We start from the raw sequence: 72,089 nt of genomic DNA, 5'->3' as shown, positions 1-72,089 counted from the left end.
GTGTCAGTAAATAGCACTCAGAGTTGTTGGTGTGGCTGCATTACTACAAGCTGCCTTCAAAATCTAAGCTGCCTTAGGATCTACCAGGGCTCTGAGGAACTGCTGTTGAAATTGTTGGAGCCAGAATAAGATCCCGTAAAAACTGAGTAAGAAATCTGGTGTGTTCTTCATACTTGACTGAAACCTCACTTTTGATGATCTCACTGTTGTTTTGTAGTTGAGGTTAAGCACAAAGTCTCGTGGGAGGCATTGCAGGATTATGTCAGAGAATGAGGGAAACTTATATAGGAATTTTAGGACATCCTTTAAGGAGCATTTCAAAACTCCTGTAGGTATTTATGATCTCTTTGAGAAAGCCCTGGTCTTGCTAATTGTTCTTTAAAACACTCTGGGGATGAAATGTTTCAATGAAGTCTTGATTGTTTTTAGTCCCTCTTCTTTACCCCTCCATGCCCTTTTTGTTTTTTATTTTTTTTTAATAAACCAGGAATTTATCATCATGCCTACTTCTGCAAAGTAGTGTTGTAGTGCTGTAAGCCTGATATACATTTTCCACATAAAAACTCAACCTGTCAGTCCACATTTTAAAAACTCCAGTGTCTATACTTAGCAATGTAAATAAAGCTGCTTTATTTATAGAGGCTTAGGAGCTATGAGAGATAAGTTATAGAAAGAAGGGATCACCAAGTGTGTGAAGAAATAGCATAACGGCTCCAGATGTTTTAATGGAACAGGTTAAATTTCTCTTTGAGTGAAAGTTAATATATTTAAATACACATGGGCAAATTCCCTTGTCTCCTGGAGAGTTAGGACACCATTCTGTGCTCTGTAGCAGCACTTTTCTGCTGGTTCTGCAAACGTGCTTTTTACCCATGTTAAAGGATACTACTCCAAAGCAGAGAATTAGACCTCGGCATGTAAAATAGGGAGATGATGCAAAGCAATTTGAGTAGGAAATCCTGGGACATTAGTGATGCTCCAAGTGCAAATTTTAATATGGATTTAACTACAGAGCTGCTACTGAGGTCTCAGTAATGTTATTTTAAGGTTAATTTGGAAGCCTCATTTGAGGTTTTGGCTGCCTAACAGCCACTGTCATTAGTGAGAGTCGCATGGTTGAATTCCTGCCCTGGAAATCTCCCTCTCTCCAGTTGTTTATATACATAGAAATAAATGAGCAAATAGACCATTCTTTGAAGAGACAATTTGGTTTATAATAACACATTAATGTTTTAATCCAGTCATATGTACTCCCACAAGGCAGGCAAAGGAGCCTCAGATCTGAGTTCTGAACCTTTTCTTAATGACAGATTTCTTTGGTTAGAAGCAAGTCAAGCTCTCTCTTTGTCATCCTGGCTTATTTTTCAGTCTTGCTGTCTTTCCACAAGACAGCAGTGAGAGATTGCTATGAAACTAATTAATGTCTGACAGACAGATCGAACCAAATATCCAAAGGATTCAGACTACAGTTCATTCCCCTTTACAAAGCAGAATACCACTAGGCAAGAAACGTATAGATGACATTATTATACTAACAAATAGCTGAGGGAATTTTCTTGCTCATTTTATCCAAATTAGACAATTTAAGGCAATTATGGTTAAATTCCCCTCCCAGACTGCAGCTCAGTTACCTTGATGTGTTGGTGGCTGTAAAGAGATACACATGAAATATTACCTGGGAGCGAAGCTGTGTGCTTTAGTGGACCTCTATTGTCTCTCAGACTGCGACCACAAGGGAGAAATAAGGGTCATGTGTCATATATGCATAGCCAAAGTATAGAAGATTTATGACTTAGTGAATATGTAGATACGCTGGTGCTCTTGACCAAGCTGTAGAAGCTGTCCTTGAGTATGTCTGAGGTCTTGCTGTTGCAAAAAAGAAAAAAAAATACTTCAAAGCGAGAAAAAGACAAACAATTACACACATGGAGTCTTGGAACACTTGGGCAGTGTTTTCTGCAATCACAAAAATAATGACTACTCATCCAGGTCCCTTGGGGGTTGGAATTTCCATATTTCTGCTTTCGAGGCACTTTCAAAGCCATTTACTGCCATAATTCATACACTGCTGGATTAAGAACCATATGCCTCTTAAAATCAGCAAGAGGTTATGTAGAGGATTTGCTGATTTAAGGAAAAGGCAAAAATAAAAATAAAGTAGGCAGACTGAAACCTACTTTTACTTCAAAGGATATAGTCACAGTTTGGCAGTCCAGTCATTAAGAAATAGTTCCTGATTAATTGGATACAGTAACGGCAAAAAAATCTCAAACTTCAATGTATTGACCACTGCATTCGATTTTGTCCTTACTGTTGGTCACCAGTTACCTGTAATTGTTGGCAGTTCATTCAACCCAAGCTGTATCCCGGGGATTAAGCGGTGCTGGTGAATCAGGAGGGGAACATTTCATCTGCAAAACAGATATCAGGGAAGTTCCTGTGGCATCAGCTCTGAGGGATCACAGTTTGCTACATTAGATCACAGCACGATGCAAACTCACTGCACATCTCAGAAGAACATGCACAGATTTCCCTGCTCTGAAGCAAAATACCTCCAAGTTCTACAATTCCTAATCTTTTCTGCAATGGGACATGGAAAGAAAATCTATTTTCTCTTCTTTTTTTCTATTTAAAACCAACTTGCCCAGTGATAATGCCATTCCCCATAAACAGTATTGCATTAAAATAAAATCAGTGCTGAGAACATGGGGACAGGTACAGTATTTGTGTCTTCTTGGCTAAATTGTAGTTCATAACTGTTCCTAAACTTGTTGCTGTTTTTTCTGTAGCAAGTTTTTTTTTGGTAGTTTATTTGCTACACCCCGGCACTCTTAAAAACAGTTTTACTCCTGCTTAACTGGAAGGCCTCTTGCATCAAAATAAAATCGAATGTTTGGTACATTTTTTCCTGGGCAAGATCAGGAGGGCTGCATACAGAAAAAATTGAAGGCACATTCCTATTCCCTTTGTGGTAGTATTCCTGTCTATGGCAGGAAAAAGGGAAATATGAGAACATGATGGGATTCATGCTAATGCTGGTTGGTCCAGTAAGGACCCTCTTCAGTCCACTGTTGGTTTCTGAGACAACACAGTAACTTGTTTAACTGAATGTTTTGTAGAGGGAAGCTTGTTTATGTCCCTCTTTTGTTTTAGTGCCTGGATAGCAGCTCTTGGGGAACATCTGCGAGGACCTGCATTGATTTCCCATTTCTCAGAAGGCCCCACCTGGAGCCTTCCATCCTTTCATTCCATCCAGCAATTTGGGAAAGATTTGAATCAGTAGGACACAGTTTAGAGGAGAACAGGGAGGATAAATCAGAGGCCCAGAAAATGTGGCTCACAAAGATTAAAGGAAATGGGTTACTGAGCCTGAGGTACTGATGTCTGGGAGCAAGACTGTTCTTTTCAGAGAGATAAATTTCCCTGTCTCTGCTGGACAAAGCAATGGACTGAAAGTAGTAAGAGCCAGGCTGGATTTTAAAAGGTGGCTGGAGTCCTGCTTGAAGCAGGTAGAGGAACATCTGGTAGAAAGAATGTAATTTGCTTTCAAAGGAAAAATGACCTTTAAATCTCAGGGTCTTTCCCCACAGTGTGATTCTGGATCTCTCCACGCAGGTCCTGAAACTGCTGTTGTTACAGTATATTATATTATATCTCCTCCTAGGAGATCTTATAAAGGAAGAATTTCCTACTTCCCTTCCTTTTCCTGGAAAGATGCTATCCATAGGTGGAAAACCACAAAAGAATTGGTTTGAGTGAAAGCTTTTTTTTTTTTTTTTTTTTTTTTTTGCTCTTAAAAGCTTAAAAGAAATCTGACCTAAAACTCCATGTTCCCACCATCCCCTTGGCAGAGATACATCTGAGGATATTGACTGAACAAGCCCCCCAAACACAAGCCTTGGAATTCACTTTTTGCTCCTTTTTGAAAGAGCAAACAATCATGTCTGCAGTAACATAAATTTTGCTTTCATTATGACTGTACTCCTGCGAGCTAATTACATTTCAGACACAAAGCCTGTCAACTTTCCTGTTCTGTGGTGATAAAGGAACCTGCTGGGTAAAATAGCCACCACTCATGTGTTATTTCAGGAAATATCTAGCTAACTGTGGGAGACAGGCCTTGTTTTTGTGTTGAAGTAAAGAAACAAAACAGGAAAACTCCAGTAGTTATAGTAAATGTAAGTGGCCATAATGATCAATATGATTGGACAACATCATTGAAAATTAATCACAGCCTTTGTTTAAGGAACCTGTCTGGTTTTGCCTTGCATGTTCTTTTTCATATTTATTGAGAATACCAGCTGAAATTGAGACCCTTTCCTCTGGGATTTAATGCTGCATGTTTTCCTTTGCAGCCAGGATGGGCTGGAGCTGTTCCAGAGCTGTGAAGAGTGGCTTAATTTCCTCCCAGCTGATGTCCTGGAGGTTATCACCCTAACCAGCTTAAACAGCTGTCCAAGGAGAAAAAGAACATTCCATCAGTCCTTCTGCAATTCATGCAGCCACTCAGTTTTGGGTGAGAGATCTGTTTTAACTAAACCATCTGATACTTTTTCCTCTCCTTTTTTATTTTTCCATCTAAGCACATAAGAGCAGTCCCAGATTTGGATTTGCCAGCTGAAATGTGAAGATGACATGGAGCAGAGGGGTGATGAACAGCCCAACAAACCAGGGGTGAAGGCAGCATCTTTCCCTGCATGGCCCTTCCCATAATAGGCTTCTGGGAGGAAAATAAAGGCTCTTCCAGAGGTAGGTTTAGAGGCCCAGCTGACAGGTGCTGACTTGTTTAGCTGCTGTGTCTTGATTGCATTTGATTGTGTGCCCATCACCTGAGCAGATTCCAGGAAGGAGGCACATTCTGCTCATGGCAAGTTCCTCCTGTGGTACATCAAGGGTTTGGGGTGGAGCTTGGCCTCGCTGCAGCACTGGGAGTGACTGGGGAACTCCAGGGAGTGTGAAGGAGGTTTTAAGGGGAGCTGGCACTCTCCTGGGCTGTGTGACAGGACAGGACATTCTGTTCTATGATTGCTGTTGGTGTTGAGCTGTAATTTGGAGGAGGTGCTCGCCCCTGAGGCACTGTAGCTTCTGGCTAACTCCACACCTGGTCAGGGGCTGGGGAGCTACAGGGGTTGTCTGAAATGGAGGGACAGATGGGAGGAGAGGGGGATGAATTCTTATTTAGCTGCCTCCAGTAGGTGAACAGCAGATGCTTAGGAAGATGCCCTTTCCACCAAGAAGCTGATGTGTCACCCTCTCTGAACAGCTGTGACCCTACAAGTTACTAAACATCACATCATGCTTGTTCAGTTTAGCTGCACTAAGGGTGATACAAGATCAGGGAGGTCCCTGATCCTCTCTGATTATTTAACCTAAACCCTTGTTGGTAGTTTCAAACCTCCTTCAGATTTTACCATGCTGTTCACAACCTCATGTCCATTAACTTCAGTTTCATTAAATCCTCAAAGCCTGTGCACAACCAGTGTCCCCCTTAAGATCTCAGAGTCACATGGAAATATTGGTTTCCTGTAAGGTTTTTTCCATGGGGAATGGTCACCCTCGAAGTTGTGGTCTCCATTGCACTGACAGGAGCATCCTCATGGATACTTGTGAGAAATATCCCCTAGAAGGTCAGAGTTCATGGTTTTTTGGACATCTCTGCTTTGCTGATTAACACTCCAGTGCCTTCTTCAGTGGAACAACATTTCTTTATCCTGGGGAGAATCTGTCCCAAAGGACTGAGGAGGTAAGACTGTAAAATCAAGTTTTATTCTGCTTCTAAATAGCACAAATGCTCTATTTAGGAAATTAGTCTAAAAGCTTAGGTCAATATGCAAGTATCCTGTTAAGTAGAGCTTGGTTTAACACTTCTTTCATTAAATATTTCTGAACATATTTGGTATTTTGAGAGACAATTGGGAGGATGTGGTGGCCTAAAAATGCCCTAATAGTTCAAAGTAATTTTTCCATACATTTTCATGAGTATTTTTGATTGTGCATTCCACACATTTTAAATACATAATTACATGCTGTCTTGACCAATTGAGTAAATAATACATTAAAAAAAAAAGAATATTTAACAAATGGAGTGCAATGGCTTCAATGTGGGGAACATAAAATAGGTTTAAAAAACCTGCCTAATTATGCACTTAACCAAGACATGAGGACAGTTCCTCTAGAGCCACTCTGGCCTGTCAAGTAAATAATATGCATTTTACAAAACCAACTAATTATGGATTTACCCACAGGACTGTAAAAGATCTGAAGATGCAGGTAAGTAATATGCACTTTATAGCTAACCAGGCACAGGGAATTTAATTTAATTAAAAATCTGTTAGGTAAAAAAAAGAAAATAAATAATGCCAATAATCTCTCCAAAGCCAGGACATTCAACTTAAGTTACCTCCTGTAGCATCTTGATAAAGTCAGTACACCAGTGCAAAATAGCCAGGAGTGGGATTCACGTAGGTACAGCTATTTTTGTTGAAGGAAATCTTAGTGCTTTCCTAAAGTTCTCCATGATTCTTCTGGCATCAGGAAGGCCAGATCAAGGCTCCTCTTTGGGATTACATTGTGGGGTCAGGGGTACAGAAACATGTGCCTTTGCTCACACTTTTCCATTTTCCCCAGAGATTTTTATACGAGATTGACTACAGGCCTCACTAGGGAAAAAAATAGAAAAAAAATTGAAAAGTGGGTTCACGTTTATTTTTATTAGTATTCATTTCTCAGGGTGCTGGAGGAATCTTTTATCTGTTTAGGGGGATGCAAAGGTGACTTGTTTTAAGCTGAACCACTAGAAAAGAAACACTAAGGCTTGAATGCTGCATCATGTGTCTCTCTTGGAAATAGGTTATAGAGAAAAGAGGGCAAAAGGTGCCATTGAGACTTTTAAAGATTTTTGAAGGAGAAAAACATTCTGAGCTTAATCCTGCCAAGTCCCAAGAACATTGTGTGCACCTGAGTGTGTCACTAATCCTCTGCACACGACTGCACAGGAACTGGTGCCCAAGGAAGAGTGACGTTTGAGCAGGCTCCCTTACAAGTTATCAAAGCAGGTGAAATTGCAGTTAGGAGTGTTAATTAGGGTAAATGAGCAGTGCAAGTGTTTGTATGTGCATACACACACACTTAGAGGTATTAAGCCAGGGATTTCTTCACTGAAGGCTTTACCAGGCAAGGCTGAAAGGCTGCAGCCAGCACGTTTCCTTAGGATAGAGTCCCTCAACAAAAAAGCACAGATGGTGACCCGTCTTTACTATTTCGCAAGCAGTACACAATACAATCTTTGCTTGTTTCTTTAGTATTCCTCTTTTTTTCCTAGCATCCAAAAAACAGTGTTGGGACAGCTGAAATACCCCAGTCCCTGCTCAGATTGCTGGGTGATACACAAATTCATTGTCTGAGATACCCCCCCAGTTTTAGACACCAAAGTTGTGTTCTGAATATAAATTCCCGCCAGCTATTGAGATCACAAGTATGAAATCTGAAACTGCTGGTTCTATGATGATAAAGGGACATGCTCTTTAAAGGAACCCAGTTTTGCTGCGAGCAATGAACATGGGATGTGGAAAGAGACCTAGGTTTGAAGTAGAGTTTGAAATGCTGCAGGGATTCCATTACATCCTTCTAACACTCTTCTCCCTTGGTCAGATAGAGGCTTTTTTTTCGTTGTTTATGTTTTTACTTTGAGAATGATAGATTGGAAAACTTCTATTAACCCTTTTCTCCTTGGTTCCCTTTTCTTCCTTACCTTTCCCCACCACCTACTCCCCAGCACCTATGGAATACAGTGGTTCTGTTTGGGATCTGAAGAACTCTATTGTTTAGCCACAAACCCATCTTCTCCAGCTTTTTCTCTTTCCTATAAAATACATCATTCTTTTTAAAATGCAAAGTGGGTTTGTGGCATTTGATTACCTACTGAAACCAGATCAGAAATTTATTTTTAGGAAATCAGGTTTCATGCTAGGAGAGACTGGAGCACAGTCAAATGAACAACCTGGTTTATATTTTAACTATGTTGTGGTCTCACCATTCTGCTTATGTTTCTTAAAAAAAACCAAAAACAAAAAACTCAAGAAAAAAAAAAAGCCCAAACCTACAATTGTTGTTTATTGCTTAGAAATAGCTGCTTTTACTTCAGATACTTGAGGAAGCAGAGGAATGAAATCAGCTCGTGGCAAGCTGTGAGGGTTTCATGACCAAATACTGCAAACAAAACTCACCTGGAGCTTTTGAGGAGTGAAAGATCAAGACTGCAGCAAACAATTTCTTGCCAGCAATTGCCTTGACCGTTGTGTCAGCATTGGAAAAATAATATTATAATCTTTACATTAACTTCAGCTGTTTCCTTTGTGCCAATTGCTCCTACTGTGGCTGTGCTCAGCTTAGCTGGCATGACGGGAGCTCTGTTACTGGACTGCTTCAGAGGAGATTTGTGTGAGTTCTCAAGCAAGGTGAATAGGACTTGGGGAATCTGACAAAAATGTTTTATCTGAGCTGTTCTCTTAATTAAATTAGTCCCATTCCAATAGCCAGCTGAATAGTGATGACAAGGAAGAGACAGCCACCTTACAAAACCTCTCCTGTAAAACTTACTATATTTTTAGATTTCTTGGATTCTTTCAGTGCCATCTGTAGCTCACACATCACATCTTCACCATGCCATTACCTTCCAGAAGTTGATGAAAAATCAGAGATTATTTTATCTAGGCCAGAAAGGGAATATGTTGAGAAAAGTCCTTTGTGAAGGGAGAAATCAAGCCATGGTACAACTTTAGGGAATACAGTACTCATTAATTTAAATATTCTTTTAATATTCACGGTTTAGTAGCAGCATGTCAGGATCACAGATTTGCCGGTGCTGATTTTATTACTGCCTAAAAAAATTCCTTGCCTCAAGTCCAGGCAGTTTAAGAAACACTTTTGTTTCTTTGCTTCTCTGATGGTCAAATCCTACTCCCTCTGCCCGTTGGGAATCTCTTCAAGGATTGGTACTTTTTGCTCCTTGATTAAGAGGACCCACAGGATTGTCCCTGAGATCCTTAGGATGTGTGTGAGGAGGCTTCATAGGTCTGAGCAAAAAAATCGTGGGTTGTTGTTTTATTTTTGTTGTTGTTTTGTTTTATTTTTTCCCCTCAACATTCTTGCAATTATTCCGAGGGAACTGGAATAAAATGTGTATGGAATTGTGGTGCAGCAAAGGGGAGAGCTGTGGGTGCTTGGGGCTGGCCAATGGTGCCGTTCCATAGAGTGTGAGTGCCCTCTGCTGCACGGCCTAGCGAGCTCCTGGGCTGAGCCTCTGCGCAAATGTACAGCTGCAAAAAAAGCTGCTCCCCTCCTCATGCACAGCGATGGATGCACCAGAACTTTTTAGGGAGCCACACTCCAAACTCAGAGTCACTGGTGCAGTCAGTCAGTGGAATTTACTGCATCAACTGTAAATATCAGAATATTTAATCAGTAATTTCCAGAGCTGTTGTAACAAGCAGGGTGAATAAATCCAGTACCTATATGTGAATAAAGTGAAATGCTTTGAAGTACTTAAAAGTAAATTTTAATATATTCCCTTAGTGCTCGGGTCATTTAAGGTCATAGCTCCTAACTCATTTATTCAGAACAGAATTTAAAGAAAAAAGAAAATCTAAGTTCTTCAGGTGGAGCTTCTATAAAATCTAGCAAGTCAATTTTAAATAAAGTATTTTAGCTATTAAGTATTCATATTATTTTTTGCTTCTCCATATAACTTATACTGACAGCAGCTTTTATGGAATACTAATGTTCTCACACACATTGCATATCTAAAGCTGCTAATTACAAATCACATTTTACACAGGCTTTGAAAAGAAAGCTCCAATACTTTGTAGAATATTCTTTTAAATAGCCTAGTACAATATTAAATAATCATTAGACAAAGATTATTATAAAATCAGGCTGCCAAATTCCTGACTTTGTGTTTTCTGCAGCTCTAATATTTTCTTTCTTCCTCAAGCAAACCTTCAACTGATTTGAAAAGTGTAAGATTTAGGTCTATGGCAGAAAAGTGGAACATCCCTAAGATGTAGCTGGGGATGGTATTTCAGTATTATCCAAAAATTGGGTGCAGATTGCATTTTGGGAACCTGCAACTGAGAGACTTTGCCAAGTGGTCCAAGGGCATCAATAGATGTAAAGTGCCTTCAGTTACACTTGGAATATCAGCTGGAAACAGCTTTGAAGTGCATTCCAGCTTTACAATAAACAGCATTTTGGAATAAAGGACAGTTCTTCACCTCTAGGGCTGCTGCTTCCTTGGGATCCATGGAAAAGTGCAGCATGTGTTCCTCATGGTCACATCTTTTGAGTCATTCAAAATGCCTCCATTTTTTTACTGTCCCAAGTTCAGCATTACTCTGGACAGAGGCTTAAGCAATTTGAAACATCACTATGAAATTAATGCCATGGGAAATCAATTTAATTGTAATGTAACCCTGCAGAAGTTAGCTTGAACGTGCTGTAGAATGAGTAGTGCAGGTGACACAATCCATCTGTGCCTCCTGACACCTCAGTTCAAACACGTGGTTTTTTTTCCTGCCTCAGATCTGTATTTTCTCGTGCTGCCCACAGTGGTGTAAATCTGAACTAATTTAGGAGTGGCCACACAAGAAATGTGTATTGCAAAGCTCTGCAAATCAGCACTGCAGGGCCTTGACAAAGCCATAGGTGGTAAATTCCCACACAGATATATCTTCCCTGGATCTTCTCCTGCTCTGTGCCGTTGTTCTAGTGCTTCCACAAGGATTGAAACTCACTTCAAATCTTGCAGATAAATCAAATTCATAACCTTAAGTGGGTATGCAGTTCCATGGAGAACAGGACTGACAAAGGCAGTGAGGCTATTGTAAATACAATTGTGAGGCAGCCAGTAGCCTAGGGCTTTCCTGTAATGTTCCTGCTACTGCAATCTGACTTTGGCACAAATTCAACCCTGGTACAGGCAGGAGCTCGAGAGCCACAGGAGATGCTGGGCTGATGAGACTCTCTTAGCTCTGTTTGCTGACTTCCTAGGGTATGTCAGCAATTCCTGCCCTCAGAGCCTGCAAGCAAAGGTGCCAATCTGTGGCCAAGCTGAAGGCTGGGAAAAAACTTGAATGAATGATCTTCAGTCCAGGTGTATGCTGAGAACTGTCTGAAAACAGGAAATGCTGGCATCTTGGGTGTTGGCATTCCCATGAGCTGGTGGGTAAAATAGGCATGGCAGAGGAGGTTTTGACTTTCAATTCCATCCCTGGTGATTAGATAATGCAAGTGAATCCTGTGTCTGGATAGCACAACCTTAGAACAGACCTCTTAATCTCATGTCTTAGACAGACAGAATTTTAAGAGCAAAACTTAAAACCAAAAGAGTTTCTTGATTGTTGGGGTTTGGCCCTATGTCTGAAATAGATGTCTGGGTCCAGGCTCTATTTAGTAACCCTGGCCTTCTTATAAGCACTGTTTGTCTTTTCTGTTTAAAAGCATCTCTACAGATGGTCATGGGTGATCAGGGCTCCCAAGAGCCACCATTTTCCTGTGCCATGAGTCACAGAGTGACCTGACTGCTGTTTAAATGCTGTCCTCTGCAAATCTTCCATGCCTCCTCACACCTTATTTTTGGCTGGGAAGGCTGGGGAGTGGCTCTCAGGAGAGCTCCTGGCAATATGAAATACCAGAGGTATTTTCTAACAGTGCAGCTCATTGGGTATCACACAGTTCTCTAAACATTTCATGGAGGATCTCTCACGTGATGTGTCTGACACTGATTTACAAGCTGCTCTGCAACTGAGAGAGTAAAGCAAAAGAACCAGCTTAAGCTGAGCCTCAAAATAGTTACCAATTTCATTGCCTTTTTGATGTCTCAGTCATAAAACTAAGGAGGTGGCAGACTACTGCTGGTGTTTTACTTAAAGCCAGAGTTCTCGTTTTTTTTTTCCCTTCAGAAAAACAAGCTTTGAACGGTCAGAATATATGATCTTGTAACTCTGCAAAACTGTAGTTTTATTAACATTGTGCAAGTTGTTACAAGAAGAATTGAGGCGACTCAGGATTCTGTGCAGATACTGCAATGAAATCTGTAGTTCTGCAGGAGTAGCTACAGTGCTCTGAAGAAGTTCATGTTGCACAGGGCAGCTGTTTGCTACAAAGCTTTCAAAAAGTAACATCAAGCCAGAAATGAGGTACAAATTCTGGTTCTTGTGCTCTGTATGTTTTTTGCCTTCCACACAACCTGTAACTTCAGTAAGTCCATGTACATCCCTCCTCTCTCTGCATTTCTTCCTGGCCCAGCCCCTGGCAAAGTGCAGATCCAGAAAATTCATTTCCCAGGCTCTTCAGCAGCTGTTTTCCTCCATCAAATATTTCCAGGTTATATCCAAGTGGGATGGCCCCATCCCAATCCAGTCATTATGCCTACTACCTTTCCCTGGATGGAATATCTCAGCCTGGGTTGCTCAGCAGCTCTTGCCCTTTTCTGTGGATATTTTAAACGACTCTGATGGAGTGGATACTTCTGCAGAATTAGAATCTTGGCCACTGTGGAGCCCCACAAGTCAGTAAGGTTTATTTGCTCCAGTAGTCATACAATATCTTTGGTTGTTTTAAGCCCCCCCAATTCTAGGCAAACAGTGTAAATTTGTGAGGATAACTGTATATTAATTTCATATGCAGGTCTCTTTATTGAGAGGAAATATCAGAAATTAAACCTTACAAGTATCCAGAAGCAATTATAAAATGAGTAGATTATAGTGGTAATACTGTAAATGGAAATTCACTGAAATGTCAAAGTACTTGCCATAAAATGTAGCAATAATATGATACTAAACACAATACAGAGAGCTTTCAAATATTAATACCTTTATTATTTTCTCTATTAATACTGATAAAGTTCAAACAATCATCACCAAGCTGATCAGGGGGATAATAATATTGCCATCATCTGCTGGAGGGAGCTATAATGGTGCTGTCATTCTGTCCTGCTTGAAGATCACTTAGGAACCAAGTTTGATCCTGACATAAATCCCTGGAGGTGAATGACAGGACATTACCAGGCTCAGAAGATAATTGTAAACTTGCATGCTAATGGTTCAGACTTGTGAAGATACCAATCGTTAACAAAACTGGGAACAAATAGTGAATTAATTTTTTGGCTTGCTTGGCACTGTCTGCTCAGGAGAAAAGTTCTTTGTATCCCAAGGCTTAGTGAGCTTCACTTGCTGTTTATTCCATTATTTCTTTTACAGTGATCTGTACGTAATTCAGTTCTCATGGCTGGTTTATTTCATGAACCAATCACCAGGCAGCTCCTGGAGTTTTAGAAGGATGGATATTCCTTTTCCTGCAGAGATTCCTGCTCTGCAGAGGAGACTTCTGAACTGCTCTGAACAAGAGACCTCTGGCAGAGGCAGATCAGTGCATACCTTGAATATCTCCTAATGTCTGTAGCCTCTATTCCATCCCAGTGGGGGAGAGATCAAAACCTGTGTGTGTCCACATAGATTTTTGCCCTCACAGCCTCATCTTTTACAGGAGATGGAGTACATTTCATTGCATGGTGTTGCTGGTCATGGACTACACAGATACATTTTAAAAGTTATTTTTTGTGTCAGAAATAACAACAATGAGAAGAAAAAAAAAGAAATTGCGGAAGAGCAGCCTGAGCGTTTAATTATAATGCTGAATATTAACCAATAAAAAAACATCAAAAATAAGTTGCTGGCTGCTGTATAATTAGGTATCTACACCCATCAGATCAAAGTATGTAAATGAACTACATTCTAATAAGCCCCACTGTTTAGCTGAAGAATTGTAACGAATCTTATTTGCCTGCCTTAACTTAGCCAGAGCCACTAACTATGTGATTTTCCCCTCTTTGTACATTTTTTTTGAGTTGGTACAAGAAACGAGATAATCAATAATGGTGGATAGTCTCCTGAGTGATTCCCACTAATGCTAATGGGTGTTAATTGCTTATATTTAGAGGAGACTGTGTAGTTCTGGCACCCCAGTGAATATAAATTACACAGTGGAGGAGACTGCACAATGGGCTAAATCATTCCCACCCCCAGGAGGAGGGAAGTTCCTTGGGGAAAATCACTTTATTCCTTCCACAGTGCCCTGTCCTGCTGCTCATGGGAGGATTCTGCTGGCCAGGTGACAGTGGTCTCACAAAACTTGTCACAAGGCTCCTCACTGGACCTGGGAGCTGTGGGATGTGTCCCTTGTGTCCACAGCCCCTGGGAGGAGTAGCCATCACAGAAAAGGGAGCAGCATCTGTGCTCCCACACTTTCCCTGTCCCCCATGCTTCACTTGCATTTTATCCTCCTCTTCCCCTCCTTGCACAAATGCAAACTCTGCCACAGACTTGGCAACAAAGTCCCCAAATCCCTGGCATAGGGCATGGCAGCTGGGGGCTTTCATTCATCCTCTTGTGTTGGCACAGCACTGAGGGGCTTGGAAGGAACAGCTGGAAGAAAATCACCAGCTCAGGTACCCACAGCTCCTGAGGTGAGCTCAGGAAGCCACATGGTCAATAAAGGCCCTGAAGAAAGTTCCAGGGATCAGTCTGGAACCTCAGAGGTGTCCCATGGTGATGTCCAAGGAGCCCACTCTGCTGATTCCCTCCCTGCTGGCACAGACTTGGCACTAATGAGGGGAAATGGGGTTTTTAATGGGATTAGGAGTTTGTCGGAGCCTGTTTGGAAGGACCTTGCAGTGATACTGGATTGTTAATTCTCCTTATTAACATTACATAGAACCGAAATTCTGCCACTTCACTTCTCAGTCGCCAAACATCCCATTTAAATTAAATTGGCCCAACATGCCTTTATCCATTTTTAAACAAGAAACAAGATAAAACAAACAAAAGCTATCACAGTTTAGCTGAGTCTGTGAAAAGTGCTGTGTTATCTGAGCTACAAAAAACAAAGCCAGAGACTTATTTTAAGATGAAATTTTGCATATTGTTAGTCTATAATTTAGGCACTTCAGGATTTAAAAAATGATCTGGCTGTTATTTACAGCAGAAGAGAGGGAGTTGTGTGTGCAGATGAGTTTCTTGTCATCATGTTTTTAAATCTGTAATGGGCATAATGGATTCAGCTCTACAATGGTAATTTGCAAAGCCCCATTGATTTCAATGAAAGTGCAGTGAGGGTGGTTAAATGTATTGGGAGGGCTGGTGCTTCCAAATGAAGGGAGATTAAAAAGGCCAATATTAGCAAAAAGAACAAATAGGAATGAATGGGATTAGACAGAAGGTTTAGGATTCAGAAGTCCAGGCACAGGTTAGCTGGTCACTGCAGCTAAATCTCCCAGTATTTAAACACAAGACAAAAGATTCTGTGCTTCCATTTCAGGTATTTGAGTCATAAACAATGTCTCACTCACAGCTTTGCAAATCTGCCTGAGCACAAGTTGTGTACTCCAGCTGTCTCCTGAGGCTCCTGGGGGAAAGCTTTGGCAGGAGTGATCCAGCTGACTCTGATGTGGTTAGCTGATGTGGTTAGGGAAGAAAGGCAGGGTAACTCTTGGATACCTCAGGAACGGAGACGTGCAGAGGCAGTTTGTGCATTGGGGATGCTGCCATGGAGTTCTAGATTTGTCTGCCTTGAGAACCAGCCCTGGCTAAAGGAAATCATTCAAGCTCGGTGTGAGTCAAGAGTAGGTGAAGTTTAAAGTGTTTTTGAGGACTGTCTTCGTTACTGGGCATGGAGGGGTGGCACAGTAGCACATGAGGTGAATCTGTGTCCTGCAGTTTGTGCACTCACTCAAGATCCAGTGCTTCCCAGCTCTGCTGTTCCCCCTTAGGCACTCAAATAAATCTGCTCTTGAGCACCCAGCGGTTGTGTTTAATACCAAATGTGGCTGACATCTCCCTCCTTCCCTGATCCCATCACTGTAAAAGCTTTTCCTGGGCTTTCTCTGTCTACCTAACAGGTGTATTTGGATTCTACTGTGAACACTTCCCTGTGCTCATCACGAGCTGGGCCAAGAGACTCAGCAGCTCCTTTACATTTTCAGCTTTTCTTTCTAAACAAACACTGTCCCAAGAAGCTGCTTCACAAAGTCCTCTCACTGTTGCTTTCTAAATCCTCCTCCAGAGGAATGTCCTGTTCCCAGGAAGGGAAGAGGGATGTTTTCCTGTGCCACCTTTGTGCCAGTATCTCATGACTCTTCCAAGTAGATTTTTGACTGGGGGCTGAGACCATATAGAATTGTTACTACCGTGTGACTGATTGCATACAGATACATGTCAATGTGTGTGCAGGAAGGGTGTAAAACAGTGAGAGATACCACAGGAAATCCCATTTTAAAACTTCCTTTCACCGCCTCAGTGCTGAATTGGAGGGACATTTCATTCTTTAATGATAATAATGATTAAAATTTCTTTATATCTGCTCATCAAGGTAAACGCCTCATTTGCCAAGACTGGGAAATGTATTTAGTGCATATAATAGAGCTCTGCATGTTAGTGAGAAGATAGAAAGGTATAAGAAAAGGACATTAATTCATTTTTTCCTCTCTTCTTTTGTCTTTAAGCACATAAACACAGCAAAGCCTCTGGGGTGACACTTCTCTTTCATTGTGGTAAATATCTTGACTTAAATGGGCACAAAATGTGTGAAGAATGGACATTCAGATCAGAGATAGAGTGTTGAGAAACTGATTTCTTTGTGCTTAGTCCTGGACATAAATGCAGTTTTTCAATCTAAAGTGTATTTTATTGTGAATCATGTTCTTATTCTTGAAAGTAATGTGAGCTCTTTATCTGCCATTGACAGTCCTAGTGTAGGATTTCAGTGGAGGAACATCTCAATTGCATCACTTAGATTGACACAGGTGCCAAATCCATGATCTATTCTCACCCTCACACACCTCTTTCCTTTTTGCTTTGGTTTATCCAGGAAAAATGTGCCTGATCTTTAGAGATGAGGTGTAAGCTGCAGCAGATAGTCTTAACTCCAGAGTACAGGAACCGGTTCTTATTTTTGTATGTCCACTCATTGTCTGTATTTTCAGCTATAGGCTGAGACAACATTTCCTGGCTGAAAGGAAAAGAAAGAAAAGGTGCATAGAAAATTTAAAGTTAAGGTATTTCCCCAGAACTTCCTCTGATTATTATTGTAATAATTCCAAATCCCCAGATATTTTCTTGATCTCTGAAGTTACACTTGAATACAGCTCAACTGTGTCTCAGGTATAGTTTGGTTTAGTGTTTTTTTAAAATTTATTTTGCAGAGAGTATGTTTCCTTTTATTTTATTTATTTACATTACAAACCTACAAGTTAGTCTAGATCAGTATTACACTGTGTTATGTGGCACTCAGGTATCTCTGTGGTCCTTTAGCTTTCCCAAAATGGCACCTCTGGGGCCTGATCCAAAGCCTGACAGGTGATTTCAGACTCTTCCCCAATATCAAAGGGCTTTGGATCATGACTTGTGGCTCATTCAAAGCCTCAGCAGCATCAAAGAGACCAGGAGTGCAAATTGTATTGCAGGTGGGGCCTGTCCATTTTTCTTGAGTGAAGAATTCAACAGTGCAGTTAAAAATCTTAAGCCTGCCTTGCACCATCTCCACAGAAAGCTGCAGCTGGAGACTGGGCTCTGATAGGCCCAAAGAGGAGTGCAGTGTGTTCACAGCCAGTCTGGGGCTGCCTGGGTGGTTTATTCCTGTTCAGTTTGTCACAGCATGTGACAAAATGGCCTGGGAAAGTGTTTCCTTCATGATTCAAATCTTAAGGTACGTTAGGCAGCTTGCAGGATGAATGCAAGAAGTGCCACAGCACAGGAACATGGCGAGCTGACAGAAACCTACAGGGAGCTGGTTAAATCTACTTCACTTGAGTGGCCAGCCTAAGAGTACAAAGAGGTCAATATATCCATAATTATTATTATAATTTTCTGTTTAAAATATGCCAAGTTCTTTGGGAAGAAAAAAAATTTAAAGAAATAATTTCTTTAAAAAAAACCATTTAAATTACAGCTTCAAAGCATTAACTTGTCTAGTAGCTTCCTAATTTCCCCAGGGATCCAAGGAATAGACATTAGGATTCCTGGAGCAAGACAAAGACTTTTAAAATTCTAGATTTTTAATATACAAGCATTTTATATATGTTACTGCAATGGAGCAGCTAATTTTGTGTGACTGTAGCTGGTTACCGGAGCCTGTAGAGAAGTAGTTGTAGTTATAGGCAAAGTGTGCTGTATTTTTATCTGCAGACAAGCCTTCAGCACTTGGGAGAAACAAACATATTTCCATTTTATGTGTGTCTTTGGCAAAATGGTTTGCTTGTAGAGAAGAATGACTTCTCTTTCTGAATTTGGAAAGTTGTAAATAATGCCCATCTTACATGTTCAACAAGTTTATTTTCTACTGCTAACAAATGAAGTGTTCTCCATGGTGATGACAATGAGGAGAACATTACCAATCCATTATGTAGCACGCCAGAGAATTAATTTTGGCACAGCAAGTTAATAATCCTCCCAACAGCCTTAGGAACTTTCTAGATAAGTATTATCAGTATTAAAAGAATGGATGCTGACTTCTAATTTTCTGCCTTGTCTAAACTGGGCAAATTGGGATATGTATGTGATAATGGTTCATAATGTCACTCCAAGAAGTTTATTGTGCCAAATGACACCTGATGTCCCAACTACATCCTGCTTGCCTTGAATTCAAATTATCAGGAAATGTTAAATCAGGAGTGGTACCTTACTATTAGGGAATATTCAGGAGCATGCAGGGATTGTGTGTCTGTAGGTGAAGTGTTCCTTGGAAGAACTGTTGTACACTGAAGGGCTGATCTAAAGACCTCTCAGCTTGGAACAGTCAGGGATGAGACTATTAGGAAAGGGGAATATTTAGGTATAATCATCCAAATGTAGAATAAAGATACTGCCATTGCCAGTAAGTACTTTTGTTCTGTGTTTAGGCAGGAGAATGACCATGTGGTCAGATCAAGAATGGTAATTAAATACTTCCCATTCCAACCATAATTCAGGGGAATATTAATCAGGAATTTCTCTGTGGGGAATGGCAGGATATACTGTGTATGCCTTTGTTGTGGATGATCAGGCAGCTGTGAGCCCTGAGAAGCCACCACGGCCAAAAGGGCTAATGAAATTCTTGAATGAATGTGAAAGAAAATTTCAAGAGGACAAGAGAGGTTCTTTTACTTGGTTTTGGTGCTTGTGTGACTGTTGCTGGCAAACTCCCTGCATGCAGCTCTCCTCTCCGTAATTCAAGAGGATAATGACAACTGGAGAGTGTTGAGAGAATAATGACAAGAGTGATTAAAGCACTGGAAAGGAGAGAGATGGAGATGGCAAGGAGAGAGACAGGCACTCGAGGAGTTTGTCCCTGTACCTACTGATGCCATCCCTGCTTTTGGAACTCCTCTCTTGAGGAGGCATAAAATGAGTCCAGTAGGGCTAGAATTTATGGGGATTGAATCCTGCATTTTCTCCCCAGGCTGTTCATTCTGGGAGTTTCCTCCACTGAAATATGTGCAAAACTCCTGTCCTGACACTCTGGGGCACAGGGCAGCGCCTCAGCCTGGCTGAGATGTGTTGGACTTGGGTTCATTTGGTTTGGTTCCCAGTGGAAAGATGTTGTTCACTGGACACTTCTTTTCAAAAAGTTTCCTTTTCCAAGACCAGTGTATCAGGCCTTTATGTAACTGCTGAATAACTTTTATCCAAATTAGAAAAAGAAGGAAATAATTATATGCATGGTGTTACCTGCAATTTAACTGTTGGCCTTAGTGGAGCACATTGTAATGGAACTTTTCAAGGTAAAATGTGTCCTCTTGAAAAGGTTTTATGAACTTGAGGCTATATAAATTACTCATTTGAAAGGTTAAAGGCTAATAATGCTGTGAAATCTCTACAGTTATGTAGAAAACATTTACTTCATTTTCAGGTGCAAATTAGAGGTTTGTATGCATTATTTCTCTTTGAAAATATGGAAACATTTCAAGAATATTAATGTAAGAGTTATTAATAGTCTGAAGTACTTTTTGATACAGTTTATCTTTCCATGGCAATGGATTTGAGGTCATTTTATTACCTCCTATTTGCAGAAGCATCCTTGGAACCCATAAATTTCAAAACTGTGTGTAAAGAAATGTAACATTAATTATGTTATGAAAAAGATACTGGTTCTTTTCAAGCATTTACTTTTTATTAAGTAAGTTACAAGCTGCAAAATACCCTGCAAAAGAAAAGATACTATTGTTGGTTCAGTAGCTGATGACAGCAATTGAGAATCTGGGGAAATAGATTTGCACGAAACTGATTTCTTCACTGCTGTTCCGATTATATGGAATGCTTGTTTCTGAGAAAACATGGGAAAAGAATAAGAAATTATCACAAAAATAAACCAAATATTGTGTTGAAGTCCTGTCTGCCAGAGTAAACAGTAATTACTGTAAGAATGGAGCAGCAATCCCATGGTTAAGTGTTTTCACTTGTCTCTTCTCCTTGGATTCTCCATCCTCAGCTTTAACTGGGCTGATGAACTCCTGCTTCAGGAGGGGACATAAACAATAAAAAAATTCACTGTAGGATGCAGAATGTAAAGGGAAAAGTGTCAGAAAAGACTGCAGCAAATTTTTCAAGTTCACTTCTTACTCTAGAGAAAAGTATATTTGGCTCTCTTAATAAAAACTGGAGCCATATGTTAATTTAGAAACAATTATTTCCTTTAAAGTATGTTACACAAGTGATTTGCCATTTTAGAATCGTTCACTCATTTATGTAGAAAAAAGAAAAAGGGGGTAGTTTTGTTTCCTGGATGAAAAGGTAGCTCAGTATTTAATTTCTGGTTTTATTTTGATGCATATTTTAATACCTTGACCATAGATCCGAGAAAAGATATCTCAATATATATGTACATAATACAATAAACCTCGTGCACCCTCTGATATCCATATGAGCCTGGCAAGCCCTTGAATATTCCATGGTCTCCTACATTGCATTGCAAGCTTCTGATCCGGAACCTGGGAAGTTTCAAGGCGCAGATTCAGAGCTCAGCCCTGACGGACATGAGGGTGACATGAGGTCTGTCACCTCCCTGACTGTACAAACCTATGGCACAGCCTAGCCCTCTCCCAGGCTTAACCCTGTCCCAGGCTTAAACCTTTTCCAGGCTTAGCCCTTTTCCAGGATCAGCCCTTTTCCAGGATTAGCCCTTTCCCAGGCTTAGCCCTTTTCCAGGACCAGCCCAAGTGCTGCAGCATCCGTGTTGGTTTCATCCCGGTCCCCAGCTGAAATACCAAAGCATGGGCTCTGTTGTGGCAGGAAATGTGCAGTGTAGCTGTCAGAGGACCACAGGAAAAAGTGCAAACGGTGGGATTTGCATCCTGCATGAGCAGGATCTGTTGTACAGCAGCACGAAGGGGTTTTATGGGAGTCCCTCTGTTCCCTCAGGTGGTTTGCGGGGCAGTATGAAGAACCCAAGGAATAGATTGCTATCCCGTGAGCAGCAGTTCAGGCTGGGGGAAGGTCCTGGCAGAGCTGGGGCTGAGCCCTTCCCTGCCCGCAGCACAGCCTTTCCTTCCTTCAGCCCCGGCTGCAGGGCTGGAGGTGCTCGCACCCCTCTGCTGGCAAAGCAGGGGGTTGAGAGCGGCAACAGGGGCTGTAAGAGAGACGAGACAGATAAATATGAGTTTGAAGGCTCTAAATGAATCTGCAGGCGTGCCGGATAGCGCGGTGATCCCGGGCAAGCGTTGCTCTTGGCAAACATTTATTCAATGGCTGTTTAATAGCTCCTGACTGACAGCGGGTCTGTGCTGTAATCCCAGCCATCCCTACCCCCGCCCGCCCGTCACTCTGGAGAGAGTTCCCTCTCCTGTGAACTGCGAGGGAGAAAGGATATAACTGCTCTTTCTGGAAATTCCACTTGAACCAGGGTTCAAGGATAAATATTACCTCCCCTCGGATATGTTAACTATTTTTTAATGATGTGATCTGATATTTTAACAGTGTGAGCAGTGCAGCAGAGCTTTGGGTTTGTTGTTTAAATATCTTTGATGGTATGTCATAACAAATTAGTTTCTAAATGTTGCCAATTTGGCAGACAAAGCTGATTATTTCCTGCAATCACACTGCATATGTGCACAAGATTATAATTAATGACCAGGGATGCCAAGCACACTTTAATAATGATCCTTCAGCATTTAAGGGACTGTTAGAGTTATTGGCATTTGTGCCTCGTGTTGCAGAGGATGGGGGCAATGAATACTGATAGAACTATCAGCGTCATAGAATCCATTAGTTTCCTGATTTTTCTTATCAGGTGGAGGATTCACTGGGAGTTATTGACAAAGCAGCTGCAGTGAATATTAACAGTGTTTGTGCTGCTTTCACTGAAACACTACAAAATCCTAATTAGATAGCAATTGCTCTTTTGGCAACTTTGCAAGGCACTTTTCCTTAGCATATTGTCCATTTTGTGTAAGGATTCCAAGGAAATCAGGGACAGATCTTTGAAGAACACTTGAATGTCAAGACAGCAGAGGGCTGGAGCAGAATAAAAACTAAAGGGGAAATGCACAGTGGATGCTTGAAAAGTAAAGTTTGTAATACAACCCAAGAGAAACAGGACATGGAAGCAACTTCAGGACTTTTCTTAGGATGCTCCAGGAAATTTCTCCTGTTGAAATTGTTGACTGTAAAATTAAAATCGACACATTTTTTCAAATTGAAACTTTATGGAAAATCTCTTGGCCATAGATATTTTCACCAATATTTATGGAGAAGTTTATTACACAGACAGGTTTTTTTTAGTAAAATTATATCATTCAAACTCTGGGTGTGTGGGGGGGGAGAAGTTAGTTTATTAGTAATTATTTTACTTCTTGTCAACTTTGGTTTTCAAATTTATTTCAGCTGGACCTAGTTCTTCACCCTTTCAATTTTCAATATAATTTGTGGATAGGATTCTGGGGTTTTTGATTATATTTTAAAGGTGAGCTTCTTTGAGTAAAGAAACTTTTGAAGAGGACAGACTTCAGCTCATTATTCTTTAGCAAGTTCTCTTATATGTCAGATTTAACGGAGACAGGCTGGAGGATTGACACAGATGCCTTGAATTAAAACCCACTTGCTTTGGACATCTATGAGGGAGGCATTTCCCAAGACAGGGAAAGCTGTGTTGGTGCTGATACATCTCATTAAGTCCAAATCATGAAGTTCCAACCAGCAGAAACTTAAATTTTACTCTGACTTGTGTAATTGAACAAAATCTGAGTGCGTGAGAGTTTTTACAGACCAGGCAAGAGCTTGGGAGACGGGTTGAGCAAATGTCCTGGCTCAGTGAGAACTGCACACCTCAGCTGTTTGCACAGGTAATGCTGGCACTGGCAGGAGGGGCTGGAATCTCTTTCTGTCCCAAGGTCAGGCAGGTGTCTCTGTCTGGGGGACATGTGTGCTGAGCTGATATTTACTTGGGGTTTCATTCTTTTGACTTACAGAAAATGATTTCTGCTCTTGGTTGAAAAAGTCTTTTCTTGCTGTGGAGGTCCCCAGAGACTATAATTGCCAGAAAACCAAGTCCCCAGAGCTTAGATGTCCCCTGTTCTGCCCCTGCCCTTGGCCTCAGGGGGTCAGTTCACCTTTCTGCATCTCAGCCTTCCAGGCTGTGAGAGAGGTTCCAGCTCCACAAGGACAGTGGGGACTGGCTGATATGGAAATGTGCTGAGAGCCACCACTGCCTGGAAACATGGTTATTATTCACTAATAAAAGGGAATTAAAATTTCCCTGGTGATAAAAGTTGTAGAATGCAGTTATATTATTATGAGCAAGTAAGAATATAATTGAAGTCTGGTATAAACAGAGGTGCTGCTGTATGAGCTGTTCCTGATATTGATCAATAACCATCTCTTGTAATTGTTCCAGTTTGTCTATTGCTCTGCATGGGAGTTATTGATCTTCTCTTTCAAGCTTCTTTGTGTTCTTTCAGTTTCTAATTCATTCTTGTTTTTTTTCTCTTAGAGAGTTTAAATAAAAGCTTGAAAAGGATTATCAAACTGAGCCTCGAGAAGAGATTGTTTAAAGCCAGCATTCACATTCCCCCTTCAAAAAGTAAATCTATAATCCTGATGACCATTGCAGCTTATCAGTGAGGAGAGCAAACTGCAATAATGCCTTGGCTCCTGCTGGGCTCTGACACCCCTGGGAAAACCATGTCCATCCATGTGCCCAGTTTCACTTTAGATTTTATCAAAGAACACCCACACCTGAATTTCCACCCAAAATTTGCCACAGTGGCTGCTGAAGCATTGCAATAACTTCACGTGCTGCTTGATGGGTGGGAAGACACTCTTTTCTGCAGCTTCAGTTTGCAAATGATCTGGAGTGAGGCTCCAGGGAGGCTCCAGTCCATTAGCCCAGTGTCACAGTTCTGGTGGCATGGCTAATGCAGGACATTTACAGTGAAAAGTAGAAGACATGGTTGGATTAGTCAGCTGCAGTGCTGCCAGCAGAATATCCAGAAATAACTTGGAATCAGGTGATTTCCTCAATTTGTGAAACTCACTGAGTGTATTTCTTTGTGACGATAGTCACAAACCCAAAGCATTACTGCCAGGGAACCATTCTGCTCTGTGGTTTCACATCACGATGAGTTTAATGTCTTTGCATGAGATTAGTTTTCTCCCATCCCAGGAACTCGGTTTCCACACTCCTGTTCACTTGGACCTCATTTCAGAGGAGCACATTCCACTTCCTGAGTTACCCACTCACAGCTTCTGCTCTGGCTTTACATGATAGGACATTTTTTACTTGTTGCATTCTACAAATGATTATGAACTTTCTCATACCTGAACTTAGTAAATACCTGCTGTAATAACTCTTTTTGACATGGTCCCTGGGTGTCCTTTTTAATTGCTTTTTGAGGAAGAAGGGGAAGCAGAGTGTCCATGTGACTGGTAAAGCTCTGTAAGAGCAGATGGAAATCCTGAGATCCCATGCATGTCCTGGGTGTTTGTGTGTCAGCTCAGGATGGAGCAGAGAAAGGAGAGGGATGAGGCTGCCTGATCCCAACTTCATGGTTTTAGGGAAGCTGCTGAACCCAGTTTGGAAACCTTTTCCTTGGCATATGTGAGTGACAATGCCCTGGGCAGCAGAACACAGATTTAAATACCTAAAGGGGAATTTAGGGGTTTTAAATGGTTACCAAACTTGCTGATGAAATGATGAATACCCCCACCATGAGCTTTTTGCATTTATTCTTCCTAATTTTTTCAAGACCTGATAGCAATAACTTCAAGAGTGCCCCCTTCTCCTTTCCCAGTTTTCATCCCTATAACCAGGTATTAAAACAATTAAAATTGTTTCCAGCTAAGAGAAATATGTGTCATACAAAATATCTGTGCTTTTCTAAATGGCTTGCACATCTCATTAACTTAATATTTTTTCCATTGGTCACTTTGGATTTATTACTTTCCAACCATTTTTTTTTTTAATTTAATTTTGACCTGGCATTAGCCTAAAATTAAATTCTGATCTATCCTTCACCTAAAATGGTCTGGGGAGGAAGCCATTTTGCATTACATTATCATCCTATCAAATTTAACTAATTTAAAGGTGACATGAATAAAATATTCATTAAAAGTACAGTGCCCAGTTGTCTGTGATCTTTAGTGATGTCCCCATTAACTTTCAGTTGACTCTCAATTGGAAGTAGCAACCTCTCTTTCCCAGCTTTTCTGGGAAAAATTATTTAAATGAAGAACGTAGCCTGCTTTCTTGCTCTCTTACTCATTATTTGTTCACATTCCTTTTTGCTGCCTGTCTCTGGGCTAAAATACTTCCTCTCATAATAGTCTGAAGTACTGATTATTATAGCAAAAAATGTATCATTACATGATCAAGCTTCCTTTAACAACGTAAAGAAAAATATTCCAGGGGGAATTCAGCAGCTGGGGGGGGGGGGAAGAGGGGGGGAGGAAGTAAATGTTTTCTATTTGGTTCAGCAACTTCTCCCTGGTTGCCTTGCATCATTCTGTCACAATTCCTGCCTCTTGACATCCACTGAGCCTCCTTAGGAGAATAGTTCTTAAAGCCATGAATTCATCCACCAGAGAAGTTGTGTTTGGTTCTTAGAACAGGAGAGATGCAAAAATGGGTTTGCATAAAAAAGTACCAGAAATAATATTTAAGTTATAATAAAGGATATTTTCTTGGGCTTAAACAGGAGTCACTGCTGTTGTAAAATGATCTACAATCTTTGAAATACAATTCCTTTATACTGCAAGGAGAGAAAACTCCATATTCTGACCAAGTCTTTTAAATAAATGTAGCTCCATATCCAGCTCTTATATTTGGTTCTGAACTAAGGAATCCAGCCAAGTTGGGATCTTTTGCAACTATAATCAGAAACTGGTGCATTCTGGGCTGGATTCTGAAAAGCTGTCAACTGTGATAGCTCAGCCTTTGATGCATCTGTGCTGATTTGTCCTCCTGGGTCAAAAGCCAGCACAAACTTTATAGTAGAATAGAACACAGAAGGAGAATAGTCTTGTTCAGATTTTTGTTTGGTTGTTTTTTTTAAATTGTAGCTGGCAATATCTCATGCATAAGTTTATATTCAATATAAACAGAAATAAAAATTCTGTTGGGCATTTTAAACTTGGTTTGTGGCTGCTATGAGACTCTGGACACTGAGAACTGCCCTATTCCCAAGTTACAGGTGCAGTGTTATAACAGAGAGTTGGAATCATAATTCTTTGCACGCTCCACTTTTGCCTTATTGATTGTGGAATGATGGGGTAATTCCAGGACCTTTTTTTCCTTAGAGATTGTAATATGAAGGATTTTCCCTCTTTCCAAAGTTAATAACCAAACTCAGTTGATGTCACTGGGGTGGGGGTGTGGTCATTATTACAAATACTTGTCATTCTTCTTCCCCTTTAAAGTGAGAGTACTCTGGATTACTTTAACTGAAATTCCACATTTATTTATTTTTCAGACCTCAGTACTGCGGCTTTTATGATTTATAAACCCTTGAATTATTTTTAAAAGTAATTTTTAAAAAACTGTTTATCTGTATATGTAATTCAGACAAAAATAATCCTAAATTTAATAAGAGCCAAAATGAATCTTCACAGTCCAGTGCCCTGAATTCTTCAGACTTCCTTGCTGAAATCAGTAAAACAGTTCCTTACCTCTGCTCCCTTAAGAGAAATTGGAGTTGTCCCAAAGAAATCATAATGTTTTCCCTCAGCAGGGCTGAGTTTTGAATGAAGCCCAGCCACCTCTTTAACAGGCCTGAACAACAGGGATTGGGGAATATTGAATGGAAAAGAAATGGCATCCTGGGTGATCTGGATTATTGGGTGATGGATTTTAATTGCATTCTGTAGGAATGCAATGATCATTCTTCTCACATTACTAAGGAGCTGAGGCCCCATTAGGTTTTTCTCATATATTCATTGACAAATTGCAGATTTGTTTGCCACTTCTCCAGTTTTTGCAATAATCAATACTAAAGCAGCCACGCAAAAGTGACAGCTGAGTTACACAAGCTCATCCACAGTCATAAATCTCTTTAAAAAACAAACTTTGAAAAACAAACAACAAAAAACACACCCTAAAGAACCATCAACACCCTGACAGGAATTTAATACCTTTGCAGGTTTGAGTCAATTTTTGAGGAGTCCAGCGAGTAGATAAAAATCAAAATTAAAGAAAAATCAGATTCACTCAAGTCAATACAATGTTAATGAATTTGGAAGATTCATACCTTCAAAATTTCCTCAGGCTCAGCCAGGCAAACCCTGCCAATAAATGCCAAAGGGTTAACACAAGGTACAACAGCAATTAGAGCAGGGCTCTGAGTTGGAGTGGAGTGAAATGGTTTTGGATGAAATTTTGCTTTATTTATATTTTCTGAACAAAAATATAAACACCAGGAAATGAATATTTTTCATGCTGCAGCAGTGAGAATTTATGAATCCAATAATTTCTCAGATGCTATTTGAAAAATGTTTATTTATCCAAAGGTTAACTTCTTTTGGAGTACAAACCTCTAGATTTTCTCACTGTCTCTATTACTTGGTACGACTGGATTCTCCAGTGTTATAAATCTATCAATTTTCCAGTCTATAGCAGAATAATCCCTGAAATCTCATAGATATAAACAGAATTGCTAATTTTCAATAAATCTGCAGTAACAGGTAATAGTGTCATGGTCCCCAGCTCCAATCATTTTTGCAATAATAAATGAAACTATAGACTACTTACTCTCAGCCATAAAATTTATTGTGCAGGGCACAGATTTTAACCCCCAAAGTACTTAACCAATTCCCCTCTCTTTGTTGTTGTCACTGCTGCACCACAGCAGCTATTCCTGAGGTGGGATCAGGGCCACTTTGTGCTGCACAGGTTATTTATAGGCTGATTTGGGCAGGAAATTGAGAATGTTTTTCCAACATATATTTTCAGCTTGACAGTATTTAGTCCAGAGGGGCAAATCCAGGCTATTTGTAAGAGCCCAGGGACAGATGCAATTCACCTGAAACTTCCTCCCTGCTCAACCCCAAGCCTGAAATCTGATTTTGATTTCAAGAGCACCAGAAATGGCTTTTTTTGGGGGGGTGCTACAGATAGATTGTCTTGGAAAGCTTCACATTTTATTATCCCAATTCAGCACAATCTGAGAGTGCACAGTTCAAAGTTTTACAAAGATTCAGGTACTGGATTTAACAGGAATTTGAAGTCACTGGACTGCTCCCAGTCACTAAATGCCTTCCCAGTTTCTACAATCTACAAATATGCACACATCTTTACATGGACGAGGCCCAAAAGGGAATGCCTGGGAATGGATATAAGGGCCTGGAGAGCTGTACTTACTTGTCCAAGTTGTTAAAAATGACTCCAAGAGTGGAATATATATCCCTGGAGTCCCAGTTCAGGGATCTGGCAACACAGGTTGGGCTTTCCATGCCAGCAAAATAACACTGAAAAATATTTAAACATGTTAAGAACATGCTGAAAAGAAAAGTTATATTAACAAGAGATGTGTCTCTGACCTGTATCGATTTTCAGCTCTGGGTGGAAGAAACTCTCCCGACAGACATTGAAATATATGATAGTCTCCTATTTACTCAGCAGATATACCTAACACACTTTATGAGATGAGTCCAGGAGGGAAGAGGTCAATTAAAATCTGAATCTCACACAGTTATAGAAGATGAAAATAACCCCCTGTTTGTTATGTGGTGCTCTAATGCTCAAACCCTCAAACCAGAGGAGCACCTGAACCTCGCTTTAAATCCAGCAACGTGCTTTTCCTGGATGCGTTCTGCAAGCTGGTCCAAGCTCAACAAATTGCACATGGAGAATTCTTTTAGCTTGGAGTTATTCAGCCAGGGATAAATGATCAATCAGGAGCAACTGGTGAGCGGGTACCAGCCAGAATAACTCCACTGTGCTGGACAGGCCAGGAGCTTGCACTGTTTCTCTTAAGGGTTTTTCTCTCTGTCAGGGCTGAGATAGGATGAGGAAATTCAAGATTAATTTGATTAATGCTTTATCAAAGATAAAGCATTTCCATGACAAATTTGTGGGGCTTTTCTGAGCTGTGTGACTTCGTGTGAATCATTTTGTGTCTCCATTTCCCTGTTTATCAAGTGTAAACACTGGTATTCCCTCTCATTGACTTCTGTCTGAAGTACTTTGGGGTCTTCAGGCAAATACTGCGTGAAAGGTGGCAGAAATTATGGCAGTGGCCATCCTAAAGAGACCCACGGGCAGCTCTTTTCACACTAGCACATACGGGAAATAGGGTAGAGCCCATTCAAGTGTGGGATTTTGAGGAAAATGTTCAAGAAATGCCTTCAGACTAAAATCTGCTCCTTTAATGTCAGTGAAGCCCTCAGTGAAGTCTGGATGTGATCTCTGTAGAAAGAGGGAAAGAAGATGTGAGGCAATAATTCTTCCACTGAAATCCTTACAATAGATGGTATAGAGCTTTTACACAAGAATTAGTATAGAAGCAGGAATTCAAGAGGAAAGAAACAGTTTTCTTCTCACCTCAAAATGCAGGAAATTATCCATGCCAAAGCCCATCTAGAAAATTAAAAGCCAACGAAATGAAAGCCCAAATGATGCTGACAGTAAGAGGAGCTGTAGAGGCAGGTTCGGGGGGAATTTGAAGATAACATGGTCAGAGGTAAGTAAAAAGTACAATGGATATTCTATTAAGGGTATTAGGAAGTAAGTGAGAAAATGGGTGAGTTAGAAAGAGAAAGGATAAATGCTCAATAGAAAATTATGTTGAAGACAGCAGATTTCTTCATTCCTGCCTTGTCTGCAGAGACTGGAGCAAAGCACCTCAGGGCTGTTAAAAGGTATGTCCTAGCCCTGAAGCTGCGGGGGAAAGGTGCCCAGGAAGGTGTGAGAGGAAGCAGCAGGACACTGCCAGGCAGAGAGGAGACTGAGTTGAGAGTCTGGAAGGAATTTGGGAATGCAGTAGCTGAGTCAACGTTGAATTTTACAGACTCATTACAAGTAGTAAATATTTCAGAAAGCAGAGAAAAACATCTGTCTCCTATTGCAGCCACTTTCCAGTCCTTGCAGCTTGGTTTGAAATGGAAATGCAGGCTGGAATGTGGCTGCATTGTGGGTAATGCTTTCCAGGAGGAAAAGCCGCCTCTGGAAACACAGGCTAGTGTCAGTACTTCCACCAAGGGTCTTTTAACAAACTGCATCTGAACTGGCTCCTGGAAAACTCTTTTTACAGTGCTGAATTAAGCACAAGAACTGATCTCTTCCATCACACTCCATGGTGTATCTGTGGTCTCTGCATATGAATTAGAATGACATTAAGGTTATTATGTTCTCGAAGTAATAAATTGTGGCGTATAAAATTCTGGAAGTTGTGTACTTTGTTGTCTGTTTCTGGTTGTTTCTGAAAGAAGAGGCAAGTTTTTGTGGAAGTAGGTAGGATTCCCATTACTTTTCTCATAAAAACATTGCTTTGATTAATAGGTTGAAAATTTTAATAGAAGGTTTTTCAGTCTAGCAGACTCCCAAATCCTTCAGAACATCTTCTAGAAGCTGCTCCTCAAGATAATTTCATCATTAAAAAAAAAGTATCCAGCAGATACAGATATCTTTTCACCTTCTATCCACCTGTTAAATAAATTTGTCATTTCTACAGCCAATTCAGGAAAGGAGTTATCAGATCCTTGGAGACCCAGATGTTACCCTGCAGGTCTCTGGGGTCAAGCCCATACCTTCTCAGGAAGGCTCTGTGCACAATTTGATAGTCAGGGCAGTCATTATCAACCAGCTTGGCACAGGCCTCCAGGGCTTTCCCATGGCACAGGGGCTGAACTGTGCTGCCCACGCCTCCTCTCACCAATTATAAGTTCTGTACAGTTTTTTAAAAGACTGCAAAAACATATCAACATCATTCCCTTCTTAGTAACGAGGAAGCAATTTTACCTTATTATAAATGACTAAATATGCATGGGCTGACCCAGTAGGACCCTCATTCACCCTTATTCTTTCCCTCTGGAAATCATATTCTATTGTCATCGTTTCCATTTCAAATTTTTCTTCCTCCCCATCCTTTCTGTGCGCTCTCTCTTGATCCCATTCTTGTTCCATCTTTATCTTTCCCATGCTGAATTGTCACTCTCCACTCTCCTGCTCTCATTACAGCTTCCTTTGTGTTTGATGCTCGCTCACTCCCATTTGCAATCCCCTCCTTTTTACCTCATGCCTTTCTAACATCTGCAGTGGTTTAGCACTTCTGCTCCATATTTGGTGTGCACATTCCTGTGCATGGCTTTAATTAGTGGATAGTTGTTCTTAATGCTGTTTGCTGCCTCCTCCCTGGTGCTCTGAGATTGTGAAGACCAAGCCAGGAAGCAGAGGGAGATGGACGTAGCATGAGTCTGGCTGTGCCCTCCCAGAAGAGCCCTTGTACAAAGCACAGCAACCACTCAGCTCTTCCACCACGTCCAGCCCCATTCCTGGGGTGCCTGGTCTGGGTACCTCCCACCTCCCCAAATGTAATTCCCCCTCATGAGTTCCTCTGAGAACGCCCAGTGTGGACACAAATCCTTTCAAAGGGTTTGTGCATAGCCCTGGCTGTATCTGGAGAGCACAGGCTGAACTGTGAGGAAATTTACAGCCTTGTGAAAATCACCTTTCAGCCTTCATAGCAGCATCTGTTGGGATTGTTTAGCAGAGTGTGTGAAATCTCCTTCTTCAGTGACAAAATGCTGCACATTCCTCATGCCCAACATGCCCCAGGCCTTGGCAGAGAGTGAGGCAGGTGATGCAGAGTCAGACAAGGAGAATGTTAAATGCATCAGAAAATCCATGCCCTGAGAAACTCCCTGGGCCTTAATGGCAAAGAGAAGAGAGTGCCATGGGCACAAAAAAGCTGGGAATCCATTGGAGATAACTTGCTCTGGCTGGGCTTGAATACATTTACAGAAAAGAAAATAGCTTTATCTGGGATAAACCAAATCATGTGAGTACCTGACCCAGACAGCATCGAAAGGAAAGGGATAGACAGCTCCCAAAGCTGGCAAGAGCTTTAGACCACCAAGTATTGCTGGCAGCACTCAGGATGTGGTGAAACTCAGCATGTACAGGTGGTAATGGGGAAAAAAGAATTGACGGATGTGAGGCATGAGCAGACAGGTTCTGAAGATTTAAACTGAGGCACTCCTCCTGTCCTGGGGCAGGCTTATTGCACTGAAACCATTCCTGCCCATCTAGATTACTTTCTTATGGAGATGCTTGGTTTTGGTGGACCAAACTCTATTTTTACACCCTGTATGTGTTTCCAAGGGCACACAGGTATTGCTCTCTTCTTGATATTTGAAATATATTGCTCTCCTTATGATGTTTAAGAAACATGTCAAGCACATGTCATGTTTTTAAGGCAAGTAAGATCTCTTATGATCTCTGACAAGGTGAATAGCCAAGCAGACCTTGACTGTAGGTATGGAATACAGGAAAATGAGAGTTAAAGCTTCCAGATACATTTGTGCCATAAGCCAAGGGTGGAATGAGTGATCCCAGCTGGTGCAGGGAGAACAGCACCACGATTTCTGTGGCTCCTCAGACACAAACCCTGTTTCCAACCTTCCACAAGGCATTAGACTGTGTGTGTATCTTGTTTGGAGGAGTTCAGGCTGAGAAAGGATCAGCCTGGATATTTCCCTTTATTGATCTGTGCTCATGTTCACACGTGCAGGGAAATTCTTTGTGTGCAAGCAAGCTGAACTAATAGAGCCAGCAGAGTGAGCAACTCTTAACAGCTTCTTATTATCATCTGTCTCTTCTTCAGAAACATTCTGGTGTGCCACACATTTAGCTCTGTCTGCTAGAGAAGTAAAGAAGGTCAAATAAAGGTGAGAACACTTCATTCATAATTTTTATGAGTTATTCAGACCCACTGTATCATTACCCCTTGGAAACATATGTTTGCTGATAGCAGTTTAGAAAATACTCTGCACATCGCGACAATCTCTCCTGAGCAAAACAGATCGGTTGTCACACTTTGTCATGTGCCATCAGGTTGTGTGGTGCAGTGAATTTGCCGGGGTGTGATAAACTGCTGCCATTTGAGATCCCATCCTGATAATTCCTCCATCTCTAAATGCAATGCTGCCGGATGTGTCTTCCAAAGAGTCAGGAGTGTTTCAGTGCATCCACATTTCAGCTACAATTTAGAGGTTTTCTGGGGGAAACTCTTGGTCAACCCTGCCTACTCACAGAAGGAGATGAGCATGTTAAACATAACTTTGGGTTAAAGAGTTTCCTCAGGAGGTGTAGGACTTGACTGGCCCTTGACTTGGGCTGATCAAGGTGAATATTCTCAAAACCACCTTTTGTAGCTGCACCCACCACATTAGTATGTTTGAACTTGGGAATGCTGGGAACTCAAACATCTGTGTGTTTCTCTTCACTGCTTATTTAGGAGCCTGTGAGGAGAGGTAAGATCTCACCTGCAGAGGCATAAATAAGAGCCTGTGTTTCCCAGTAGGATTTTACCAGCTTTTTTACAGGAGAGTGGGAGTTTTCTCCTGTGTTTCCCACCCATTCTCTGAGTTGGGTGGTGCCTGGCCCTCAGCAACCTTTTGTCCTGATTTGGGAGCATTTCTACTTCAACCAGAACCTTTCTCTTGGGGGATATAGGACCTTCCTTAGGGAACACAGCCTTACCTGCCCCACTGAAGTGCTTAATGCCACTGCCATCCCTCTAAGAGTGAGGACAGAGAACAAAAGGGACTTCAAATCCACAGCCAGTGCTAAAGCTGCTCACTTGAACTGCACATTCATTTCAGACATCAGTCAGGGTAATTATGTTAATTATAACCATTTAAAGTAATCCTAAGGCTAGAAGGCAGCAGGAAGCCAGGCTGATTCAGGATGCCTCCAGCTTTGGAGGTGGTTTGTGGTGCTACAATGAGGATGATGATTTTGTTAAATAATCCTTTCTGTTCAATATTCTTTTACCCAAAAACCAGTACCCATAACTAGGTTTAAATTTATTCTCTTCCCAGAGAAGTGTTTTTCAGCAGCTGGACAGGGACGTTAATTAACATTCTTTGAATTCCAGCAGGTAATTAGTGGGATGTCTGATTCAAGCAGAGCTCATTGGAATTGTGTTAATTTGTGATAGTTGTCCGTTTGGATAGGAGTTGAGCCCTGGAAAGAGAAGTCTATTTAAAATTATGTGTAACCCAGACTGCTGTGCAAAGTTATCAACATCTCAGCTGCCAGAAAAGTTAGAATGGGAAATTTCTGGATGGAAAGTTAGACATTCACAGCCACTGTCTCCATGGGTACGTCATCACTCAGTTTGTTGGGAACAAAACCAAGCCTTTGTAATTCCATGTGCTGAATGTAAGGATCTCATGTTGCAAAGCTGGCTTTGAAAACAAATCTGCAGGTTGAATATGACCCCAATACCTTGTGAGTGGTTCCTGAGAGGTGACAGAGAGCCCTCAAATCCCCCCCCACTCCCTGGAGCATCGGCGAGCTGGAGGAATAATTTGTTAGGGGTTTGCCCCCCCTGGGTGAACACTGGAGAACTGTAGCTACAGGTGAAAATCTTCAGACTTCAAAAAATTCTACCTTCATCCCAGCACTCACCATGGCTTAGGAAAAAAATGAAACTGTGAGGGTTTACAGCCTCATTTGCAAGCAGCTGTTTGGCAAGAAGGCTTTTATTCTGGTTGTGTGAGCTGACAAAGGCTTAGAGGACAGGGCTGTGCAGCTTCCTCATGCTGAGCTCCATGGGAAGCTCCATCAGTCACCTGCTCCCCTTTCGGGCTAAACAGGCAGGAGAGTGATAAGACCACATTTTTTGGAATGGCCCAATGGCTTTTCTTACATTTCTTGCTAATTGCACTCTCTCAAGTGCTAAAAAACTAGGGGCTGTTCCCTCTGTTGCCCCATAATGCTGGCCTTAAACATAATTCATTTCACATCTCTGTGCCTTGCTGTGCCAACTCTGTGGGGCCCCACACATGCAAAGGTGCTTTGCTTTATGATCAACAGATTTCTGAACCTCAGCAGCTTCTTGGTTTCCCAATCTCCTGCTGAATGTTTTGAGATTTGCAGAGCACTGAGCCAAATTCTAAGGTGCCATTATGGATCCTGAAGTCAGAAGAAAACCTTTCTAAGCCATCCATTGAAGTGCTTAACTGCATCTGCTTTTCTAACACCACCTCATCAGTGGCAATTTGGAAACTACAACCACAAAACAACTTGCAGGCCAAGTATGTAACCAGCATATCCAAATGATCTCAAACCTCGGCTTTCTATAGCTTCTAATAGCCTAATAAATGGATTTTTGGTACTGAGCTGAGTACAGTCATATATAATTGCTGTTAGTCTCACATTAAGCTGCAGGGAAGTGGCAAACCCAATTAGATTAAATCCTACCACGTCTCCTTGGGAGTTGTGGTAGACATTTAAGCAGAGAGACGTGTCACTTCCACAGACCAATTTGCTTGTACCTGTCTGCTTAGATTTATTGTGATTTGTCCTTGGTTTTGTGTATGTTTATTTGCAGAAGACAGCTCCAGATGCAAAACACATCAGTGGAGCTTTGGAACATTATTTTTAATTAGCTGGGCTTGGTTTCTAGCAATATGCTTGAATTGCTTCTGGGCTATTAAATGGACTGTGGAAAATAAATATTGTTGGTTTTGGATACTTTTTGTTCTGGTTGTAGCAAACTTGCCTTGCTATGGCATCAAGGTTTAATTTGCCATGAGCCTCACAACACAGGGCAGCCAATCCAGACTGAAAGTTACAAATGAGGTTCCTCAGTTTTGTTCTGTCTAAAACCATGATAGAGATCATAATTACAATTGGAAATCTGGAAAATATCGCAGAAACTGCAGGGAAAAGTTGGATTTTTTTTGGTTCTTTCTGAATTTGAACTGAGTTGGACAAAGCCTACCTCAGTCAGTACCTGGCAGAAGCAGTGCACTAAGCAGATAATGAAATGTGACTCCTGATCCTGAGGAGGTGGATTTGCTTCTCTCAGGTGCAGTTTCTGAATTCTCCTGTACATTTGTATGAAGAGACAGCAAACCCTTTTATTCCCCCTTTTATTGCCGTTTTTATTTTCCCCTTTTGTTTTGTGCTTGTGTAAGCACTGCACAAGGAGAAGCACATGAAGAGCTGGGGATGGGATATGCAGACAGTTGTTTGTATTCTTTGCAGGAAAACGTAACTCAAAAATTATTACCAGGCTAAGACATTTCATACAGGGCACATTTCTTCTTTCAAAGGAAGAAAACAACACAGACTGACACCAAAAAGAGCAGAGTTCAAAGTTCCTACCAAGCAAAGGCTGACAAATCCATACACTAAATTCCAAGTGAGTGAGTCCAAAGCCCTGCAGTACTGAAATCACTGGGCTTGGGATAATTCTTGTTGCAAACAGCCTTTTTTACAAGGCTGTGAATCTCTTCCTCTGCCCACTCTTTGTTTGGCCCAGGAAGCAGCAGTGCCACAAATGCCTATCCTTCCACAGGGATTTTGCAGCCAAACTCTCACCATGGGCAGGGATTTTACCAAACTCAGAGTCACTGGGAAAGAGGGTGAGAATCTCTGCCCACAGCAGGGTTACAGGCAGGCTGACCTTCCCTGGCAGTCCCTGCAGTGATGGGTAGCTCCAAAAACCAGGAGGGGTGGGGAAGGGCAGGATTTGTGTAGGCTTTGAGGCTGGACGTGAGCAGGAGCTGCCAGGCAGGGTGAGCACTGTACCAGGACCCAGAATGGCAACAGAGATGCTACCTGCTGCTCACAGGGTGAATATCTGGCAAGGAGGCTCCAGGAGGATATCCTTCAGGGGTTTTTGGCTTTGTGTGGCTCTTGTGTGTGTTGTGGATATCCACAGACGTCACACGTGTGTAGGGTGCATTTGGGGTGGCCTGGCTCACAGAGGAGGCTGAAACACAGCGTGGGTAAAGGCAGAAAGGAACCAGAGAGCAGCAGATGGATATTCCGCATCTTATGCCATGTTTCTTCATCCCAAATGTACTGAAAATGTTCCAGGCCAAGGAGAAGGATCATTTGTCTCCTTGTCATCTGCGCATTTCTGGAGGACTCAGAATTAAGCGCAGCCATAGGAAGGAAGTTCTGGTTCCACTGCTGATGAATGTGGATGGTTTTACCTCGGGAGGAATAACCAAAGGCAGTAATCTGACTGAGACCTCTAAGAGATTTGCAGTGCCCTGTCTGTAATATGTGCTTTGGATTCCTAGCCTGCTATCTCTAGTACTAATTTGTAAACGCATGATGGAATTTTTTTTTATCTCTCTCCTTTGCCATATCTTGGGTTGAAGAAGCATTTGGACACCCCCTTCAGGCAGAGGGTGGGATTCTTGGGGTGTTCTGAGTGGGGACAGAACAGACTCCGATGACTTGTGGGACCCTCCTAACTCAGGCAATTCTATAATTCCGTATTTTAGATACTTTCAATCCTTGGCCCTGTGCAGAGTGGGACACATCCATCTGCTCAGTGCCCATGTGTTTCTCCACACCTCAGTCTCAAAAGGCCATTCTGTGAGCACAAGTGACAAGGACAGGAGCCCTGGCAGCCCCAGCCCTGCACAAGGCCAATGACCTGTGAGATTTGACAGACTGCCTGCCTCCTCTTTTTTTCTAGTCATGTCAGGGGTTATTTAGATACCAATAACAGCAAGACTGGAAACACAATTGCATCATTATTTATATCTGTTGGGCAAACTACTGGGACCAATATGATGCTTTGGAAAACAAGTCAGAAGGCATTTATTCAATAGACTCTTCTATTGATTGTTATCAAACAGCAACTCATAATCCTGCACAGTGAGAATTTCATGACTGTGGTGATCTGAAGTATGTCTCTGCTCACAAACCAAGCTGTTTATTTAATTAAGTACTTCTGGCTCTTTGGATTTAATAATTCTAATTAAATTGTTATGGTTATGACTTGCATTTGGATTATGCCCACAGTCTCAATTAAGATTATGAGAAGACCTCATAAGAATGTGGAAGAACTCATTGCTTTCCTCAGAATGATTAGGATATGGGATGGGGAACAACCCATGGACTCATCAGTGGACTTTCAGTGACCATGCTGATGGGGCAGCTTCTCCAGGTACTGAGAGAGATGTCACCCCCCCTCTGCCTGTGCTGAGAGCAGCCAGAACTGTGAGAGACAGGGGCTGGATGTACAAAGATAACCAGGGCAGACAAAGGCTATCCTTTGAATTGCAGGGAGAACAATAAGGCTTCTCTGCCCTTGCAGTATTAGGCAGGTGATTTCACAACCAGGAGCTGAAGTTGTAGAAATTTTGGCTGGAAAATGACCATGTTTGGATAATTCAAATAGCAATTGTATTTCATGGAGCACTGAGTGTATCTTTATACCATCAGTGAGTAAAACCACTTGACATTTCCAGTCGTGCCACTTCAGTGTCACAACTAGAAATCCATTCTTTTCCTTACTCCAAGAGGGCTGTGTGCTGTAAGGTCTTGTTGTCCTTCCTGATTCCCCTCAGAACGGGGGAAGGTGTGCTGATGGTTGGAAGGAGTGCTGTGACTTGTCCATAGGAAAGCAGCAGAACTGAACATAAAATCTGTCCCTGTTGTTGGAAATGTGGGTAGAAATGTGACTGGCACCTGGATCATATTTACTGAGTGACTGTGGCGCAGAGGCCTTGCAGGGTTGAGGAGAATGTCCTGTCTTTAATTTCTTGCTCACCTTTGTTTGTGAAGCTGAGGAACAGCACAGCCATTGCTATTAATAAAATTTTGGGCTGTTACTGATGGAAGTTTCTTTCCAATGTGAACAGTGCCGGCTAAAATGACAGTGATTTTTTCCAGCCATGAGTAAGCTTCACTCCTCACTGGGGTAACCTGCTCCAGATGGCCGTGGTTGAACAGAGGGTTGGACAAGGTAACCTCCAGAGATCCCTGACAACCTCAATCATTCTGTGATTCTGTGATCTCCGTGGTTTCCACTGGACTCAGAGGCCATAAAAGGCATCTCTTGCTCTTTGAATGGAGCCCTGGCAGACCAGTAAATAGTTTCTCCTCTGCCACCTACAGGAGTTCAGCTCTGGAATGCTGTACCCAAAGTTGTCACTGCAGATAATAATTGAGGCTGAGGGAATAATCTCAACTTACTGTGTCCCTCTGGGAGCTTGTGGGGGTTATAGTGGTGGCAGCACAACAGCATTCAGAATTTTGTACTTCCAAACTCAAACTCCTTTCCTGTTTAGGAGGAAAAGGAGACTATGTTTGGTACTGGGATGCCAAACACCAGTTTGCACTGGGATGGTCACACCCACTGCAAAAACAGCCCATATGGAAATCAATTTGCATTCCTGCATTTTCTAGCTGATCTTTTTCCTGATATTTTTTTTGTCCCAGGTTATTGCACATCTTTGCCTGTTTGACATTGAAATTCCCTCCCAAGCTGTATCTCCACAGGCTTGTTGGGTTTGCAGCTCTGCATTGTCTCAGGCACAGCAACTTTTGGTGTTTTGGAAGCACATGTCAAAATACAAAACAAAATACTGTTTTGAGCACTCCGCACCAATCCGTTTACCTTTTTGAGGCTGACAGACTGTTCAAAGGGAATAATTTCCCCTGATGGATGAAAGATGGGATCTTTTCAAACTTTATTTTATGTCTGTGTGTAAGTTAAGCAACACTTTTGTGATAGGAGTGTGAACTACAAGCAGTAAAGCGGATAAAAGCCAGGCCAGCACTGAGAGGAAAAATCAGGTATAGGGGTAGAGGTTTGAAGATGTATCTGCAAATAGATCCAGGAGAGGTTTGACCCCGGGATTTTTGCATGTGGAACTTACCTTTTCATGCTGTAACTCTGCAGAGGTGCAGCTGGAGGTGCTGGAGTGGGGGATGCTGATGGTCCTGACAGATGACCCCACAGCTCTGACTGATGAGGTTCTTCTTTAAAGGGAGAACAGATTTTTCCAAGTGCTTCCCCTAGATAAGGTTTTAAAGACAGTGCTGGGAACTGTCTGGTATGAAGACCACACAGACCTTCCTGAGAAACTGCTCTTGGCCAGGTTTTAGGGCTGATTTTGTGCCTTTGCCAAGGGTTTACTTAAGATCTGGGGGTGCAGATGTCAGGATATTCACTGTGTAGTTTAGGAATGCTGTCTCACCGTTTACTTGTTATTGATATCACTATTTCAAAATCTTTGGAGAAAGAGATGTTATTTTACAAAACTGCATTCTATTAATGTATTGCAGTCATGAGCTATTATTCAGGATTCCTATACAATGAATGCATGAACATTCATTTTATTTTTTTTTTTTCACACAAAGGCGAATTCTTGGTTTGAATAAAAACAGCTAAAAAACTAGCACAAACACATACATACCCACTTCACCAACATGTGCATGGCTATTTCACTTGTCTACTTTGCCAAATTATTTGCATTATTTTTTACATGAAGAGCTTTAATCCTGTGAACTTGGTGTGGGCAGCAAGCAGGCCCCCCTGCCAGCAGCCCTGTGTACTGTGTCATGTGTATTTTCCCCAGTATCCCATTTTCCCCCTCATTCTCTTGCTGTGTTTTCATTAGCTCCTTTAATAGGTTCTTTGGCAAAGCTTCCTCATCCTCCCCTTGTTTTCTTGGCAAGTTTATGTAAATTGTTTTTTCCATTTGTTTCTATGTCTATAATCCTGTGATCTTTTCCAAAGTCTGATATATTTCATGGATGTCCACGGGGGAAATTTTCTCTGATTGTTGTTAGCTTTGGATTAAGATTTATTTATTTATTGTGAGGTCACATTTCATTCAGATCATGCACTTTCTCCCCTAAATTGTTGACTGCTTTTACTGTTCCAGCACGTCGAGGCCACTAGAGGACTCTGTTTTCCATCTTTTCATCAGTGGTCTGGAATCAGGTTTTGCAGTTCTGTATTTTAAGCATATATTTTTACAGAGCACACAAATCCACTCGTTTGCACAAATACATGATTTACAGAGTAACCAGGGAGCATTGGCCACCCATTTATCAGAAGTGCGTCCATATGAAGAGGAATCCCCTACAGAAAAAAAATGTTTGCCCTCTGCAGCCTTTAAAACAAAAACAATGTCGGTGCAGCTCTGTCCATCTCTCTGTGTGAATATTTGAGGCAATATTAGGATTCTGTCTTCACTTCTGGCTAGCACAACTCCTTCTTTGGTTCTAGGCTTTCAAGATACCAGTTTTGATATAAACAAAGAAGTTTCAGAAGCTTTCCCCCAACTTTTCCCATTGGACTCTTACAGAGAACTTTCCCATCCTGAAAGATGAATTGGATTTGGATTCCTTCCCAAGACTTCCAAAGGAAAGGAACAAAAGTAAAGCAGATGACCTCTTTGTTGAGGGCACACAACAGAAATTACTGTGATTCAGAGCCATTATTTGGATTATTTTTTCAATATGTGTTTTCCAAGACTAACAGAGGCTCTGCTGTCAGTCCCCAAGGCTGTTTTCTCAGCAGCTGGTTGGCCACTGCCCACCCAGCACTGAAAATTGTTTAATTGCAGTCAAGTGAAAACTGCCAGGGGAGATCTGGCCTCTCTTGGCTTTCCAGTGGCAGCACAGCCCACCAGAGGCAGCTGAAGGGACTCAAGCATTCATGTAGGGTTTGAGTTCAGCAGTGCAAGAGGATGGAGGCAGCTCCAAGGAAAAGGAGAAATTGCCCCTGGGTTCGTGGCTCTGACAGGGAGTGCTCAGAGTTTGCTCAAGTGAGCACAAGCAGAAAGCCCTCACTCAGAAAACCTCCTGCTAATGCCTGGGTTTGTTTAATAACCAAGGGACACACTGGAATGCTCATCAACTTCCTCTAAAAAAAAATCAGATACTTGGCATTTTGAGAACATTTCAGTATTTTCTACTTTGTGCAAGGCTTCAGACAAGAAAAAAGGCCAGGGTGGCAATAGCCCCTGCTCTAGAGAGGGACAGATGAGGAGAGGGGAGAAAGGGTTCTTGAATGTCTGGGACTGTAGGAGATGCTCTGCTAGTTGTCTGCTCCTTTGCTTGGGCTCAGCTTAGTCTTCACCTGTGATTTTGGAAGTCAATTTAAAAATTATTTTGGTAGGAATTGTTTGATAGCTATTGATACAGTGTTTTAATGCCTTTCAGAAAATCCATCTGTCCTGCAGTCTGGGGGGAAAAAAGGAAATATCATGAACTTGTAAAACATTTGTCTCAGGCTTTTATGATCAGCAACATTTTTACAAGGTTTTCATGGACTTTCTGAAGATCTCTGATTAGCTGCAGGGTTTTATTGAAGAATGGCAGGGGAAACACAAAGAACCCCTTCCCTGAGAATTGATTTTGAGTATTGAAAGCACTTAATGTGATGCTTTCTTTAAAAAACAGGTGTTACAGCCCAGGCTACATCATTTTCTATCAACATTTCTTGATGACAACTCCTGTTTATCCAATTTCTTTCATTTGAGAGTGCATTTGTACATTTTTCTAGACACAGCACTTCCACTGCCTTTGAAGTCTGTAGTGAAATAATCTTTTCTTTTGTTCCCTTTCTTATCCCTGCCCTATTTTAGCACAATGCAAAGAATGTATACGGGGACCCAGCAAAAATACTTAAATACTGCTGGTATCTTGAGTTGGGATATATTTAGAAAGCTTATGTGATTTAGCTGCAAGTTTGGCCTGAATGGTGGGAATTATACACCAAAACTGTCAATGCTCCTGTCAAGAATTTTAGCAGCTGCTGACAGTGAGTATCAAACCTCCCCTATTTCCAAATATTTGTATCTCTGATTTCACCCTCCTCATGGAGCAGTGTCATCTCCTGCTGTTCTGCTGTGGCGGCAACCCTTTCACTGGGATCCAGGGGATGGTGACTTCTTCCAAGAAAGAAATGACAGCACTTAGCATTCCCAGAAGCTTCCAAGGAAGGAAAATATGAATTGATGAATTTCAGGGATTTCATGCTGAACTTTAGAAATGAAAAATACCTTGACATGGACAGTGCAACTTTATGTCAAAACAACCAGCATCATTTTATGAAGATCTGCTGATCCAAAAACCTAAACATCCTTCTCTACAAAGTGTAGAACTTAAATGGGAACAGTTAAGTGTGTCCTAATTATTCCAGTTAATTTTTTTCCTCCATTCTCCATTTGAACCTCAGGAGTGGAATTTGGCATGAACTGTCTATGAAAGAGTATTTGTGGCTCACGCTTGGCACATGTCCCTGATGATGCTGGCAGGGCCAGAGCACACCAAAGCAGCGTTCAGGTCAGAATCAGTCCTGAGGGATGTGCACAGACATGAGAAGTTTACATTGCAATGTTTGGTGTGAAGCAAAGGCCCTCAGATCAGGAAAATAACCAACCATCTGCTCAGATGTCTGAACATTTTAAAGCAGCTAAGAGCAGGAGTGCTGAGCCAAATGCTTTGAAACCATTGTAGGTGCCTCAGTCCTGTACAGGAAAAGAAGGGCAGTGAGTGCAGTTAAATCTGGGGATTCCTGACCTGCCCTTTCTGCATAATCCTCTGGGAGGGGAAATGAGCTCCTGGAGCTGACAAAGCCCAGGTGCCTGCCCTTCACACCTCCCCAACCCACTGCTCCTGCCTCTCCAGAGTTCAGTTCTGTGATGCTGACTTCAAAAGAACATATTTAAGTGCATTCCTGAATCAGAGTCAGTATTTGTGAAAGATCAGTGTAATAAGGATTTATGGGAGAAGTGAAAACTACTCAGTGATCTGTGGCTGCCTGTCTTTGATATCATAGTTGGCAGAAGAAATAACAATTATACTTTGCAGCGGCTTTCATGCTTTCCAGATTTATTTCTGTTTCAGACTAACATAAAACAAAGGCTATTATTTTTTTAAATATTGACATGAAACTATCTGGGTTTCTTCAGATCAATAATAAGAGGTTTGATTCACCTAGAAGTAAGTGTGTTTGGCTAGCACATGTCAAAATTTTAGTATTTGACAAGGCACTGTGCCAGCACATGAACACCCTGACTGCTCAGGGAGCCATGGAATGGTGGCATTCCTGGAATGCAGAAGCCATTCCTTGCTGGAACCCACCTGAGCAACAATACTTGCCCAGATGGAGTAGTTGACTTTACTGAGATTGTATTTTTGCACCGCAGGAAAGTTGCCCAGCCCTTACTGGTCCCTAATGATGGAGTGTGGAACATAGAGAATAACTTCTGAGACACTTTCATAAAAAGATGGGGAAAGCACCACAAATCTGCTGTTGGATTGTACTGGGAGACTCCAAGGTGTTAAAATCACCTCCCATCAGTTACAGACTGAGCTCTAAATGAAAGCAGCGCCTGGGAGCAGCTGCCTTGTGAAATCAACTGCAGCACTGGTTGCAGAGAAAACTGCATCATGATGTAGTCCTCATCTTGTAGTGTTTTGCAGACGGCCAGGAAAAAATTACTTTAGGAGTGTTTTGTCAAAGTGAGAGTGAGCAGGAACTTGGCCAAGAACCAGTGCAGATTTTAAGAGCAGTCACCCAGTCAGTGCAAGCAGACTACCTCCACAAACTTACACTGGGTGTCTAAACACTAAATGTTTACAGATAGATTTTATTTAGTTTTGGTTTTTTAACGGGGTTGTAAAGAGGTTTGCACTGCTGGATGTTTTGTTCTCTGAGTGTTGGAGTGAGTTCATTGTGTTCCTCAATGTGTCAGTTGGCCTCTGTGTGTCCACGTGTGCCCTTTGCTGTGGTCTGTGGTTTTGTAAAGGGAGAAAAGGACGCTCTGTGTCTCTTCATCAGCTGATAGCAGCATTATCAATTATCTGCCATCACCTTGTGAAGGGTTGGAAAAGAGCTCTTACCAACTTCCCTTGCCTGGCATTGCAGGTACCGCATGGTGGGTAACATTTGTGCCTCATGCACACTCCACTCCTGTCCCAGTTTTACTTTCCTGACCATTATTTCTCTCATATTTCACTTCCATCCCCAGTCCCAGTGCAGGACTCAGCCTTCTGATCCCTTCCCCAGTGCTGCTGGTCTGAGATGCACACACTTGGTTGGCAGCATTTCCAGAATCTGACTACAGTTATTTTTGTAAAAATTACAGTATATCAGGCCTTGCCAGCAGTAATGACTTAAACAGAGCTACTGACACCCTCTGTATCAAACTGACACTAATTTAATTATATTTGTGTTATACTTTCAGTGCCTCTCTGTGTCACTGTTGTGGACTGAAATGAAACAAAAAATCATAGGGCAATTCAAAGCTATTAAAGTGTGAGGGCCCTGGCTCAGCTTTCAAAACAGATCCAAATGTTTATCTTCCCTGCAGCATAAATCAGCTCTGGCTCGCAGGGCTGGATGATGAATGGCTCTTAACAGGGACTCTTGCAGTCCTGGTGTGTTTATTTAATCTGGCAAAAGAAATCTGTAACTCCTTGTATTTTCATGTATAAGAACCTCATAATTCAGATGGTTTCCCTGTCTTGGCTCATCAATTTGTAAACATCAATAGGGATTTCTCTTCACTGCACTGCAGCACTATAAAGAATGCTCTGGCTGGAGAGGGCAACTCAGCAGAATTAGAAACTTGCCCTGTTCTGAAGGATATCTGCATTTGTGTATAATTCAACAGGGAATTTTTGAAATTCCCTTGAATAAAAAGAAAGAAAAAAGCTTGCACCTTTTCCCACAGGGATAATCAAAAGAAGAGGAGGAGCTCTTTCCACTTTCTAATCAGCTGTGGGCACATGAAGTTTACTTTCTCTTGCTTTTTCATATTCAACCTATTCTATAAATGATTTAGTATTACATGTCCTTTCCAGCAGCATAGGAGAGAAGGTGAGTTTTCCATTGTGAGGAAAAAGAGGTGTAAAATCTTTTCAAACCCAGCAGCAGGTCAGATTTCTCCCAAGAAATAATCAGTCTCAGCACTGCAGGAACATCCACAATCCCAAGTTTCAGCCTATGCAGTTAAATGCTGCTTCTTGCTTTCAATAAATAAAATATGTTTAGATTCCAAGTCTATTTTAAACTTGCATGAAGGAGCATTCAGTTTGGTGGGCTCACTTTTGTTTTTTTGGCTTTCAGGAGATGAGAGCCTTGAGAGTGTGCTGGTCATAGCTGAAAAAATACTCATAAGAGAAGAGTTTAAGCGGGAGTGGGTGCTCAGAGGTGTTTCTGTATGGAAAAGGTCATAGAAAAGGTTCCGGGAAATGGGAAGGTTGGGATGCAGGACATGGTAATGTGGGCTGAGTGAGGGAATTGCTGGTTTACACAGCGGTTAAGCAAGAGCAGATTGAATATGCACTGAATTCTGAGCATTGCAGAGAGGAAGGCTAAATCAGGATACCATGGGCTGGCAAGGTAACATTTGCAGTCAGTGTGGATGAGCATCTTCAAGTTCCTCCTGGAAATGTTATCCAGGCAGTGACTTCCCACTTTCCACAGAGCACAGGGCAATTTAACATCAACTTTGTATATAATTTCTTTTTAAATGGTGAGAAAAATTTAGCTCATTTTTGACAAGAGGCCCAAAGTTCAGTGAATGCTGGAAATTTCTGACAACTTTTTAATAAATTCAGAAGTGAGCATGATTCTGTCTCATACACAAACTGTTGAATCAATAAATTACAGTGGATTTATTCAATATTTCTTGTCTCTGTGGCTAGATATTTACCAGGCTCTTGAAGACACATGGAAATAATGACAGAAAAATAAAACTATTTTTTTTGTTTAATACTTTAAGTTCATTATGTCAGTGTCAGCTGGCATGTAACTACCCAGTGCTTCACGCACATTTTTGGTAGGATAGAGCTGGCTTGGATTGCAGAAGGGGGCAGTGATGTTTCATTTTTTGGAACCAGAATCCCCATCTAACAAAAGCTTCAGCTCTATATAACACAGAAATAGAAAAGCCCAAGGTTTGCTCCTGCTGTTTTGCTTCCTCATGTTACAATCATTCTTCTTACTTGTTATTACTTGATTTTCTTCATGGAAAAAAGTTCCATCTTGGAGGGGGTGTGAAGGCAGTGGATGGCACAGAGTGCTCCTGCCACCTGCCTGAGACCTCCCTGGCTCAAAGGGCAAATTCCTGGCAATATTTCGAACTGCATAAAAATGTTCATGACCTGTTATCTGCTTGTTTCACCCCACAGTTTGTTTGGCCTCAGCTTTCTGACTTTGCAGCTCACCAGTGGTGTTTTGTGACTCCATTCATAATGTTCTGCTTCCTGCTGGGGAGAGGGAATAAATGAGGGATCATTATAAAAATGAGCATATGCACAGAGCAGACAGGCTGCTATTCTAGGCACATCCTGCAGCCTCGAGCTGTCAGACAGCAGGTTGGATGAGCTGGGTGTTTTTAGCTCATGCCCAGTGCCAGTGACAGGACAGTTTCATTATGGCATCGCTGCACTGTCCTCACCTGGCTCCTGCTGCCTGCAGCTTGTGGGATGGATAATGCCACAGATGGGTTTCCCTACAGGAAATGTCTCTTCGTTGTTTGCTCTGCCTGACTTGAACCAACAGCAAACAGGGGTTGGGTGAGGGGGGATGATCTCAAAAGCCATCCCAGCTTCTCCTCTAGCCTTTCCCCCACCACAGAGCTGCTTCCAAACCTGCTCCCGGCTCCCCAGCCCAAGCATGTTCTCCTTGCTGCATCACCTCCCAGATTCCCTTTATCTCTTGCACCACAGGAGTCTTTCTTACTCACACTGGTTCAAGAGGTGCTTCAGCTCCTACCTGCATTTTTTCCCACCAAGGAGAACCCAAGAGAAACACATTCTGTGGGAGCTGGGCAGTTCCCTTTGATCATTATTTCATAGCAGAGCACAGGAAATGTCACTGAAAAGAGCAACAGAGGAAAAATCAAGGTATTTCAGACTGGAAAACTAAAAAAATCTGAAAAAAATATTTCAGTTTGGTTTTAAGAAATATTTTGTTAAAGCAACAGTTTGGGTTTCATTACCTCCACCAAGCTATATGCAAGTACATTCTTCACAGGTTTTTTTTTTTTGTTTGTTTGTTTCTTTGTTTGTGTGGGGTTTTTTGTTTTCTTTTGGTTTGATTTTGGTTTAATTTTTTTTTGTAAGTAATATTGAATTTCAGAAACCTGAAGCTTCTAGCAAATTAGGAGAAGAGTCAAAGACAATGAGAAAATATTCAAACAACAGTTCTATGATTCTTTTGCTCTTGAGAAAAAGCTGTCAGCTTTTCTGTGAGGGAAGGAGATTTATGTGAAAAAGAGATAATTGTGTCTTTGACCTATGGACTGGATTTCTTAATCTGGGCTTGTGAATTGCAAAAGTTGAATTCCTTTTGAAACCTAGTTAGCAAATATCTCTGGAGAATAAAACAGTGTGAAATGGAGCCCTGATTTTATTACAGAGGCTGCTGCAAGGGTGACTTTGTTTCATGTAATTGCTTGGGGACCTCCATCTGATCTCTTCACTTGAAGCTGATACTTCAGGCTTTAATTGAGTAAGGCTGCTCTTGAAGTGGAAATAGTTTACATTGGGAGATTCATTTCTACAGCTGAGTGTCTTGGCCTTTGTCTCAGATAAAAATTAATTTTGCACCTCTGCATTCAGCACTGCTGACAGTGGCACTTGCTGCTGCCCCTCGAGCCCAGAATTTTCAGCAGCTCCAGGATGAACTCCCCTTTCCAGGTGGTTCAAATGCAAGGCTGAGCTCTTTGTCCCTTTCTAATGTACTCCAGATCAAGAGTGTGGACAGCCCAGATCTCAGATTCAATGGAATAGCACTGCCAGCCTATAAAAAAAAGGCAGAATAAAACACAATGTCACCTGTTTTCCTGCTTTCCAGTTTGGGTGGACTCATGAGTGTATTACTAACTCTTTTTAAACTCAGGATTATCATGGGATGTCTGGGAATCCAGGTAAAAAGAAATTACAATTCCTTGCTTGAAGTAATGTTTTAACTTGCAAATGGCAAATGCAGGTTTGGCTCCAGATTTATAAACAAGAGAGAAATCTGAAGTGTTTGGGTTTAATTTTTAAAAATAAGAAGTCCATTTGGAAGGGAGCAGGCAGAATAAAGGGCAGATAAGGCAAAATAATGCCTACAAATACCAATTTATCCTGTACATGTCTTAAACATGCCTCACACTCTACTGTGTGCGATCAGGGCAGCATGGGAAGAGTGCAGGTTGTTCTTATCAGCAAACATTATCAGGATAGAAACCTTGGAGTGATCCTGTGCTGAAAGGGAGTCTTGGCATGAGTGAAGTAATCTGTGCAGGTTTAGTAACTGAGAGCCTTTTTGATCTCTAGTGTCAATCCTCTTTAATAAGGGGCTGTACAATCCTGCTGCTGCCAGTTTCCATCTCTGCTGATCCTAAATGCAGCAGTCTCAGGGATTGGCTGCTGCTGGTAAAAATGCTTTTTGCTGAAGGAAAAACCTTTGTATTGATGAGACAAAAGGGGGGTTATTTTTAAATTCCTTGAACTGTTCTGTAGATATGAAAACACAGAACAGTTTGGTTCTGGATAGTGGTTCACCACTACCACTTCAGGTGGCAGCGATCCTCTACATCCTTGGACTCTGAAGCAGGTTCAGTCATGGGTCTCTTCCATTCTAAAAAGCAAAGAAAGACAGAATGAGCAAGCTCCTGCAGAAAGCAGAACCCAGTAAGAATACCAATTTATTATTTGTCTATCTGCCTATTTATTATCTGTCTGTCTTGCAGGAGGGAAGTAGCTGATGCTGGTCATAAAGCTTTTCTTGGAGACTGGTGCATTTTCTGAAGTAGTCTTGTAGTTTTGGAGAGTCACTGCTATCTTGGATCTTTCCAACCCTATTTGTCTTTTTCACCCTGGCTGTCAATGCAGACACACGGGCTGGTTTAAAATAGAACTGATACAGAGCAAACTGAATATGAAGATCAAGTGTTTTGATGCTTCAGGGTTGGATTTCCTGTGGGTTTTTTGGAGGGTTTCCCCCCTATTTGACTTGTCTTTGCACACTCATGTCCATCTTCCAGAAAGTTGTCTTAGCTAAGCAGTTATTAAACCTGTCTTGGAAAGTCTGTACATTTATCACAGGGTGTTGTGCTGCCTTTTATCACATGGCTGCTATTAGTTTGGGTGATGTCATGAACTTGAGTCTTCAGCCAGATTTCTTTAGTGACCTACCTTGGGTTTAATCTAAAAGGATTTTGGGAGGCATTTACATTCCCTCAGGATTTATTAGGATGATGAGAAAATATTAGTTCATTTCTTTTAATGATATCTGCAGTTTGAATTAGCTAGATAAATATAAATGCTGTCTGCAAATTGAGATGAAAACCTGTCTGAGAGTTATACAGACAAAAAGATATTTAAGTGGAAAGATCACACAATGAGTGTTTCAGCTGATCCCTTTGATCACACTGACTTTCAATATATCCAGTGTTTCTCATTTTCTTTGGGAACATGGGGTGCCATTTCCTATATCCCAGTTTGGAGCATGAGAAGAGAAGAGGCTGCTCAGAGTGCCTGGTGCATGCTGGAGCATTTTTGTCAAGGCAGAACTGATTAAAAACCATTAATGATTAATGTGTGATTTGCACATTCAGCGTTCATTGTTGGAGCTGAAATCTCTCCTATTTTACTTGAACCTGATGGAATGTTCTCAGGAATGTTAGGCAAAATTACTTCAGTCCTTTTTTTCCAGTGAACGAATTTAGAGGAAGAAAAGTTTTCCTGCTGCTGAAAAATGGAGACCACCTATCTTTGATCAGATTTCTGTAGACTAACAGTGTTTTAGAAGGGAAGGCTGAAGGTGTAAAAGGCAAAATTAACAAACCTCAAGTTAAAGAAAACTAACTTTTAAAATAATACTTTTTTCTCCCTAATTACCCTTTATAATATACATAATAATTTGTAGCAAACAGATTAATAATTTGAAGCTTATTCAGAAAACACAGCATTACTTTCTAAACCTGAAAAAAGAATCGTGGTTAGAGGACAGAGCCCTTGATTGCATTCAGAAAGCTGAATGGAGTTCTCCATGCATTCTCTAAGGCATTTTCAGATTTCATGTAAACATCTTACAGCTTTGCTGAATGCTTTGATCTGATTCTCAAATTGCCCAAAATCACAGCCCTGAGCTGGAGTGGAAAGAAGGTGCAGCCACAGTGGTGCAAAAGGGGAAAGAAGCAGCCTTGGTTCTGTTCAGAAAAGAGGGAAAATCAAACCAGTCTGCTGGCATGGCTTGATCAGAATTGCTACAGCTCATATCATGTCTTTCAGCCCTGAGTTAGTCTCAAGCAAGTCTTGCTTTACATGGCATTAAAATAATAAAAAGGAACCCGTATCAGTCAGTACAACATCTTTATCTTAGCACATTGTATGTTTTATGTCACCCACACAATGGAGGAAAGGAAAAATGTGACAGGTTAATTGTGTCAAACTTCCTAAAATTTTAATTTAGTTTAGAAATTATATTTCGGTAGGCATTTGAAATATTTAATTTCTCTTGATAAGTTTCTTTCCCCCCAATGCGCATTTTTTTCTTTCCCTCCCATTAAATTTTTGATGAATACTATTCCAAAAATAATTCTCCAGCAATGATTTTCTTCAGGAACACTTCTGTTTTCAGCCTATAGAAATAATTTTATCTTCTTCCTGTTATGGCAGTGACAGATTATATTTTCTTTTTCTCTACATTTAGACATCTTATATTACCCAGCTCGCTGAGGTAAAAAAGACCCTTCATATACTGAAGCTCCAAAACCCTTGATGTGCTCAGAAAAGACACTTTTTTTTTTTCTGTTTTTCTTTTTTTCCTCTTTTCATGAGGTTATTTCTGAAATCCAAAAGGAAGGAAGTAAGGAAAAACAGCCTATTTTGGTTGAGGCCAGGAGTGTTTTCTAATGAATTTTTGGATTGAAAATGCCATGCTTGGATTGCTCCTGCATTTGAAACAGCTGAGCCGTGTGTATAATGTATCACAAGGGATAAACAATGCACATTTTAAATGATATCCTGATATTGCTCAGGGTGGGGCTCCCTCAGCAGAAGGATTTGTGGAATGGGAGCCCTTCAATCTAACAATTAAAATGATCTTTCTCTGAGGTTTTTCCTGGTACGTGCCCACACAGGTTATTTGGTTTAAATCCCTTGTATATTTGCTTTTGTTGAGTTCTGACTTGGATTTTTCACTTTTCTAGCCGCTGTCTGCAGTTGTTTTATTGTGGAAAGGGCGGGCCTTGAGGGAGAGGGCTCTGATCCTCGCTGCCATGGGGGTGACACGGGCACAGAAACTATCAGCCATTTTTTTGCTGCCAAACCCCACTGTTTTTCCCTATAAAACAGTGTGTACAAGACACTTAAGCGTTTCCTTTTTTGCAGCTTTCCCTGAGGGCAGGGTGCCATGTTTCCCCTGTGGTGAGGCTGAAGGGTCGCCTGGGCCACGCCCAGGGCTGGGTCCCCTCAGGGCACCCACAGACCCTGCTGCTTGCCAGAACACTTTTGGCTGATTGTACTGCAAATATTTTGGTAATTGAGCTTGATCCTTGGACCACTAGAGACCTTGGTGCCTGGGCTGCATTTTTTCCCCTCAGAATTTTAGGAAAAGCTGGGAGGAAATGTTCTCGTGAGGGGGAATCAATGTCTGCTGGGCCGTGTCATGTGAGTTGGAGCAGTTCATACCCTTCCCCTGGTACGGTGTTGGAGAACATGTTATTTTCTGTTGTCACAGGTGAAATAGAGTGTCTGGTTGGGTACTATGTGTTGCATTGTGTTATTACTTACTGTTTGTTTTAGGCTGTTCTTGTTGAATCTGTACTCCCCAGTTTCAGTCTCTTGGACTCCAAGTCGTACCCTCCTCCGCAACTCCTGTATCCTCAGTTTCCCCCTTACCTTCCGTCAAGCAAAGCCTCCGCTGCTTCCCACTTGCCCATCAAACCACTGACGTTGCCCGATAATAAACAAATTGAGAGACTCCCATGATGCTTTGCTCTAAGGCAGAAGTTTGATTCACACCAAAAACCTCTAAAAGCAACGAGCGGGCACGAGATCTAAATCTACAAGAGACATCGTTCGCTGTGCAGATCACCAGGCTACGCGTGGATACTTCTCATCTTCCCAAAATCACGTCATCACCACCCAGAAAGCACCATGACAAGATGACTCCCCCTAGATGAGGAAAGCTACGCTGAGTTTCTGGGAGTTCTTGTGGGGATGGAGGTTGGGTTTCTGCAGCGTGAGCAGCAGATTCCAGTTGAGGCTCCTCTTTGGTGGTGTCCCATGTGAGCAGTAACGGTGTGCAGAGGCCCTGGAGTTCCCTCACCCATACCTCTCCTAAAAAAGGCTTTTGAAAGGGAGGTTTGTTTTCTGGCGCTGTTTTTAACAGCAGGGCTTGAAATTTCAATCTTTATTTTAACCCCCCTGAGTCCACTTAATCCTCGAGGGAGGTTTGTGTAAAAATAACAATAAAGCTCCAAAGCAGTATAGGTGTTGCTCAGAAGAGCACTGGTAGATATGGTGGGATTTTCAACAAAATTGTCTTTAGCAAGTCTAGAAGTATTGCCTAGGAAAGGCCATGTGTTTCTGTGTGTCCTGAAGTTATTGTTTATTATCCCCCAGATCACAATATTTGTGGAGTCCTTTGGCACAGCTGTGTGGGTTGTGCTGGTGAGCACTTTCAGCATGAACTTTTTTGGTAAGGTTGTCTAGGGAAAAGCAGCACTTTGGTGAGGTACACAGACCCTCAGCAGCCCCAGCAGAGTTGTCCAGGGAGGTTTTGTGTCCTTTCCTTGCACACTCCTGTTTACTCCTGGGATTTGTTGCATTCCTCAGGTTTTGCTGGTTTTGCTCTCCTGGGTGCTACAAAGCAGCGAGGCTTTATTTGCATCAGTGTGTGAAATCCTCTGTCTCTGTTTAAGTTCATCCTCCTTTGTGGCTAATGTTACTGCTGCTTCTAACCAGCTGTACAACTTTCAACCTGAATGACTCTTCTTTTGATTAAAAAAAAACAAAACAAAAAAAAAAATAAATCAGAGGTGTACTTTATCTTCCCCTCTGTGATTGCAAGAGAAAAAGTAATCACTGTGGCCTTGATCATGGCAGAACTATCTGAAGGTATTGCCAATACGGCTGTCAACTCTTACGCTTTGAAATTCTTTCTTTCATGTTCTGGGTAAAGCACTGTATTCTTCTACATGTTTGTGGCATAGAGATATTCATAAAACCTTGTTTTATTCCTTTACAGTGCTCTAGACTCAAGGTAACCTTGACATTCACTACTGGGCTTGATTGATTTCTTAAGTTAAATGGCTTTGTTAATTAACCAACAATTTAGGCTTCTTTGCCAAAATCAGGGAAATCTGCCTTTTTGCTCTTGGGAGATCTAAAATGAGAGTGACCCAATTGCTGTTTCCCTGAACCAATTTAGAAAGGGAACTTGAAATGCTATGGAGCAAACTTGGGCTTATTGCAGTATTTTATGTATTCCATTAACTTCTTTAGCTGTCATAGCAATGCAGAGACAAAATGATAGCAAGCCTTGAATTAGTGTTCATGTTTCAAATAAGACAAATAATATATTTTAAAAGATAAGTACAGTTGATACTTAGCACAAGCCCAACTCTGATATGCTTCAGGGATTCATTTGAATTCCTGTTCCTGAAAATGAAAGAATCATTCTGTGTGGCAGATGCAGCGGGAAATTCCAGTGTGCAAAGAAAAGAAAAAACAACCCACCTTAATTAATCTTCCTGCTGAAAAGAAATCTGCAGGGAGTCAGAGGAGGTGTTCTGCCGTTGCCAGCTGTGGAATTTGAATTTTGGGCGTTAATTCACAGAAATCATCAGGGTTTTGTGGCATTTTTGTGTGGTGTCTCCCTCGCTCCCATTTAATTAGCATCTTATTTTTGATGCTCAGTGGTTCTAAACTGGTGTGATTTCACCCTGAATGAACTGTCGCAGTGGCTTCCCACCTGTGTGGATAGAACACAACATGAGCAGTCGGAGGTTTAGGGTCAGTCAGAAAAATAGTAAGTCAAGAATGACTCATTAAATTTTCTAAATATAGTTAGATTTTTTTTCCAATTTATTTCATTTTGGGGAGTGGGCATAGGACAAGAAAGTATTATAAAATAAGTTGAGCAAGATGTCTGAGATATTGTCAGTAACATTTCTGCCTTCTTTTGTAAGAACTACTGAAAGTTACTCACCTGCTCTGTGTAGTAGTTATTGGCACCAGGCTGGCATTTAATAACAAACCAGCAAATTAAACTGTTTTTCCATGTCCAAGGATTCTGTTAAAAACAAAGATGGGGAGACTGAGCATGATTCAGCTGCAGACCTCTTGTTTCCCTCTTTCCATTTCTGTCTCCCCTTTGCCTCCAGCCATACAACTGCAGCTCCTTATTTTGTGTCTGCTCCACACATGAATTATCAGAGCTTGTCTGAATGTGCTACTTAACGTCCTTTTCCTCAAATCCCTTGGTAAATAAGTAACATATGGGCAACATTTTGAGTACAGCTCACATTCAGACTTTAGATCTGAGTGTGGTGCTGAGTTTGGGTTTGAGCATAGCTGCCTGATTTCCTCTCAGAATTCCTATTAGTGGGAACAGTGCATATGAGGACATCACAAATCTCTTTTTTCACCCCTGATAAAGTGCTGAGTGTTGTCCATCCTTATCTATATGCAGCATTAGGTGCACTTAGTTCTGGTGTAGGGAATGGTGCTAGCAAGGTGCCCAGTGGTGTCATGAAATTGGTGACACTCAGTGAATTCCTCCTGTTCCCTCCTTGTTCCTTTGGTCCCTTTCTGGTTTTGTTTCCCTGCTCCAAATAATTTTTCCAAATTACGTAAATAAAGCTAAATGGACATCTCTCCAATTTATAGTTACTGTTAATTAATGGTAGCAAAAAGAGGCATGATTAGGTGGTGTGTGGCAGATGGGGATTGTTTCAAATTTGCTGACCTGGTAGAGATACCAAACAGAATTCTAGCTACCCAAGGTCAACAGTAAATCACTTATTAATCTTAAGGCAGCATTTGACCTAAATTTACTAAATAATTTCTTCAAACCCATGGAAGTAAATGAGATTTTGGAATCAGCCTGTACTGGTGATTATTTGATTTCATGGCAAATAAAAGACCTGAGACTTATTAAATGTTTATTGTTTATTTTCTTTCTAGTGAAACAATGAATATAAACTCAAGAAATGTGAATTGTTTTTAATTTCCTGTGGAAAAGCTTCAGACATCTAACCTCAAGACAGAAGAAAATGCATTGTGTGTTAATCAAGCAGAACTAGGAATAGGAAACATTTCACAAATCTCAGTGATGTGGTAAGTGAATTTTGCATATATTTGTAGCTAATTAACTTGCTTCTGAATTACTGTAAATGGTGTTATTGTAGCCACTGTGACACCAAGGTTTCAAGGTGCTCCCAGGGAACACACAAGAAGGTTTCTTGGAGGGGGCTAGCAAATCAAAAACCCCAAGCTTTTTCCAGCCTGACTGGAGAGCAGCCAGTCCTTCCCTCTCCAGCCTTTCCATCAGCTCCGTGGTGCTGGAGGTGTTTGCATTCAGCTGCAGGAGCTTTGGAAGGTGTTTTCATGGACTGCTAAGGTGGCCTTGGAAGGGAAACTCCTTTAAAGTGCTATGTTCATCTGTGACCATAAACCCTTCTCTCTCCTCAGGAAAATAAAAATATAATGAGAAGGGGGAGCATTCCCAAAGGTGTTTGTGGATCAATGTAATGGTGAGCTAAAGGAAGTTAGAGGTTAGCTGATGTTCCCAGAGGTACAAATGGTATAAAGTGATGTGTAAAGAATTTATTCTGTAAGGAACACTTTAAGCACTACCACACATTCATATCCCCCTTAGTGTTTTGGATTCTGATGCATTTTTATCACTGAAGGGCAGTTCACAGAATTGTTGCTTGAAGTGTTGCACAGACATTAAGAGGCCAGCACCAGTGACACAGGAGCATTAGCAGGGATGATAAAATGAGGGTTTTCAGCCTGGGGTCTTTCTAAACATGGTCAGGCAAGTAGAAGGTAATACAGTTAAAATGTTGGTGCCATGCCTAAACTTCTGCCCTGCCTTATTACAAGTGCCTGATGTCAAAGATCAAGCAAAGACAGCAGGAACCCTGCAGATCAGTCTGTACCTCACTGGGAGGAAGCTCTGTTCATCCTGAAACATGGCAGGGAGCAGTGATGGGGACACTGCATAAAGAGAAATGTTAGCTCAAACTAACCCATGGCCTTCTGTAAAAACAGAACAGGAAAAATAAGTCTAAACCATCTAAAACACAAGTGATGATGTTAAGAAAACACCTCTGGATGAAAACAGCGTTACCAAAAAATATAACCTAACAGCAAAAGTCTGCAGTTAAAATTACTTTGAATTGTGCAGCTGTAATAAAGTTTCAAGTGTCAAATTAACATTTCTGTTTTATTTCCAATTCCAGTTCTTGTATTTTGCATTATAACTGCATGAAGGTGCTGTTAAGAAAACCAGAGCCCAGATGTTGCTGCTGATTGTATTGTGTATAGTTGTACAGAAGGAAAATAATATGATTTATGACAGAAAGCACTGTGGAGGTAAATGCAAGCACCAGAATTGCATTTAAATGATGTGGCTACGAGTGAGATGCATTTTTCCTTTCCCTAACTCTGCTGTTCCCTAAACCCCCTGTAAGGCTTCTAGTGCAATATTCTGCAGTCCCTCTACAACCCAACTTTCCTCAAGTCTAAGAGAGATTTATGGTTATAGTTACTTCTGTCACTCAGAGCATCATAAAAACTGTCTCCCAGCAAGAAAACAAAGATTGCTGCATCTCAAAGAAAAGCAAATACTCTGAGCACACTTCCAGGTAGATGTTCAGATGCTGTGGATTCCCAGAACTGCCTCTCTATTTTGGGCCATGTTGCCTCTTAGAATCACAGAGTACTTTAACTTTTAAAGATTTCTAGAGGCCTCTAGTCCAAGTCTGTGCTTCAATCAGTGCCAGATTTCAGTTCAATCATTTTGTCCCGAAGAATTTAAGGAGATCCCCTGGCTTATCTGGGCCCCTATCTGTGTTTCACCATCCTTGTCTCTCCCTCTCATCAGAACTTTCTGTATCCCAACCTTGCCTTTAACTTGCTGATAAATACTATCTTGCCTGTGCAGGCAAGAGAAAATATCCTTCCCCATCTCTGGTGACTCACTGGTGTAGTGCACACAAGATCCCCTACACTCATCTCTATTTATACAATAACTGACATGTATGATGCAAATGGGATAAATATAGGTAATTTCTGGCTCTTGAAGCAGACTAGATATGACAGCAATCAACCTGGAGTGTCTGCTTTCCATTTTGTTTGTCCTAGGCACAGCCTAGCAGCCTCTCCTGAGTGCCTTGCAATGCTTTTAATCATAATGCACTTTCAGATAGTTTAAAAAATGGCCCTGCTGTGAGAATCACTGTTTGCTGCTAATATAAAGCATCTCTAAAGGCAGCTTGCCATGACTGTGTGCTTATCACAGGTAACCTCCTGTTTTGTGCCAGGGAGAACCTCTAACACAACTGAGCTTCCCCATATGTATAAATACCTGCCTCCTACTGCTGCCCCAGCAGTGCTAATTAGCTAATTAATTCTGCTTGGCTAAAGGAATGAGCTGAAGCTCGTGCTACACCCACTTCTCTGATGGCCCCTTAGGGAAAAAAATCCTTTAAAAGGCTCAAATCCTTTCCCCTCATTTTTGCATTGCAAACACAGATGAGTGTGTGGTGTGTGACAGCTGTTGCTGGGAGGACACGTGTGGCCTGCTCTGTATAGCCACAAGAGCAGGGGTTGTGTCACTGGCTGTAATTGATGTCCATGTGCATATTCAAAATATAACAGAGCATGGCAGAGGGAAAGATGGCACTGCTGTGACTCCAGCAGCAATTCCCATTAGCACCATGGTGATGCTGACACATTTCTCCAAGTGACTTTGGCTGTTGGATTGCAGATCACCCCAGCAGGGAAACCAGGGTCATGTAACTTTATTAAACACAGCCAAGAGTTGTGATTAATTTAATATAAAATGACACCTTCTGCTTAGTTCATAGGTTCATGTGGGGGTCAGTTCCTTCTTTTCTCCCATTATTCCAGTTACCTGAGGGTAATCCAGAGTTTTACACAGCCGAGGCTTTAGGACAACGCAGGTGCATGAGGTGTAGTGTGACATACAGGACTGTGGAGGTACTTTGAGATTTATGGAGCTTGCAGCTTGTCCCAATGGACTTGGCTTAAAAACACCTTTAAAATATAAAAAATAGAAGGTTTTTCCTGTTCCATGAACCACGTGAGACTGGGTTCATTCATGTTTTGCTTTAGGGAGAAAATAGAATTTACTTTGGATATTTTCCTAGAAACAAAATAAGGAAAGAGCCTGCACTAAGCAACAGTGTTGTGGTGAGAGAGAGAGGAGAGATTTAGCTTCACGTCTCTAATGTAATCATTTACATCTGGGTTTGAGGTGATTTTCACATTAATGATTAATGGTTGCTTGGCTACTTTTGGGGTGTAAATATTTTTATTTTCATCTTCAAATTTCATTTGATAACTAAGGGCTAAATTTAAAAAAAGTAGCAATACCTGGTAGGAAAAGCTCCAGATTTAAGTAACTCCTGCTATTTTTTTTATTTTGACAAAAATAGCACATGAATTGGTGGGGGGTGGGTACAGCCTTAATGCATATGATATCTCATTGGGGAAATTGGGGCTACAAGTCCCCACACTGACTTCCAGGAGAAGGTATATGCAAGAAAGGAAAAATAGCACTTAAATTGCTTTGAAAAGTCAATTTTCTCTGTGGCAAAATTGTTAAGTGCATTTTGTTTTACAGAACTTATGAATATTTTGATTTTTCCTGTTTATTTGGAATGCAAATAGATACTGAGTCATCAGAATTTGCCAGTGGGCAAAAAAAAAAATCTGAATTTCAATCAATTTTGCTAAGTACCCAGCAATGAAAGGGTTCTTAGAAGCTTTACTCGATATTTTTCATTATGCATGTGCAAGGAAATGTGATCTTGAGGCTGGGAGTAATTAGTTTGGGTTTTATCCCAGTGAAAACTTCAGAAGTCCAAAATGTTACTGAGCATAGATTTGAGTTTTAATGGGAAAAAAAATAAATATATATTTTAAAACCAGCAAACTTTTTATTACATTTTCCATGCATGTCCTGATTCTTCTTGATGAAAATTTACCTTTTTTTCCTTTCAGAAAGAGAAAATCTCAGTGAGAATCAGCTTTGTAAATTCCTGTTTGGGTGGTGCAGGTGGTGCTGCTCCTCCTAAGGCACAGCAGAGAGAATGTAAAAGCCCTGATGACTTTCTTGGATAGCTTCCTTAGAATATTAAAAGTAATAGCAAGAAGATTGCCATTCTCTGGCAGTGGGTTTGCTTTATGTCCCACCCTTCCAGCTGCTCCATTTTTGAGGTTTTCAGCTGCACCCTGAAATCCAGAGCTTCTCTTGCAGATCTTCACCAGCTGAGCAATACTTCTGTATTCAAAGTGAAATAAATATCACTTTTGCTACCCCACAGGCTCTGTTTCTGCTCAGTGCCTGGGTTTTATAGGAGTAAATCTTGGCTTTCTGTGCTTAAAACTCAGCAACTTCTTTCTATGGATGTTTTGGGAAGAACTGTGACTTTTTGGGTAGAAAATGAAGATGGATTTTGGGTGTCTCCAGTTACCAAGCACTACAGTAGACATGGCTTTTCTCCCTTGTTGAGCTGCCAGGATCCAGTTCTGGAAGAAAATCCAGAGAGGATTTGTGAGGTGTGCAGTGAAGTGGGACAGTGAACAGCTCCCACAAGGAATTGCAGCAAGTCCTAAAGAAATAAATACACTTTTTCAGTCAACAAGAGGTGGCATTGTAAATGCTGCTCTCAGAAAATTGTTAGTATGAAATCCTATTTTTTAACCTGCTACTGGAACTTTCTCCATCCTGCCTGTAGAACAGTGGGGGTAGTGATGTAACTACCTTCTTCCCACACTTCAGAGCTCTGAATTGTTACTCATGAGAGAGGGGGACTAAAGACAGCAGCACTTACCCATTTCTTCTAAACTGAGGATTTGCTCTGTCAGTAAGAGTCTGGTTTCAAACTCTGATTTTTATCAACTTAGAAAATTGTCCCTTTCTCCTTCATTCTCTGTTCTTCTATGAAAAGCATGTTTGTAGTTTTTGTAGGTTGTGCAAGTAGGACCCATTATTTTGTTGTAATGGTAAACCAGGAGTGTGAAAACGGATCTTCTGCATCTTCTTTTTCTTGTCCCTGCCTTGTTTACTCTATGCTGGGTGATGTTTTGGTGCCTCCACAGTGCCTTCAAACCAACACCTACCTGGCTGCTTTCCTTTCTACTTTTCTGTTTCACGGCATGTGATTTTTTTTTCCTCTATCTTTTTCCTCTTCTTTCTTGAATTGTATTAAGGTCTTTAGGCATTTATGTTGACACTTCCTTTAATATGCAGCTTTTAGCTGCATTAGAAGTGGTTGTGAAATCATTGATTTTCATACTTAGTCCTATTACTGTCTCACACTTAAGTGCAACTATGTGAGTGCATTAGAAATACCCAACATAAGGAAAGAGAAAAAGAGAAATGACAGAATTGCTACTTTAATGAAGTAGATTCACTGTTTAAAGTGTCTTAGCACCTCAGCCAGATTTATAGTGTGGTTTCCTACAACTCCTGGTGTTCTGCCAGGAGATTATCTTGAATCCTGACACCTCAAATCGTGTTGTTGCTGCTGTTATCATTAGAACAGAACATCTGACATGTGGTTGCTGAAATGGCTGTTTCAGAGGCTAGTGTTAGTATAGGGTATATTTGTCTTAAATAAAAAGTATTTAGAAACATGTGTGAACTGCTTTCCATATGGAATGAAAGATAAATCAACATTTGTGGCTCTCCCTCTCCTGTGATGGGCAGGTGTAAAGCGGGAAGGATGTAAATGCAGATGAATTTGTTTACACACACATTCTATTGTATTCTTCAGAAGGTAAAGTGTTGTGTGTGCTTTTCTAAATCCTTTTCCATGTTTCCTATTAACATGTCTAATTGAATAGGTGCTTGTCTCACATAAATCAGAAGATGCTAGAAATGTGGGAAAGAAGTTGTTTTGTCTTGTTTGGCATGTTCCAAATCAGTTTGGTCAGGAGCTAATCCCATTGATGAGCTGCCTCCTCCCTCGCAGGAGAATTTGTCAACAGTGTCATCATTTGGGGACACTTGCTGAGCCCTTTCCTTGCCCTTTTCTGACTTACCAGGAACATGCCAAGTGCCTGTCAGCTTCCTCCATTACAGTTTTCTTCAGAAATCACCTGTGGGGGTTACCAATGACACCAATGAAAACTCAGCACTCTGATTTTACAGTTACAGTATCCTGCAAGAACAGAATATTCTCATCATTACAGGGAGCTACAGATTTTGGGGTAGCACCAGTTGAAATAAGTTTTGTACTCACTGAGGAACTTTTTATAGAAGAGATGATGTGCATGGGAGGAAAACTGAGCTGTTAAATCCTATTGCTCCATACAGAATGGAAAAGAAAAATTGGGGATTAATTGTGGCTTTTTGCCACTCAGATGGAAACCCAGATAATGATGCAGACACAATAAGACTTTGAGTTTTCTTGGTTTAATTTGAACATTCAATATATCTTGGTAGAAATTCCCCATTGTTGGGTTTTAAAAACTTAATTGGAATAGTCACAAACTGTAAATGAGCACTTTCTTCAATACACATAGTCCTTTCCCAGTCAGTGAAGGATTAAAAATGAAATTAGTTACTGAGAGGTGAAATTAGAGTATTTGTGTCATTGTTATCCTTTCATGTTTTGCTTTTTTATTATTCTTCTATCTTTAATTCTCCCCTCCTTAATTCACTATTCAAGGCAGTGGGAATGGCTTATAAAAGGATGATGAAAGCATGAATGTTATAGTTGTGTCTTTTAGTTTCCAAGTTTCACCTCAGTGTTGCAGAAGGGCTGTGAACCATTTTGTTTAAGACCTGAGTGCCTCAGTGATTTGTTGGTTTGGCAGTGGTGTGTGAGATTGTGCAGGTGACCACAGTGCTACTGTGGTCACTTCTGTGCTCTATTCTGCTTCCCTGACATCCACTCACAGACCTGAAATTGTGTTTAAATAGAATTTACTGAAAGAATATCAGTTCTTCTTCATAGCTTTCCTTATAATTCCTCACGAGCTCAACTTGCCTTCTTTTTTACACCACCACATTTAGCTCAGTGATGAAAACACCGTAAGAAAATTTCAAGTACATGACAAATAATTGTTTTCTCAAAACAATCATCCCATTCATCTGCCATTGTCTGTATCTGGCAGTCCCAGGACAAAGAAATGCAGAAACCGATTGCTGTGACTGTGGGGTAAGGGAGGACTAAGCAGAAGTTGTGTTTATATGCGCCAGGGTAACAGGGAAGTAAATGGTAAATTCTATGTGTTGTCTGCAGGGGCACGGAGACTGGAACTTGTTTATTTTCAGAATTTGTGACCAGCATCTGAAGCTTGAGAGTGTCATTGGCAGCAGTTATCTGAGTGTAAGTGGCTGAAAGTAACCAGGAGAAGATGAGGATTCCAGAGATTTTCTTTCACAACATCAATCAAAGGCTTTTAAGGGATAAGGATCATAAAGAGATGTGAACAGAGATATGAAAGCCTACTAGTTGTATAAACCCACCAAATTATACTTATCAGCTGTATTTGGATTAGCCTGAGATCATCAAGAGCTACTTTTCTAAGGCAGAATTTCAGGGGAAAAAAAACACCTTTGGTTTTTTACTCTGTGTTCAAACACAATTTCTGTCATCATCTCAGAGACTGGTAGGAAAAGTCCACTTGACTGTGCTAATGACAGGCTGTTGATGGATGTGTCTCCTATAATTTGTGATGCCATGTTGGCGTGAAGGAGGGCTTAAGGCCAACTGAGTAATTAATGAGTGTAAAATCCATGCCACTACAATGCCTGTACTCTCAATAGCTACTCACAGCAGTGCTGCTCTTTGGGTGTGATTACAAACTGAAACAACCTGTAAAATGTGCTCCTTGTGATGTTGTATCCCACATTTCCTTTGGGCACCAAGGAAGGGGAGTCCCAGACATTCCCAGGTGTGTGTGAGTTGTGTAGCTCTTAACACAAGCAGACAGAAGATTAATTTTTCCTTCCAGGACACTATTTTCCAAGGTCCTGTTGACCTTTGCTGACAGCCAGAGTCATGTCTCAGCACTTTGTTCTGCTGTTGGAAGTTGAGCTGCTCTGTTCTATTCATGCCTAAAGTCAAAGCTTTATGGAGCAGTTTAGTGTTCAAGTAGCTGTGACTAGTTTGCAGTCTCACTTCGAGTCATCCTGCATCCAAGACAAGAATCAAGTATTTGACTCACAGCAGGATCTTGCCTCCTCCTTGGAATCTTAGAAGATCTATTTTGTTCCTGCATTATCAAATATCATCAATATTTTGTCTCTCAGCTGTTACCCTGGTGAACATTTCTCTGTTTGGTGAAAAAACCTCTATCCCATTAGAGGGATATCTTTCTATTGCAATCTCTGGAGTTCTCATTCCTGGGATCATGTCACTGGTGCCAAACCCACAAAGTCCAAATTGATGTCTCTTCTTTGAGCAGCAGCTACATGCAGCACAGGTCTGAGCATCAGGTCTGGAAGCATGAAAAATTCCTTTTCCTTTTACTTCTGGAAAAAAAAAACCAGCTTCTACATGGTTGCATTTAAACTTGTTGCTGTTCTCAGACTTCAGTTTGAATTTGTAAGTGGAAAAGACAATTGTCATGCTTCTCATCAACATGTCTCTGACCACCTTTTAAAAGTGATCATAATATTATTCCCACTTCGCAGTAGCAAAAACAGATGCAAAGCAAGATGATGAGGCTTTGTTTCATCTTACAAATGTACCCCATGGAATAATGTTTCAGTGAGCTTGGGAAAACATGGAACAGGGGCCCAGAGCAGCTGTGAAATCTCCATCCTTGGATGTAGTCACAGCTCAGCTGGACCAGCCCCAGCAACCTGCTCTGCCTTTGGCTCATGGTTAGATCAGACTAACTGCAACCAGTGTCATGCTATGTTTGCAATTTCAGAGACAGGAATGACTCAGGTTTCCAGAATTCCAGAGCTTTGGCCTCTACCACTTCGTGCAAAGTAAATATTGTATTTTCCATGAGAGAAAGAAAAATGTAACTCTTTTTTGGCACATTTTATTTTGCTTGGAACAATATGGCAGAGTCACAGTTTCAGCCAGCTCAGTGCCAATCCTTTTCTTGGGAGTCAAGGCAGAGCTGCTGTGGTCAGAGAAGTCAGAGTGGAAGCAGCGTCACCACTGAGCGGAGCAAAAGAGTTCAGTGAGGCATCTCCACACAGGCAGAGCAAACACCAACTACCTCCTGCATCTGTGAAATCCAATTGCATCACATTTTATAGACACACAGCTGACATAATTGAGTAATTCTGTTTATACAGAAATCATTCCTGCAGCAGTTTGCTCAGCCAGGGATCTAATGTCACTGGTAACCATGGCACCATGCTCTGTGCATTTATCAGCCCCTCACACTTCATTTTGTACTGGCCTATAAAAATAAAAACAGAATCAGAAACCTATCTTCAGCCTCTCTGAAGGTTGAGGGCTACATGTAGCAATTGTTTTTGAATAAAGAAGTGTTTGTGATGGAGGCAGAGACTCTTTGATGATCAGCCCAAGAGCTGCCTTGCACAGAAGCCCTGATGTGCTCACATGTTCTTCCCTTGGATTTTGGGTGTCCTCGGGGCACAGAGCTCTGCTGGGAGCTGGGGGAGCTCCCACAGGCCCTGTGTGTGTACTGTAACATCTGGCAGGAAACACGGACTTTTCAGTGCCATCTCCAGGGACTAGTTTATTTTATCCAACCATGGCTTTCTGTAAGAGACACATAAATCCTCCTCCTAGGAGCATGTCCTGATCACTGGGTTAGAGAGTTTTACATGCATATTCTCTGCTCTTCAAAGATTCCAAGGATGGTGTGTTTAGTTTTTACAGGGCAGAGTGAAATTCTCAGCTCTGAGTCTCCCCTTTCCCCTTTCCTCCTGCAGATGCCATTCAGGCATTTTCCTTAGAGGTGAAGAAATGGAGTTGAAATCTCTTAGATGGGTTAGGGAGTTGCAAAATCTTTCATGTCTTCATGTCAGCCTGGTGGCAGATTTATCACATAGCTGTCACGTAACAAGGGAGGTGCTGGTGGCTGTGTTTGAAAGAAATGCTTAGTTCCAAAAAAGGGGGAAAAAAGTGTGAGGGAGGCTCTGACAGACCCAACTGTAACAGTGTGCAAGGGGAGACAGCTCTGTCCAGCCCTAAGGAATGTGCAAACTGCTGAATGGTAGCAGAGGTTCCTGCACTTCCTTGAGTTTTCCTGTGTGGATGAGTTCCCTGCTCTGCTGGGCCTCGAGTGACAGCCTGTGCATCCCAGGGATCATCTCAGAGCAAATTTCTCCTTGGGCTTTTTTTGGGGGGGTGCCTATGTGAGAGCTGTGGGCTTTGCTGTACTGCCCACCCACCTGTAAATAGGAGATGGCATAAAAATGAGGGCAGCTTTACCATTATTGAAACGAGGGTTTTTTTGGAAAAAATAATTGGCAGTGACCAATTACAGGTTCAGATGCAAGTTTTCCATTGTGTGTCTCAGTGAAGAACTTTAATGAAGGTTAGTTAATTATGTTGCTCTTCCTGTAAAGACATTCTCTTTTGTTGGTGAAATGAGACCAGACTTATGTTGGTCAGAAATACGAATTTTTCATAGTTGACTGATGAAGGCCTAAGGCTCAATAGGCTTTTTCCTCAAAACTTCAGCAGCTTCCAAGTGAGCAGAGGCCAGGGGGGATAACAAAAAGAAAGCCAATAGCACATGGAAGGAGCCCTTTGAGGACTTACACTGAGACAAGCAAGTGTTCATTTATATTTCTGGGGTTTTTTCTGTTTTGGTCCAAGTTTATTTTGCACCTCAATATATCTCCACTTGAATTTTTAAATGAAACTGGATTGCTAGAGTAAAATGAAGCATAAAGCCACAGTCTAAAGCTTGCAAAATGGCTTGATTTTTGTTAAAGAGCAGCTGTTATCTCTGAGCCTGTGTGCCTGCCACTGGCTGACAGAAATCTGATTTTCCTTGAGAATCTCCTTAATTAAGTTGAACATTTGACTTAACAAGGGAGAAATAACTTTATTGGTTGATGGTGTTATGCTGAAAAACAGGGCTTTTAGTCATTATATAATAAGAATATTTCCTCAAGCTTTGCCTTAAACTAGCTAAGTATAGATGAGTCAGAAAGCTCTGGAAGACAGACATTGGTGTGTAATGGGACAGATTTTTGGAAGCCTTTAGCTATGCTATTCCGAATCCTGGAGTGCAGTGTATTTCTGATGGAATTACACATGCTGCTCCTCTATGGATACCAAGAGTATTTCTGGTGATTATGGCTTTCAGTGAATAAGAAGTGAATTAATACCAATTAAATTGCATTACAGAAATAGAACATTTTCACAGCACTGGAAGCTGCTTTGCCAGTAACACTGTGCTGGGCACTGAGAACTGTTTCAAGCTACTTATCATTAATGAATGGGGATTACTAAGTATAAACATTTTTTTTTTTTAATTTAAGAGGGTGGTTCTACCAGTCTTGCTGGCATTGAGCTATAACAAGATATATATGAGCAATTTTGATGTTAATTATATAACATCATATTTCTTACTTGTTCTCTGTTCCCCTCCCTCACTTTTTTTTTTTTAAAGCATTTTACTTACCTTTGAGCTAATGAATTGTGGAATTCCATATGATTGACGCCTGTTTAGGTTCATAATTCAGCATGACTACCATGCGAGCTCACTTGGTATGAGGCGAAGGAGAATTGTGCTTGTTCTTAGGTGGTACGAAGAATGCAGAAAGGTTCATGTAACATTGGCCAGTGATGGTAATAAATCAATTTTGTATCTCTGTTTATATAGAACATTTTCTTGGCTTGCACTGTAAAACCTGGCTATCAAAAGCATTTATGTTATGACTCTACCTGAAGTCATATAACTGAGGTAATTTAATTTTTTTAGCATAACTAAGTCCTACAATAAGGAGTTGCAACTAAGATATTTATTACTGTTATATTAAAAAAGTGTTCTACGTTTTACCCATTGCACATTGTCATGAGAGACTGGAAATAAGAGGTTTTCTACAAAAGTCCTGAAGTAGAAGAGTACAGATATTGAACTGTGTTTCTTCTCTTTTAAATACCCTGTGTTTTAAGGACTAAGAATATAAGGAAGAACAATATACTTTCAGGATTAGCATGTAATACTAGCAATTATAAGTATCTCTGTTGGAAACAATTTTTTCCAGAGAACCTGGAAAAAAATCAGAAGGGAAGGATGAACACATAGGTGGAGTGAGTAAGGTGTGCTGGCATGGGGACATTATTGTGCCTAGAGAGTTTAAGTCAGAGATGGAAATGTGCAGATATTGGGAAATCAGCATGAATCAGGAATTGCAGTCGGGCACTTTCCTGCTTGTGTCAGCCCTGGCAGATCCTTTGGGAGAAAAGTGTGGGGCTGGAGCCATTAGCTCCCAACATCCTCTGAGCCCTACTGTTCACAACTGAGTCATGGATCAGTAACCTCAGGTGCACTTTGTGTCACTAGCAGGTACTTCCTTAGCAGGTGTGGAAGACTTGAATCAGGTGAAAACACCAATATCATTAATATCTGATGTTCCATTGGCAGCTATTCCAGGACCCAAAATAGCAGGTAATGTCTGACCTTTGTTTGGCTCAGACTGTCAGAAATGAAAGGAACTACATTTACCACAGGACTTCATAAACTGCTGGAGGCTGACACCCAAACACATCATTCAAACTTCCTCACAGTCTTGTTCCCACATCACAATGGCTCTACCCATCTTTGTATTTTCATCAGTTTGTTTGGAGCAAGAAGAATGAAACTTCACACAAAACCTCACAGTTCATTCAGGTGACCTGAAGTCATCCAGGGATTTGAAAAACAGCCTTGGGTTAAAACAAATGTGTTTTCTGTAGACCGTGGATTGGCAGCAAGATACTGCAGGGAAAGAACTGGAAGGGTGGAAAATTTCCCAAATTCTCTCTCGTGGTTCACAAAACAAAAATTTCCAGGTGCTGTGCTTTGATGTGTTTGCTTGAGGGTGTGTGGGCACCCTAAACGTGACCTCTGGCATTGGCTGCCAGGGTACCCTTGGGGATATCCTTGTTCTCCCTGAACTCCTCCAGTGCTTTCGTTTCCTTCCCTGGCAGCACAGCCACACTGACGAGCACATTTGCATCTTGATTTGTGTGCAGGATTTCTGGTCTTTATTGCTCCAATAAAACCACATAAAATTTTCTTTAACTCTCCCCCTGCAAGGAAAAAGCAGAACAGAGCAAAGAACAGAGATGCAATTCTCCTTTGTTTTGCTCTGCTCAGTCTCTTGCCTGTAATTGCTTTGTATCATCTCTTCCTATTTTGTAGCAATATATAGAAAGAAATCTTTTACTTTTGATTAAATGCTAGGAAATCCACAGGATGGCAGAGTGCAAAAAGAGCAGCTGACACACACAAACAGGGCCATGAATCTTTGTGAGAAAGGCTGCAAGGTTTTCACAAAATAAATAATTTGAGAGCAGAACCAAACCCATGATACTGAGACTTAACTAATTATATTAAAATAATAATTTAATTATCAACAAAAATTAATGAGTGGAAGAACGTAGTGCAACCTGCCATGAGAAATTAGTTTCAGGAGGGCTCAGGCATTTGGAAAAATGCTGTTCAGGAGATTGAGAGTGGTGTTTTCTGTGTGTCCTGAGCCCCCAGTGCTGTACTGCTGACCTGTAGCTGACTTGGAGGAAAGGATAGAAAGCTGCAGGGTTTGCAGTTTGATACGAACACTATGAAGTAATTGCTTACTCTGAACTGGTGAAAATTAAAGTGCAGATTTCTAGTAAAAGTAGCATCATATTTCAAAATGGAATTATTCTACTTCGTCTTTTGATGTTTTCAAATGTTTTCACCAACTCCTAAACCCACCATTGTCTTTAGGGAAAGTTGTAGTTGCTATTTCTGTATGGATGTTATGGAGTGAAAAAGAAATGCCACAGGAGGTAATGAATCAAGTAGGAAAGAAAAGAAACTAAAAGGTGCAAGAAGAAAGCAAAAACATTGTATAAAGAGCAAATGTCTGCGTTTGGGGTGGCACTGAAAGTACGGAGATCAGCCTTTCTGGATCCTTTCCTCCTGGATTGCCTGCATCCCATGGAAAAGATCCAGCTCTGCCACCGCTAGAGGACACCCTCGCATTTAACATACGGATCTTGCCTTACATCATCCCAGCCAGAGTGAAACAGGTGCTCTTTGGTGAGGGCTGAGAGAGGCGTGTCCAAAATGGACTCAAAACACTCGAGGGGTATTTTAAAAAGTGGATTCATACTTAAAGCTGAAGCCATTTATTAAGGACAGCCTCACAACATATTGGTACCTCACATAAATGAAATCTTCCCTATCCTAATTCAAATAGTTGGTAGGGGTTTCCTGTTGATTTTTTTTAGGGGGTTGAGATTTTTTTCCCCTTGAAAATATTAATCACTATCTGAAATACTTCTTGTTTACTCAAGGTTCACACAAGGAAGTTGTTTGGAAATCATTCTGTATCCCATTACACTTGTTGTCAGGATAGTGAAGAAAGTCCAGGGAGGTTTTCCAAATGTTGAGCATTGACCTGCTAATGCAGCTCCTCCTGAGGAGGAGCAGAGCTGGACATCACTAACTGCAAGATCATCCTCTCTCCCTCCTCCCCCGCTGCTGAAGCAAGAGCAATTCCGAGTCAGTGCTTGCATTCCTGCAAAATAAAAATATACTGAATGTTAGCACATGGTTACAGGGAATGTATTACTGTAGCCCAGCATTTGCAGGAAGGAAAATGTAAAGGTTTGCAGAGGGAACCAGGCACCAATAAATACGACTGAATCAGATCTTACATGAGGGGCAGAATAATAGTTAGAGAGCAAGAAAAATTCTTGAGTTAGGAAAGGTGGAGATACAGCAGAAGCAGGGTGAGGAAGATGAGTGGCTAGATGGGCAGGAAGGCCCTGGTGCCCGCAAGGAAGGGACACAGGTGCTGGGAATTGTCAGTGGGTCTGCAGCTCTTAAAGGGCAGAGCTGTTAACAGATTGTAGAGAGCTGGCACAAAGGTTCACTGAAATACAGTAGGAATTGCCAAAGTGAGAAATTAAGTGCTCTGTGAGGGAATTCAGAGGATAGTTGGATGCTGTGGAGTGAACAAAGGGACTGGCAAATTATATCAGTTTAAATATACAGCCTGATAAAATAGTTTAGAAAGACAAAATCTCAAAATGTTTATTGTTGAGAAATAAAAATATGCAGGATAAATTTGTGTAAGAGGTACCATATCAAGGATGATAGTGCTTATGGTCCACTTTTGAGTAAGAAAAGTATCATTACCTGGAGGGACTGTACAACAGATTTCAAGTGGCCTTCACTGGGACAGGGATCTTGCAAGTTGCTTTTTAGGGAAAAGA

This window comes from Cinclus cinclus, chromosome 3, assembly GCF_963662255.1.
Source record: "Cinclus cinclus chromosome 3, bCinCin1.1, whole genome shotgun sequence".
Classification (NCBI taxonomy): domain Eukaryota; kingdom Metazoa; phylum Chordata; class Aves; order Passeriformes; family Cinclidae; genus Cinclus; species Cinclus cinclus.
Note: the sequence above shows the minus strand (reverse complement) of the source record.